General features: G+C 43.9%; 2 protein-coding genes across 2 annotated transcripts; one reads left to right on the forward strand and one right to left on the reverse strand.

The window, feature by feature from the left end:
• The first annotated feature begins 2388 nt into the window (after positions 1–2388).
• HGD (homogentisate 1,2-dioxygenase) lies at positions 2389–50831 on the forward strand. Its single transcript, XM_059687724.1, has 14 exons — positions 2389–2622; positions 8037–8108; positions 8918–9006; positions 12685–12790; positions 29511–29570; positions 31263–31354; positions 32492–32526; positions 33354–33433; positions 34314–34413; positions 36490–36614; positions 39442–39546; positions 41764–41890; positions 47673–47854; positions 50470–50831. Exons 1-14 carry the CDS (start codon positions 2608–2610, stop codon positions 50617–50619), a joined length of 1338 nt encoding a protein of 445 aa, XP_059543707.1. The 5' UTR covers positions 2389–2607; the 3' UTR covers positions 50620–50831.
• A 10726-nt stretch (positions 50832–61557) lies between these two features.
• On the reverse strand, positions 61558–71642 carry NDUFB4 (NADH:ubiquinone oxidoreductase subunit B4). Its single transcript, XM_059687725.1, has 3 exons — positions 71391–71642; positions 62807–62953; positions 61558–61681 (listed from the first exon to the last, which is right to left on the reverse strand). Exons 1-3 carry the CDS (start codon positions 71568–71570, stop codon positions 61619–61621), a joined length of 390 nt encoding a protein of 129 aa, XP_059543708.1. The 5' UTR covers positions 71571–71642; the 3' UTR covers positions 61558–61618.
• Between the last annotated feature and the right edge of the window lie 447 nt (positions 71643–72089).

The following is a 72089-nucleotide window of genomic DNA, read 5'->3' on the forward strand; positions in this document are numbered from 1 at the left end:
ATGAGTGTGTGATTACATTAAAATGGATAGCCAAACAGAACTATCTGTCCCTGTGTTTTATTCTCATATCCCCTTTTGTGTATATAGCATAGTGCCTGGCACTAGAAGTGCTTGTTTTATTAAATCATTGCTATAAAAACAGAAAAAGACAAGAAATAGTTCCCACTTGGAGAAACCCCTAAAGTTCAGTGATAGGTTTACTATTCAATTTTAAATGTTTTCAGGGCCCTCAAAGTAATTTTCATCCAGTCAAGGATCTGTTACCACTCTCTAGGAAATCTCTCACACCTCAGGAAGAACCCAAACACCTCTTCAATCTGCCTTCAAAGCTGATTCAATGGAAAGAGCATAAAAAGTTTATGGGAAAATAAAGCGATAAAGCTTTTCCTTTGTCTCTTACTGGCTCCTATTTATTTAATTTTTTTAACCACCAAAGACTAACTTTTAAGATCGGTAGAGATTCAAGATCCAATGTACTCATAAACTCAGTTGCAAAAAAATATTTTTCTTGCATTCATTTTTGATTATTCTTGAATTTACTTTTGAGTCTGCAAACTACAAGAAATATAAAAACTCAGCCTTCAGTAAGCTGGGGTCTATAGCCCCCTCCTCCCAGGTTTGCATTTAAATTCCAGGGAAGCTTGTATAATACCACAGTGTCATCTGTCTATGCTGATCATATGCTGAGATGCCTGGTCCACACAGTTTGCTGTCCACCTGTCACTTGTTCCTATCAGCATGGCCCCTTTGGTCCGGCTTTCTCTGTCTTAATTCTTTAGACAAAGGCAAATCACTCTGCTGCTGCCATGGTATGCTAGAGCCTGGGGACCTCCTCTGGAGGTTGCTGAGACTCATTCATCTGGATGGGTCAGCCATTTATTTGGGCTTGGTTTAGCTGGTGGTTCTCCGGGTCTCACCTGGAGTCATCCATGGATCTGCAGTCACCACGCAGCCTCATTCACATGGCTGGCAGTGCTGAGCTTTGCCTGAACCTCTCCCTCCGTGTGGTCTCTCATTCTCCAGGAGGCCCACCCAGCTTTGCATGGTGGTCTCAAGTAGCAAGAAATGGACAAATCCTAAGGCACAAGCACTTTTCCAGCCTCTGCTCGTGTCATGTTTGCTGTTAGCCAAAGTAGGATTCAAGGAGGTAAAAATAAAAATACTCCATCTCCTGATGGGAGGAGCAGCAAAGTCACATTGCAAAGGGGCATGCATACAAGGATGGGAGGGCACGGTGGGCATTTTTTTTGCAACCTATCACAGTGGTTTTATTCATTCACTCATTTAGTTGCCAATGTTTCAAAATTGGAGCTTCATATAAAAGTCTTCTCTGGGAAAATCACCTAGCCTACTTAACCCATTTATATTTCCTGCCTGGTCTGTTGCACTTGAGTTTGTAATAATAAAGCCTGGCTTACAAGATTTTTTTGTGTGAAATTAAATGAGGTAATGTCTGTGGGGAAATCTGGCAAGAGGACGCATTCGATATATGGTTTCTTCCTTCCTGAATATAAGTAGCCACGAAGTTGATACCTGACCATGGCTAACGAGAATAGCCAAGACGAAGGACAAGGAAGTCATGGAAAAAGTGACTGGAAAGTAATCCCTTAGTCTGTTTTCAAAGAAATAAAGGTATGAAGAAACAAGATTCTTAAAGAATTTATACAAATTTGAGGAATTGAGGGCGCAGTAGTAAACATCTGTTTGCTTTGCTTTGAAAGCTCTGAACAATTCACCCAGCTCATCCTTAGGAGGCACCTGCTGAGAGCTGTCTAGACCCGGTCCCTATGTGTAAATACCTGTGCCAGAGCATAATTCGTCTTCTCACTGGTCTCCAGAGAGTGACACTTCCCTATTCCTTCCTGTCCTGAGTCAGGACTGAGTAGAGAAGTCTCTGCCACACACAGCAGGCACTAACTACTTCAGTTCCTTTCCTAGAGAGCTTTAAATTCTCTGCCTTCAGGCACTGGCTGGGTGGCTCAGTTGGTTGGAGCATTGTCCTTACACCAAAGGTCATGGGCTCAATTTCTGGTCAGGGCACATACCCAGGTTGCGGGTTCAATCCCTGGTCAGGCTTGCGTGGGAGACAACCAATCGATGTCTCACTCTCACATCGATGTTTCTCTCTCTCTTCCCCCCTCTCTATAATAAACGTTTTTTAAAAAAATAGTCAAAGCCAAATCTGGGCCAAATCAAAAAATACAAATAAAAAATAAAAGTGTGTCTTTGTGTGAGGATTAAAAAAAAATTCTCTGCCTTTAGTAATGAGCCTTTTTTTAAAAAATGGAACAAATAATTAGTCAATCTTTACCTCAGGTGAAGAAGAGACAGGCCTCTGAAGACTCTTCCAGAAACAGCCCGGGGTCAGTAAACAAATGCAATTGTGTAAGCAGTTAGTGGAAAATAAGCTTGCTGGACTTTCCTCCTGCTTTACCAGTTAGGCAATTCTGTGGTCAGTTTGAGAGACCTGCTGACCAGTGAGTACCGCAAAGTGGTGGGAATAAGAACATTCAGCAAGTGGTTTAAAGAAGAAACAGGAGCATTTGGACTTCATACCCTCTCTGGGCTTGGGTTTTTTGAAATCACCAGGCCTGCAGCAGAAGGAAAATGGCTACACTGCAGGTAAGAAACTACCAGATAACTTTGCTGTGGCTCCTTCAGCCAGAACTTAAGGAAGCTTCAGAGAATTCCATAGTGTCAGAGTTAGAAAAGACTTAGGCCCTGGCCCCAGCTCCCGTCTTCAGAGGTTTCACTGTGGTGTCTGTGGACCTGGCTGGGGCTGGGAGCGATGAGGGGGATGAAGGAGAGATGATTTTTAAAAAGGAGAGTTGACGCTTTCATGGTTCATTTCAAATATTGTATTGGGAATCTGTAGATATCAAAAGGGCTCCCTCCCACCACAGACAGACACATGTCTTACTGTTTTTCCCCAGCTCCCCCACTTTCCAATACCTTCCTGGTACTGAAGCTTTCTGGACGGCCTCTAGCTGACCAATTACATTTGTTTAATACAGCGGTTCTCAACCTGTGGGTCGCGACCCTTTGAGAGTCGAACGACCCTTTCACAGTGCTCTCCTAAGACCACCGGAAAACACACATATAATTACATATTGTTTTTGTGATTAATCACTATGCTTTAATTATGTTCAATTTGTAACAGTGAAATTGGGGGTCACCACAACATGAGGAACTAGGAAGGTTGAGAACCACTGGTTTAATCTATTCAGTCATTTTGAGGCCCACAGACAGCCCTTGGCCAGTAGAAGTTCTAACACTTCCTCTAGGAAATCATTCCTTTTTATCATTTAATGTGCAATTGAATGTGTGGGTTATGTACAAAGGCACAGGACACACAGAGAGCCTGCCTGTTCTGGGGCCCAAGACTGTTTCAGCTAAATTCAAGCTGCTACAGGGACAGTCAAGTTGAGATGCCCCAAGAGGTGGTTGGAGGTATAGAGCTGGATCTCAGGGGAGTGGGTAAGGCTAGGAGAATAGATACGGGAAATCATCATATCAAAGGTGTAGTTGAAGTCTTGGAGGGGTGCATAAAAACTGTGTTTCTTAATGAAAATCCTGTGGGGGAGTTCAGCAGGGGTTGGAAATATCCTTACCATTTATAAATAAATTATATTTAAAATCCTCCCCTGCTGAAATTTCTAAGCAATTTATTATGCACAGAGCCAGCACACCAATGTAAATTGCATGCTGGTCTTTGTTCTTAGTTTCAAAGGCATTCATCCCAGCCTGCTGTCTAAAGGTTAGCTCTAGAGATCAGGAATCCAAACACAGAAAGCCAGATTGCGTCATTCTAATCAATAAGCCTTATATATTTAAAAAAAAATATTTCTCAGCTTTTATTTCTTCATTTTAATGGATATGTCAACACAAAGCCTCAGATGAAATCACATTTACATAAAAGCAAATCTAGGGGAAGAAAATTCAAAAGATAAAATAAAATTAAATTTAAAATAGACCATACCCTGTGTTCTTAAATTGCTTTGCTTCTATAAGTCTTGATTTCCTCTTTTCTAAAATGAAGAGCTCTTTGCTCTGGCCAGTGTCTCAGTAGTTAGAGTGCCGGCCCATGCACTGAAGGGTCACGGGTTCTATTCCCCATCAGGGGCACCTACCTGGGTTGCAGGTTCTATCCCTGGCCCTGGTCAGGGCCCCCGTGGAGGGCAACTGATCAATGTATCTCTCTCACCTCTCTCTCTATCTCTATCTCTATCTCTCTATCTCTATCTCTCTCCTCTTCCCTCCCTACTCTCTCTAAAAATCAATGGGAAAAATGTCCTTGGGCGAGGATTAACAAAATAATAATAATCTATACATATAAAAGGCTAATATGCAAAGTGTCCCCATGGGAGTTTGACTGGGAAACCGGGAGTTCTATCGTTCACTATGATGTGCGCTGACCACCAGGGAGTGGCGCAGAAAGAAGGCCCCGGCCAGCAGCCGGAAGGAAGGCCCTAGCTGGTAGCCAGAGGCCCTGATTAGTCCTGATCACCAGCCAGACATAGGGGCTCTACCCATACACTAATTTCGTGCACTGGGCCTCTAGTATAATAATAATAACATGAAGTGCTCTTTAACATGCAAACTTTGGGCCCCACCACCAAGTATTTTGATTCACTAGGTTGGGATCTGCTTTTAACAAACCTCTGGGGTGATTCTAATGATTAGCTAAAGACAGGTCCCACTGGTCTGCATAATTATTATTTCTGCTGTAACAAATTTCTATAAATGTAGTGGCTTCAAACTGCACATTTATTCTCTTATAGTTCCCAGGTCAGAACTCTGAAATCAGTGTAATTGGGCTAATGTCAAGGTGTTGGTAAGCCTGCTTCCTTTTAGAGACTCAAGGGGAGAATCTGTTTCTCTGCTTTTCCCAGATTCCCCAGGCTCCCTGCAGTCTGTGGCCTCTCACCATCTTCAAAGCACAGCACTCCAGTCTCTGTTTCCATCACACCACCTTTTCATTTTCTGCAGTAAAATCTCCCTCTACCTCCCTCTAGTAAGGACACTTGTGATTACATTTAGGGCACACCCAAAAAATCTAGGCTTATTCCACCATCTTAATCCTTAACTTAATCACAACTGCAGTATAAGATCTGCAAAAATCATATCTCTTCTGCTATTTGAGGTAACACCTACAAGTTCCAGGGATTAAGATATAAATATCTTTGAGGGTCATATTCAGCCTACCGCAATTATCTGCAGGTTCCCCTAACGACCTATAGTCTAAGTTCCCAACAGGCGAATTAGAAATACTGGACTCCTTAGAGAGTAAAAATGGTAGCTGTAGCTCCATCTCTACCCTGACGTGTGTGTCTCTCTCTCTCTGCTTCATGCCCAGTAAAAGGAAGGGAGGTGCACCATCTGCTTGTCCCATCAGGGTGTTACCAGATCAGAGTCAGTAGAAAACAACTCATAAAACCACTCTTGACAAATAAATCATATCCTGGGGACTAGGTGAGAATTAAAAAACTGTATAGTCAGGAGCTGTCAAAGAACTGATGGTACTGAAGTTACATGGAGCTCAGTAATTTGTTCTTTTATTTAGAAGAGATGCATATAATTCTCTTGGAAAGAAATGAAATCATACTTTTATGTTGAATAAAATTATTCAGAAATCTGGACTGAAGAAAACATATAAACACACTTGCTAAATGTTAGACTTTTTTGTATAAGATATATTTGCACATAGTCACTGAATCAGCTGGAGTTGAAGGCTTGGATTTTCATAGCAAATATAAGCAGAGTTGAGATTTGGTCCTTGATCTCAAAGCCCAGGGAAAGCAGCTGCAGGAAATGGCTTCCTTCATTCGGATACCTTCAGCAGTGAGGGACCTGGAATTTTAAAGCTCTAAAGAACTCACCTGGCACTTTTCTCTCAGAGGAGTAGGAAAACCAACTGATGTGATAGTGACTCAGCGGTTTCCGCCCTCCTCTTCAGTCGGTACACTACAGAAAAGATTGAGAAAGTGATTCAGAACTCACACCTCTCCAAATCACCAGCTAGCTGTCCTTGCTACTTTCTTTTCCTTTTTTTTTTAAAGCAATAGGAAGCAAATGCTTCAGAGCTCCATTTACTAAATCTCTCTTCCCTGGTTCTGAACATATATAACCGTGGATTCTGTTCTGAGGCCAGCAGTTGTGAAGAAGGGAGAAGACCCCGTGCTGGCCAGATAGATGGGCTGCATTCCCCCGCACTCACACCCTCTTGCCTTGCTTGCTGAGAGAAACAATGAGGCAGCTGAACAAAGTAAAGTCACTGTGACCCTCAGTGGCTTCAGGCACAGATTGGTCTAAATTCCATTTCACAGAATTTAGGGTCATTACCATTTCTCAGCAGCTCACATTCCATCCTGTTCAGGGTGAGCATGAGGTTCATTTAGAGAGAAGAAAATTGTGCTCAGTGGAGAGTCAGAATGCTGGATGGTCTCTGCTGTTTCCCCAAAGAAATCATTCCAAGCTGCATGCCGCTGCTGTTAACCAATCTGTATATAATAGAACTCAATGTTTTTAGTGCTGATAGATTTTCATATAAAAAAAATTGTGTCTGGAGGCAAAAAGAAGAATTTCACTTCCATTGCTTTCTAGGTCATAACATTTCACATTTGATGTTCCTTTCCAAATATAGACAGCTGCTGGCCTGCTCATCGCTCACACATGCAGGCGCGTTGCATCAAGCTCATCCTTCTCCGTGCTGCTGAGCGCTCTAGAGGACTGGCCCTCCACCCACTTACATCCTTCTTATCTTATATCTCTTAAAGGCATGTGCTCAGATGGTGGCATTTCCCTCCCTGAGCAAGGCTGCACTTTCATCCTGGGCTAAAATTAAGTACATTTATTAGGAACAGCTGGGGTGGGGGTGGGGAATGGCCATTTGTTTTGATGTTTAAGTTAGAAAAACAGGGGGTTCGAACCTCACTTTAACAGCGTACATATATTCTTAGGATAGGATCTAAGTGACAACTAAATCAAACAATAAATATCTATTGAGTACCTTCTATAAACCAGGCACAGGGCATATGGAGGTACATAAGAATGTTGTAGTCTCAGATTTCATGGGGCTTATGGACTGACCGAGGAGTCAGAAGTGAAGAAGAACTCATAGCTGTGTTAAGGGTTGTAGCAATGAGCTTCATGGGCTCCACAGGCGTTACTTCGTTGAGAAACCCCCTAACTTTATTTTCTCTGGGTATAAACAAATGACAATCAGAATAGACTCCATTTTGTGATGGCAGGCAGATTCTGGTTTTCTACTGAAAACCAGAGGGAGAGGGAGAAAGAGATAGAAATATCAATAATGAGAGAGAATCAGTGATTGGCTGCCTCCTGCATGCTCCTGTGGAATCGAGCCTACAACCACGGTGGAATGTGCCCTTGACTGGAATCAAACCTCAGACCCTTCAGTCCACGGGTTAACACTCTATCTACTGAGCCAAACTGGCTAGGGCTTCAAGCTTCATTTTTATAGATGAGTCAGATTATGTCATCTTCTATCTGCAGTAAGGCTAATTTGGAGAGCTTCCTCTCAAGAATATTGCTATCAGAATGGATCCATGCGCCTCTTTACAGTTGCTTGTTTCAGAGTATGAATGGGGAGTGGAACTCCCCGAACCCAAGGAGGTTGCCATCCAGGCCCAGCAATATTTTATTAATCTGGATGAGGTGATGCATGAGCCTTCTACCCTATTAGGGAACCCTTCATGGGACCAGAATTAAAGAACCTGTCCTTGGAGTAGGATAATTAAGAAAAAGCCCATGAATTTACTAAGTATAGCGAAGGGTGGAGAGTCTATGTCATCCAGCATTCTTCTTCCAACTCATTGGTAGTCTTTAAAATTCACACAGAACCTATTATCTTTCCTAAATGCTTCATATGTCAAGACATAGCAAAGACTTTATGTGTGGGAAATCATACACAAACACATGTTCATGTAGAAACTCTTACCTTTGTAGGCTGTCAGTGTTGTGAAATGCCCTTTAAATCCCATTAATGGTGGTCTTTGTGCTTTTGTCACATGCAGTACATTTCTGGATTCGGGAACGAATGTGCCTCAGAGGACCCCCGATGCCCTGGTGCCCTGCCAGAAGGACAGGTACGAGTAAATAGAATATTAGATTAGAAAGTTCTGGATTACAGGAATGAATGACCAGCTCTCAGGCCAAGCACCTCTACCCACTGTAGCTCTCATAATTCAGCCTGTGAAGTATCTAGAAGTTTTATAATCTTTCAGACAATTAGAATACAGAACAATGACAACACAAAGATTAAAGTTGGATGATAGCTATTTTATGGCAAAGCACTAAACTCAAAGTAAGAAGACTAACTGTAGGATTTTCATTAAGATTTCCTAGATCCAAGGCTAAGGGAGCTTTTTTTATAGTTCCCTTGAACAGCATCAGATATAACAATGATGACAAAATAATCAAAATTTTATGCACAAAGATGTTCACACTAGTGTTGGTTACAACAGTAAAAATATGGCAAACCATTTTTCAAAAAAAATTGAAGTATATTTTATGGCATAAGAAAATACTCATCATATAGTGTTTCTTCTTTTTAAAAGTCCCAATTATTACAGAACTATACATATCATAATATCCCCATTTTGGAGGATAAGAATGGAAGGAAATATACCAATCTGACTACATTGGATTATTTCTTGACTGTGACATAATAGGTTATATTTTATAAATTTTCTACAGTAGGCATGCGTTACTTTTCTAATAAAGGGAAAGTCACCTAAAAAATTATTACAAAAAGTATATATGGGTTGGGGGATGGTCATATGTAGTGCCCAGTGCATCTCCCATTCAGGATAGAATCCTCTCACAAGTTGCATGGTGGGAAGGTAGGATGCATTTCTGATTGAAGTGATGCTATTTATTGCCTTCTTTGTTTTAGAACAATCCTCAAGTTTGTCCCTACAATCTGTATGCTGAGCAGCTCTCGGGATCAGCTTTTACTTGTCCAAGGAGCACCAATAAGAGAAGGTATGAGGATTAAGTTTATTCTGACCTGCAGACTGTGGGAGCTATAACTGCTACTTAGTGTTGCCTCCTACGCCTGGGACACAGCCTCATAGGGCTGCCAAGATCCTCCTTCTCACAGACTGTGCTCAGGATCATAGGCCTTGCCTCCAGCTAGAATCAAGTGACCGGTGGATGAAGCTGAGAGAACAGCAGCACGGAGCCCGGAAACACACGTCCTCTTCCATTTACAAATTCTCACTTTTACTCAGAAGAAAATGTTCCCAATAGTCTGGCCTTCCCTAAGGATTGTCCAATTGAGTTTTGGATTTTGGTTTACTTGTTTGTTTTGTTTTTTATAATGATTACCTCAAAATTATAGAAGACTCAGCACAATATCTTCCTCGGCTGACTGTTCTTTGCATGAAAAGGTTGGATAATCCAAGCTCGAGTATTTGAAAGGTCATGTATTACAGCCCCTTGTGGTTTGAATTAATAAGGTTTCTACTCTTTGGAATTTGCCTTTGCTGGAAACCAACACATTCATTGGCACAAGGTGTCATATTCCATGTTTGCTCTAATCCTATAAACCAAGCCAATGAACTCACTCCCTTAACTCCTAAGGGACAGGTTAGATGCAGTAGTTGTGGTTTGTGGAGGCAGTAAGTATTTTGATTTAAACATGTAGTGTCTAAATGTAGGCATTTCAGGCTAGGGCGCCTGTGAGGAGGTCTGCCACTGGTATTGGAGATTTAGAGAAGCAGCAGGAGGTCTCGTATTGCTTAGTGGAAGGGACTGGGTGTATCTCCACGAAGTTCTCCTGAGAAGCAAATAAGACAGTGAGTACAGAAGCAGGATGGACCACACAAGAGATAGATGGTTCCCCTTAGTGGTTAATCATGCCCACTCTGGGGTCAGGCACCCTGGGTTTCGATCCTGGCTTCTTCTCTTTGCAGCTATGTGAACTTGGGCAAGTCATCTACTCTCTTAGAGCCTCAGGTTCCTCACTTGTCAAAAAGATAATAATAGTACCTATTTCATAGTTGTCATGAAGATTAAGGAAAGAAGGTATGTAAAGTGCTTAGCACATTGCCTGGCACATGATTGGTGCTCAATTAAACATTAATTATGATAATCATTATTGCCACCATGGCAGAGTTTCTTCCTCCAATACAGAGTATCTATCCCTAAGAGGCTATCAGAGAACTGAGTGCGAGATATGGCAGGTACTAGGCTACTATGTCAATATCAAATGGCTTCTCTCTCAATAGATATGTGCCCGGGGGAGGAAGAAATAGTTTCCCATACTTGTGAAAAATCAGGGGTTAATTCTATTGTGAGTTAATCATCTCTCTCTGTGCAAGCCCAATAATCAAGGTAAGGTAAACATAGATAATTCCTGTCCAATCCAGTGTATAACAACTTGACCTCCATGACTATGTTCTTGACTTTATGTCCCATTCACTAATGGGACACCTGGATTCTGGATTCTGCTGCCTGCCCCCATTATTCAGCAATATCTTCAGCCAGCAGGAGCTAAGCTCTGATCCAGGAGGCTGAAAATGAGCGGTTGGCATTTCATTAAGAAGCTGGCACCATTCCCTGAATCAGAATTAAATCTCTGTCCTGGGCAATGTATTGCTGCTTGGGGATTTTTATAAACTCAGCTAAAAAACAAGGGATCCTAGGCACGGCTCACCCATCTGTTTAGAACTCTTTAAAGATAGCCACACGAATTTTGTGAAAATGATCAAAATCCCCAATGGGAAGATGGAACCAATCCCATCCATAGGTGAGTAAGCCTAGCATTCTTATAGTCACCACGTGTTTAAGTCACAGAGTGCAGTGCAGAGCCCCTACAAAACTTATCGACCAAGGATTAATTTTTATAATATTAATTAACTGACTCCTTAAGTCATGAGAAAGTAAGAGTCAGGACAGGGAATGTGGAAAATTTGGACCATCATAAAAATCCAGCTGATTAGGAGTTGACATACAATTCAACATGAATCTAATAATTGAGCACCTACTCTGCACCAGGCACTCTAGGTACATAAACTCTGAATCCTCACAACAATCCTAGGAGATAAGGATGAGAAACACAAGGTCGAGAAAATGTTTTAACTTGCCCATGATTACACAGTTGGTTCTAGATACACTCACACTCTCAACTCCATAGACTACTAGAAGCTGGAGAAGCTTCGTTTTTCCATGCCCTAAAAGTCTAAGGTCTGGGGGTCACATCATCTAGAGCTGGAGAAATCAAATGGAAACTGAATAAATCTAGCCTTTTAATCCAATGGCTCAGTGTGCAGTCAGGCCAACTCCACCCCCACCCCCCACCCCCACCCCAACCCCCGCTCTGAAATAGACTGTCCTAGGGCGTGAAGGACCAGGGCCTGTTCAGGCTCCTCTGGTCTTCCATTGTCAGAAGTAGTATTCCTCTTCCTTTTGTACTCTGTCAGGGTACTGGCCTCTGAAAGGACTTTGTTCCATTTTAGTGAGTTTCAGTGTCCCTCTCCGCTTCTGGAGGGCTGTCCTCTAGGTGTCCTTCCAAGTTTCTTCATCAGGGCCTTCTTTTCCTCCTCAAGCCTGAGATCTGGGTCCTGACAGGAAGATCTTTGGCTCAGGCCTTGACATATACAGATAGTAAATCTGGAAGGAAGGAAGGAAGGAAGGAAGGAAGGAAGGAAGGAAGGAAGGAAGGAAGGAAGGAAGGAAGGGAGGGAAGAAAGTACCATAGGTGTACTATAAGAAAATAAGAACAGATAGTCTTACAATTTTGGAATACAGAAGTGTTAATTTCCTAAACTTCTTATAAATTAATATTAAAAAGACAAATAACCCAATAGAAAAATTATAAAGGACTTTTACAAGAAATTCATAGAAAAATTACAAAGATTCAATAAACATACAGATTTTCAATCTTACTCATAATAAAAGAAATACAAAATGAAAATGAAATTTTTTAACCTGAAAGGGCAAAATTATTCATAATAACCTATATTTGTCAAGATGTGGGTGATTAGACACTTTCACATATTTTTGTTGTGAGAATAAAGTGTTACAATGGCTTGGCAATTTTGTTCATATATGCATTAGACATATCCGAGAGGATATACAAGAAAATTGTGGAGCTCTGATGCCTCTGAGGATTGGCTCTGAAGGAGAAAGCCATTTACCTTTCAGGACTTTTTAAATTATTTGAATTATTTTTCCCACTGACATGTATTGCTTTTTATAATTTTAAAGAATACAATTTATTTACATATCAAAAATAAAGAAACCACCCATATCTTCCAATCTACAAAGGATTCATTATCCTCACCTTCCAGAGCAAGGACTGGTATTTAATGACATATATAAACTAATGTTTTTCTATGGATTTTCCTGCACAGATGTCCTTCAAGGTATTTTCTTTTCCTTTACAGTTGTCATTGGGAAAGACAATTCTTCATTTTTGGTCCGTATGGGAATAACTGAGGACCAGAGCTTTAATATGAAGAGTACGGGTAGAGTAGAAAGGTGAGAGGAGGCCAGGGTAATGGGCAGCAGTGGCTATTAAGGAGTGATGCTGTGTCATTGTTTTCACATTAAACTGCATAGATCATTGTTCACCTACGCATCTTCCTGAGAGTACTTCCTGAGCCAGCCTGTATATCATAACATCTCCCTAAGACATGTGTCCTTGTTTCCTCCCAGTTGGCTGTATAGGATTCTACCTTCAGTTTCTCACAAGCCCTTTGAATCCACTGACCAAGGCCATGTCACTAACAACTGGGATGAAGTTGATCCTGATCCTAACCAGGTAACCAGGTTCTGTGAATTGGAACTTGCCATGTATCCAAAGCCTTGAATATAAATATTTAAGTCACTCCTGGGTCTTTGAGAAATTAGACAGTGTTTTTTAAAATAAACATTAAGCTGTATCTTTTGTTTTACTCAAACTTGGGTAGGAATTTTGGATTTGATTGATTGTGTGAGTGTGTGTGTGTGTGTGTGTGTGTGTGTGTGTGTGTTAGCTTGTGTTTTTCTAGCCTAATGGTGACTAGGTAGGCACAGAAGTGGTTCAAACTCGGCAGGAGTACCAAGGTGAGTTGGCTGAACGGAAATTATACAGGCTAGTGAAAATATCTTCATGTCCATAGATTACTTGTTGGTTTGTTTTACTATAAACTTACCACAAAATACAAAAAACATATTCAACACTCACATAGCTGAAAGAAAGGCCTCTGGCGTAGGGATGAGAGACTTGTCTGAGCTGGAGTCTGTAAGTTTATTGTGGTGACAGGTTGCTGTCACATTCTCTGCAGACCTAGGGGATTCCATTTCTTGCTAAGCTTCCTTCTTTTGTTTGACCAGAGGGCTTTTCTTCTGGGCATCAGTATTTACTCTGCTTTCAGTAATGAGACAGACCCAATGCTACAATGGACTGAGCTCTATTTTTCTTTTTACCTTCTGAGAGCCCCAGTGTATCCCCTTTGACCCTGAGCTTAGGTACATGTCACTGATAACAGCCATATAGTGCAGGAAGAAAAACAGGCCTGAGTTTGCATCCCTGTTGCTCTACGACCCGCTGTGTCTTTGAGCCATGGCATTTTACCCGTAAATTGGCATGATAAGCTGCTGTGCAGTGCTCTTGTGAAGATTATGTAAGAGAACAGGTGTGAACGTGCTGCAAACAGTGCCTGGCACACAGGAAGGAGGTGAGAACCTTGATTCCGATACAGCCATTCGACATATTCACTTAAAGGCAGCGGGAGTACATATAATTGCAGAAATTGTATTCAGGTAAATTTGTTTTTTCGTTTCCTATTATTTTTTATTCTGAGGTCCTGTCTGCCAAAATGGCAAAAAACAATTTCATCTCTGTCTTGGCTGGGAATTGCTGGTCTTAAAAGATGCCAAAGTAGGAGTGGGGGTTGGGCCTTGCTGGTTGGTCCTTCTCACTGGGTAGTGTTGGGACACCCACTGTTCTGCTGCTATCTTGCCAGGTGTAGGCATGGAGTCATCTGCAAGGCCACGCTGGTACTGGATATGCCTCACAGCCATTCCCTCCTTCTGGGAGTTCCCAGGTCACAGATTCGAGAACCCCCCTCCCACCAGTCAGTATCCAAAGTCCACACAGAACAAGAAGCCTCTCTCTCTCCTTCCCCATTTCCCTCTGCTTTCCAAAGCCCAAGAAAAATCTGCTGCCTCCCCTTGATTTACCAAAACATTATGTCTGTACCTACAAATCCCTCCCCCCGAAATGCTTAGTTTTTTTTTTGTAGACCCAGAATAATTCATAGTCACTTTTGGTTTCCTCCTCTGCTCCATCTCTTCTCTAGTTATGGAAATCTCAGAGAATTAAGTCCTGAATGATACTCCCCTCCAGCAAGGGCAGAAAAGGGATTCAAAGTAGGGGGAAATATGAGTTAACAACTTCAAATATTATCCACCTCACAACCATCCTGAAACCAGGATATTTTGTCTAAACTTCCACTTGTGTGGAATGTAATGCAGACATCCTTCTCAGTTGACCACTGGCCTGTATATTGTGTATTGGCCTTTGAGCATATTGGAACAAGTCAGGCCCTGCTCCAACCTCTAACCCCACAGACACGGTCCCCTGCCAAGACAAAAGATTGGGCTTGCAGCTCCTGCCCCTTCCCCTTCTGCTGGTCAGGGCCCTTGTGTGGGGGACAATTTGTACAACCAACCTGGGGACTCTGTCTTCACTTCATCCTTGAGCCTCACCTGGGTTCCTAATCCAATAGTATCTTACCACCTTCTCTCCCACACTCTGGGGTAAGAAATGCATCTGGCATACCATCCTCACTTAATATATATATATATATACATATATATATATATATATATATATATATATATATATATATGTGTGTGTGTGTGTGTGTGTGTGTGTGTATGTATATATATATATACACTAGGGGCCCGGTGCACGAAATTCGTGCACTGGGTGTGTGTGTGTTGGGGGGAGTGTCCCTCAGCCCAGCCTGCCCCCTCTCACATACTGGGAGCCCTCAGGCGTTGACCCCCATCACCCTCCAATCGCAGGATTGGCCCCTTGCCCAGGCCTGACGCCTCTGGCCTAGGCGTCCGGCCCGGGCAGCGGAGACCCGCAGCTGCAGCGGCCCCGCGATCGTGGGCTTCGCTTTAGGCCCAGGCAAGGGGCCCCTAGCTCCCGGGACTGCCAGCTTCGACCGTGCCCAGCTCCCATCGCTGGCTCCACCCCTACTTCCTGCTATCACTGGCCAGGGCGGCAAAGGCACCTGATTCTCCGATCATGGCTGGGGGGCAGGGCAAAGGCGTCCCCAGGGCCGCCTTTGCCCTGCCCCCCAGCTCTTAGCTCCCCCCTGGGTTTCCGATCACTGTCAGTGGCAGGGGGCTTCTTCCTGCTTTCCCTTTCGCCTCCCTGAATTGTGCCTACATATGCAAATTAACCGCCATACTGTTGGCAGTTAACTGCCAATCTTAGTTGGCAGTTAACTGCCAATCTTAGTTGACAGTTAACTGCCAATCTTGGCAGTTAATTTGCATATAGCCCTGATTAGCCAATGAAAAGGGTATCGTCGTACGCCAATTACCATTTTTCTCTTTTATTAGTGTTGATATATATATATATTAGAGGCCCAGTGCACAAAAATTTGTGCACATTGTGGGGGGGGGGGGAGTCCCTCAGCCCGGCCTGTGCCCTCTCGCAGTCTGGGACCCCTCGGGAGATAATGACCTGCTGGCAGAGGGCAGGCCCAATCCCTAGGTGCAGCCCCTGGTCAGGCTCAGAGCAGGGCCGATTGGGGAGTTGGGGCGCCGACCCCTGTCACACTCAAGGCAGGGTCGATGGGGAGGTTGCCGCGCCACTCCCTGTCACGCACAGAGCAGGGCCCAGCAGGGGGTTGGGGCGCCACCCTCTATCACCCACAGAGCAGGGCCGATCAGGGGGTTGGGGCACTGCCACTGTCACACTCAGGGCAGGGCCGATGGGGAGGTTATGGCTCTACCCCATCACACACAGAGCAGGGCCAATGGGGGGGGGGGATTGGGGCACTGCACCCTGTCACACACAGAGCAGGGACGATCAGGGGATTGGGGCGCCACACCCTATCACACGGAGCCGCAGGGTGATCAGGAGGTTGGGGAGCTCCCCCCTATCAGGCACAGAGCAGGGCTGATCAGGGGGTTGGGGCACCTTCCCCTATAATGAAAAGAGCAGGGCGGATAGGGAGGTTGTGGCCCCGCACCCTGTCACACACAGAGCTGCAGGGTGATCAGGGGGTTTGGGCGCTGCCCCCTGTCACACTGATCCCGGTTCCGGGAGGCATATTACCCTTTTACTATATAGGATAGAGGCCTGGTGTATGGGTGGGGGCCGGCTGGTTTGCCCTGAAGGGTGTCCTGATCAGGGTGGGGGTGCCTGGCCAGCCTGGGCGAGGGGATGATGGCTGTTTGCAGCTGGTCACACACCCTTCAGTGTGGGGATCCCCACTGGAGTGCCTGGCCAGCCTGGGTGAGGGGATGATGGCTGTTTGCAGCTGGTCACACACACTTCAGGGTGGGGGTTCCCACTGGGGTGCCTGGCCAGTCTGGGTGAGGGGCTGAGGGCTGTCTTCAGGCTGGCGGGTGACTGAAGCTCCCAACTGCTCCTTTTTTTCTTTTTTTAATTCTGGGCCAGCTTTAGCTCTGGCTCCAGGCTCTTAGGCCTCCGCTGCTGAAAGCAGGTATCTGGTTTGTTTGGGTTCTATAGTCGAAACACTGTATCAACTCCAGCTCTGAGATCCCGGCGGGCTGAAAGCAGGTTTCTGGGGTTTTGTTTAACTTCTATATTTGTAACTATGTTTCAAACTGCAAGCTCAGAGGCCGGCAAGGCAGGCAGGGAACGTTGGTTTCCTCCGTCACTGAAGCAAGCAAGCCTCATGTTAGCTTCAAGCTGCCAGGTTGCCTGCCGCCATCTTGGCTGGCAGTTAATTTGCATATCTTGCTGATTAGCCAATGGGAAGGGTAGCGGACATACGCTAATTACCATGTTTCTTTTTTATTAGATAGGATATATGCCTAATATGCTAAGTGTCTGACCATTCGACTGTTCACCAGTCCCTATGATATGCACTGACCACCAGGGGGCAGACGCTCCAACTGGAAAGTTAGCTTGCTGCTGGGGTCCAGCAGATTGGGACTGGGCAAGACAGGCTGGACATGCCCTGGAGCCAACCTCCTTCAGTCCCTCCCCGGCCTCTAAAATATTTCTTCTAATTAATTTCCTTTCAATGTGCATGGATTCATGCACCGGGCCTCTAGTTTACCATATTCATTTAACCATTTACTTCTTCCCTCATCTCACAAACCACTCTAGACAAAGTTGCTGTTCATTCTCTGAGAATTAGCCTGACTCCTCAATGGGTTGCATCTCCAATTCTCTATTAGAGTTACAATGGCCACATTTGTTTGCTTTCAGTTAATAAATAAACCCAACTGCTTAATAAAGTGGCAAATAGAAAATAGAAAGAATGGATAAATGTACTTTGGTAGAATTCCTGGTTGGATAAAATAAATTAAGCATTTATTATATACTAGTTTTGGAAGGTTGAGAGGGTATTTGGACCACACTACAGTTTTTTTCTTTTTTTTTCTTCCTTCAGGCAGCATAGAGAACCCCCAATTAGGTTTCTGATAGTTCCCTCAAGTAGAGGCAAATCGCATGTTCTACAAAGGAACAGGGTGGTTGTAAATGAGCAAGTAAGACAAAAATTAAGTATAAACAAAATTATCACTGATAAAAAGCCCATAAAGTGTAGGATACATGGTTTCGTGTTTTCCACCCTGTCTTGCCCAGTCCCAATCTGCTGGACCCCAGCAGCAAGCTAACCTACCAGTTGGAGCGTCTGCCCCCTGGTGGTCAGTGCATATCATAGTGACTGGTTAGGCACTTACCATATTATATGTATACTAGAGGCCCGGTGCACGAAATTTGTGCACTGGGGGGTGGGGTTCCCTCAGCCCAGCCTACCCCTCTCACAGTCCGGGAGTCCTCAGTGGATGTCCTACTGATGGCCACAGTCTGGCAGCAGAGGCTCGGAGCAGGCGTCCCGTGTGTGTGTGTGTGTGTGTGTGTGTGTGTGTGTGTGTGTGTGTGTCTGTCTGCCTGATAGGGCCTGCCCCCAGCTGCGCCACGTAGGCTCGAAGCAGTTGCCGTGTGTGTGTGTGTGTGTGTGTGTGTGTGTGTGTGTGTCTGCTGGGGGCCTGCTCCAGCCACACCATGGAGGCTTGGAGCAGGAGCCCCTCTGTGTTGATCTCTCAGGCTCCTGGCTCCCACTGCATGTTGTACTCTCCCTTGAGCTATGGCCAGAATGGGGGTGCTGCTTGCAAGCCGGGCTTTCCCGCTCCCAGGTCTCCATGGCAACCAGGGAGCAGGCCCAGCTTGGAGCTGCCCATAGGCCAGGCTTGCTCTCCTGCTCCCGGATCACCCATGGCGACCGGGGAGCAGGCCCAGCTTGGGGCTGCCCTCAGGCCAGGCTTTCCTGCTCCCGTTTCAGGGCCAGCTTGGGGCTACCCACAGGCCAGGCTTGCTTTCCTGCTCCCGGATCCTCATGGCGACCGGGGAGAAGGCGCAGCTGGGAGCTGCCTGCAGGCCAGGCTTGCTTTCTTGCTCCCAGATCAGGCCCAGCTGGGGGGTGCCTACAGGCCGCAATTTTCTACTTACTGATGGACGGATCACCACAGCGACCCAGGGCCCAGTGGCACTTTCCTGCTCTCCAATAGTCATAGGGTCCCAGCTGGGGGCGGGGCTTAGCAGTGCGGGGCTTAGGTGGCACGGGGGTCCCGGCTGGGGGCTCAGGTGGCGCACAGGGGTCCTGGCTGGGGGGCGGGGGGGCTTATGCCCCGCTGCCCAGGGCTGCACATGGGGCCAGGATGGCAGCTCGCTCTGTCCTGCTCTGCCTGTAGTATAGGATAGAGGCCTGGTGCACAGGTTGGGGCCAGCTGGTTTGCTCTGAAGGGTGTCCCAGATCAGGGTGGGGGTACCGCTTGGGTGCCTGGCCAGCCTGGATGATGGGCTGATGGCTGTTTGCAGCTGGTCACACCCCCCTCAGGGTGGGGGTCCCCACTGGGGTGCCTGGCCAGTCTGGATGAGGGCCTGAGAGCCGTTTTCAGGCTGGAGGGCAACTTAAGCTCCCAGCCTCTCCTTTTTTTCTTTTCTTTTTTTATTCTAGGATTTATTTACCTTCTATAGCTGTCACTGGAGCTGAGAGCTGGCTCCAGCTCTGAGGGCTGAAAGCAGATTCTGGGTCTGTTTGGCTTCTATAATTGAAACTCTGTTGCCAACACAGCAGCTCTAAGCTCTGAGGCCAAAGCTGGCTGAAAGCAGGTCTCTGGAGCTTGTTTAGCTTCTATAATTGCAACATAGTTTCTTAGAGTGCAGCTCAGAGGCTGGCAGTGGCAGGCTGGGAACATTGGCTTCCTCTGTCACTGGAGCAAGCAAGCCTCCTGTTCGCTTCAGCTGCGTGGCTGCCGGCTGCCATCTTGGTTGGCAGTTAATTTGCATATCCTGCTGATTAGCCAATGGGAAGGGTGTTGGGGTTATGGTCAATTTGCATGTTTCTCTTTTATTAGATAGGAGATATATATATATACATATACATATTAAATGAGGATGGTATGCCAGATGCATTTCTTACCCCAGAGTGTGGGAGAGAAGGTGGTAAGATACTATTGGATTAGGAACCCAGGTGAGACTCAAGGATGAAGTGAAGACAGAGTCCCCAGGTTGGTTGTACAAATTGTGGTAATTCTTCTGTGCACTAAATTTGAGAACCATTGAGCTAGATTAAAGGAAGGATTACAGGAAAAGTCCGTAAGATGTTTGAGTATTCAAACCATGGCCCCTTAAGATAACTATTTAAAATGAGTGGTTATTTAATAACTAGGGGTCAAGTGGGGAGTTTCAGTGTCCCTGCCTGCTCATGTCATCCACACCAGTCACGTAAGCCTCTATCACCTTAATACAACGGTTCTCAACCTGTGGGTCGTGACCCCTTTGGTGGTCGAATGACCCTTTCACAGAGGTCGCCTAAGACCATCCTGCATATCAGATAATTACATTACAATTCATAACAGTTGCAACATTACAGTTATGAAGTAGCAACGAAAATAATTTTATGGTTGGGTCACAACACGAGGAACTGTATTTAAAGGGCCAGAAGGTTGAGAACCACTGCCTTAATATGTCTTCTTAGATTTGATCATGGCTTATGTGGGCAACAGTGTAGCCCACTTATTTTATATTTTATTTAGGGTAGGGGGGTGAGATTTTAAACCTAGCCTTTAAGGAAAGTGTGACTCTACTGTGAGTGTGATATGTAATACGTGCAGTATTATCCTTTTATTATATATCTTTATTTCTATGACTACTATTGTCACATTTTATTTAACATAAATATATCCTTTTATAATGATTATTTGGGGGGATACAGATAGCTTCTCAATGGAAGCTAACCTTGTCCTGATAGATTTTTTTTGGTTTTGTCTTATTATAAAGATAATAGACACTTCTAAAAACTCAAATGATGTTAAATTAACAAAATAGGAAATGGAAGTCTCCCACCATAGGTGAGAGTCAAGAATGCCATTTGGGCATGTTAGTTCATTATTTCATAAATTGTTAACGTAAATTGAGAGGGAAATTTGAGGCAACTGCATTAAAAAGCATGAGCTAATATGGAGGTATCAAAATAGCTGTATCAAAGGTTTCTGCTTACTTTCTAGTAGGTTCTCAGTACATATTTATTTCCTCCCTGCTACCCAATGTGCCCCATTTAAACCTTTCTTTGCATTTCTCCTTGAACGTGTTACCTTTCCCCATTTCGAATTCCTTCAAATACTTTCTATATGGTGGCCACCAAATGAATTTCTTCTCCAATATTCCCCCTGCTCATTTTTGTCCTGTGCCCACATACTTTGGGATGGATGTTCCCCAGAACTCAACAGTGCCTCTGTCAACACCAGCCCCATCCAGGTAGCAGTTCATCATCTCCCTCCTCTGTGATTCACGTCACCCGCCATCCCGCATCCCTTGCCATGGTGCACACACCCTGGCTGTTCTTGCTACATTAATGCTTTTGTCTTTTCATTTACACCTTCTTGACAAGTTAATATCTCTTTCCAATTTGGTGCTTCATTAATAACCACAGCAATTTGCATTCATCACTTTTCCTCCTCATAACCTCTTCTAAATATATATTCCAGACTCTCACCAAGAAAGTCTGAGAAAATTATAGTTAGGTACCTATCTGACAACCCTTCCAGCTGAAGTCTGTATGGTAGGTATGTCTTCACCTGTCACAGATCAAAGCAAGTGATTCATCAGCTCCACCAAGTTCCCATCTTAGTCATCTCTGGGTATTTAAAGATCTGAGAATTACCTAATGTTTTCTCCATGAGAACATCATGGGATATGCTATCATCACTGTTATCTTTTTGATACCCTGCTCGGAAAACTGGGGACTATACCCACAAAACATTCGTTTTCTTTTAGTGTTTATTTAATGAATTATTTAAGAATTAATGTAAACTCTTTTTGAGTATATTTAGATTTAGCCTGTGGACAGAAGTTCAATCCACTAATAAATTAGATAAGAAATATACCTAATTGTGTTCATCATTCACCTTCCTCTAATTTCTGGAACCTCATCATTTAGCAAACAAATCTGCATCCAATTTTAATGATTTTACAGATTTCAATTAGCATTCTTGAATCAGTATTCTTCTTGAAAGTCAGAGTCCTTTAAAGTTTATCTTTTTTTATTACTACATCCCCAACCTCTTGATGGTTGGAAAGTCAGACTCTTGACCCAATTAAGCCTCAGCTGAGGAAACTACCTTTTAGTTCTCAGTATAATTTGAACTAAGTGATAAACACCTCAATGCTAATTAAAGACTACATCATAAAGTTACCTTCCAGGACATGCAAATTATAACAAATGTTTCAAACACTTGTCTAATTTGTCAGACTGTTCAGGTCTCACAATCCTAAAAGCCTCTTTCCTCCAAAACTTCTTGGGTTTCCACCTCTTTAAGTTTTTAACCCTTTGTAATTCATCCTGCCCTGACTAGTCTATTGAAACTATTTACACTTCTTTAAACAACATTAATGCACCCCCCATCATTAATATATGTTTTTATTTAAGACTTATATAAAAGTGTCAATGCCCAATAATCCCACCAGTGCAGAGTTAACAACTTCTAATGCTTTGGTTTCTTTCCAGTCTTGTTCTTTGTACATAAATGTAAATAAATGAGATCCAGGATCCCATGCAGCCGGAGACCAAAAACAATTGAAAATAACTTCAAACTTCACTTGTTTCTCCTGAAAAAAAAATCAAGAAGACCCACTATATGTCCCACAACATAACTTTTTAAAATCTCCTTTCCCCAGTTTTTCCCAGACTCCAGCTCTCTCACACTCTGAGATCTATGCCTTCATTATCTTCACAGACCTGCAGGATCCAGCATATGCCTTCTTTTAATGCAGAATGACTAGAATTTGTTGATGATATTCCCTGATAGCTTGGATCCCATCAGCCTGCAAATAGACTAGATATCATTTCCCTAAATGCACTCATGGGCATTGGCCATCAGTGCACTGCACGTTGCCCTGTTCAGCCCTTTTAGATAGCCTGCTAGCTCTTTTACCAGTACATCTCCATCAACTTGTATTTTACCCCTGAGAAAGATGTTGGAGCTGTCTGCAAACCAGATTATTTCCTTGTGTCTGTCTCTTATTTTCCATTGTGTAAGAATATTAAATGGGCCCCGTGTCAGGACTTATTCCTGAGGGAACATTTCTGTTTATGTTTCTCTTCCAAAGTCATTTCTACTTATGCATTTCCCTGTTTTCCTATCAGAAAGTGTCCACACTCCCAGGATCTTCTGTAATAGGTTCCCCGGGGGGCCGAGACTGTACTCCTGTTTATCTCCAGAACCTAGCATAAAACTTGGCACACAGATAGGTTCAATAAATCATTTGAATGAATTAATATAAAAAGATTGCACACAAAAACGTTGACACTAAAGGACCTCAGCAGGATTCAGGTCCCAGGAGACCGGCTGGGCCAGGACAACTCAGCACAGGAAGAGCATAAATAAGGTCAGATTGGAAGACCAAGCACAAGACCATTAACAGGAGGCAAAGCCTGGGTTCAGGAGCCAAGGAGATTATGGATAGTTTGAGAAGCATATCAAGACAACCTGAGAGTAAAGGGAATAGGATGTAGGTTACTAAGAGAGTCTGAGAGTATTGGCATCAGGTTTTAGTAGAAAAATACTACTTGGTCTACACCAGTGGTCGGCAAACTCATTAGTCAACAGAGCCAAATATCAACAGTACAACGACTGAAATTTCTTTTGAGAGCCAAATTTTTAAAACTTAAACTATATAGGTAGGTACATTGTTAACTTAATTAGGGTACTCCTAAGCTGGGCTTTGCTAAAAACGTCCTCAATCTGATTGAGGTACATTCGCTGAGGTCGACCCCTTCCAACACTCCCATCCTCAACTCCTGCATGAATCGCGCACCCACCCTGCGCTGCTATCCCGCGGCCCACCTGCACCGCGTCTCCCGTCACCCGACCAACCGAACACTGCTCCCACACACACTTCTTCTAATGCCACTTCTTCAAAATAGACTCGCCCAGGCCGAAAACCGACTTCTGCGCATGGGCCACGAAGTTTCAATCTCACTGTACGTGCCCGCCCGGACGTGGTATTTTGTGGAAGAGCCACACTCAAGGAGCCAAAGAGCCGCATGTGGCTCGCGAGCCACGGTTTGCCGACCACTGGTCTACACCATCTGTGTTTTCACTTCTAAAATAGAGACACTAGCCCTAGTCAGTTTGGCTCAGTGAAGAGCACATCAGCCTAGGGACTGAAGGGTCCCAGGTGCCATTCTGGTCAAGGGCACATGCTCAAGTTGCTGGCTTTATCCCCAGAAGGGGGCGTGCAGGAGGCAGCTGATCAATGATTCTCTCTCATCATTGATGTTTTTATCTCTCTCTCCCTCTCCCTTCCTCTCTAAAATCAATGAAACAAATATATTTTAAAATAAAATAGAGACAATAATAATCATAGGAATCTCAGAGAGTTGTGATAATTAAATGTCATCCAACAAATATTTACAAAGTGACCACTATGTTTCATGCTCTTATGCTGGGTGCTGAGTAATGGATTCAATGCCCTTAGCTTTATACTCAAGGGAAAGGCCAAATGGGAATCCAGGTTTTGTTTGTTGGATTTTTTTCCCCATGAAAAAAATGTTATCCAAATCCCATGAAGGCTCACCGTTTTTGTAGCCCCATGATAGACTTTTGAAAGCCTAAATAAAGTACAGTGACTTGTAGCCTCCTTACTTGTACTCTTGTCTATTACTCAAAAGAATTCCAAAGAACTCAAGGTCTGATTTTTCTTCCACACCAATCATGCTACCTTTTTCCTCAAATTGCTGAGGCATTCAGTGAGTTATTGTTTTATTTTATTAATTCCCTCACCCCCACCCCACCCCCACCCCAGCCCCAGCCCCTGCCACCTTCCCTATTCTGGACTAAAACTCACTGTAGTGGATTACCCTAGGCCTCTCCTAGCCACAGCAGGACTAATAAATGCTGACACAGTGTAAGCACTACTATATCTACAAGTTACTTCCAACCTCTTGGGTAGATGGTACCGACTTCTAATGATATGTCTATCTCTAACCATCCAATGGTGTTGAGAGGATCTAACTCACTTAATCTAAAGTCCAGGGCAATTTTGTAGTGAATCTCAGTACATCAAAGAATCTCAGTGTTGAAAAGTATATTTGAATCATCCAGTCCAACTCCTGATCTTCTGACCCAAAATAACCGAGATCAATTCTCTTGTTTTCTTTTTCTCACTGGGCATGAATTTCAAATCTTGATAATTAAATGTTGCCACTCATTCCAGTCTTTCTCCTTTGGTAACCTTAAAAAATATTTTATTTTAACTTTGAACTCCTTCAAATTATTTTTGATCACCTCATTTCTAGTAAGAAGAGTTTATTTTCCAATAAAACTTGTAGAATACAGCTGCAACATGTGTGAAGCAATGATAGAACTGAAAGGAGAATTAGATGAATCCCCAGTTATAGTTGGAGATGTCAACACCTCTCTCCCAATAGTTGATAGAACTGGCCAAAAATGAGAAAGGATATGGAAGAATGGATGGGTTTTTATATTTATAAAGAATTGACTTACATTTTAGAAATAACCATTGTACTTTTAGAAACATTTATCAATCTACTATTGCCTGAATGTCATTTTTGACTTCCAAAAACCTCACAAATTTGCTTTGGTCTTGTTCTTTGAGATATTATTATCAATGTTCTCAGTACCTTATATTTATTCATTCAACCATTCATCACAAATTTATTAAAATCCACTAGTGTCAAGATATTGCATCGAGTCCTACAATGGATTTCATTGTTTTTAAATGTTTAATAATTAAATTTTAATTATAAAATTACTAGAGGCCTGGTGCATGCAATTCGTGCGGGGGCAGGGGGGGGGTCCCCTCAGCCCAGCCTGCACCCTCTCCAATCTGGGACTCCTTGGGGGATGTCCGACAGCCGGTTTAGGCTCGATTCTGGGAATCAGGCCTAAATGGGCAGTCAGATATCCCTCTCACAGTCTGGAACCACTGGCTCCTAACTGCTCACTCGCCTGCCTGCCTGATCACCCCTAACTGCCCACCCCCTGCCAGCCTGATCACCCCTAATGACCTCTGCCTGCTGGCCTAATTGCCCCTAACTGCCCCCCCCCTGCCAACCTGGTCACCCCCAACTGCCCCCCCTGCCAGTCTGATTGCCCCCAACTGCCCCCTATGCCGGCCTGGTCTTCCCATGCAGCCTGCTGTTCTGTTCGGTCATTACTGTTACTGTGACGGCATCTTGGACAATTTGCATATTCCTCTATTATTAGTATAGACTAGAGTCCCGGTGCACAAAAATTTGTGCACTCGGGCGGGAGGGGGTTCCCTCAGCCCGGCCTGTGCCCTCTCCCGGGTGGCAGAGGGCAGGCCTAATCCCTAGGTGCAGCCCCTGGTCAGGCTCAGAGCAGGGCTGATTGGGGAGTTGGGGTGCCACCCCCTGTCATGCACAGAGCAAGGCGGATTGGGAGGTTGCAATGCCACCCTCAGTCACGCTCAGGGTAGGGCCGATTGGGGGGTTGGGGCACCGCCCCCTGTCACACTCAAGGCAGGGACAATGGGGAGGTTGCGGCATCACCACCTGTCACGCACAGAGCAGGGCCAATCAGGGGGTTGGGACGCTGCCCCCTGTCACGCACAGAGCAGGGCCGATCAGGGGGTTGGGGTGCTCCCCCCTGCCACGCACAGAGCAGGGCCGATCAGGGGGTTGGGGAGCTCCCCCTGTCATGCACAGAGCAGGGCCCATCAGGGGGTTGAGGAGCTCCCCCCGTCACACACAGAGCAGGGCAGATCAGGGGGTTGGGGCGCCGCCCTCTATCACCCACAGAGCAGGGCCGATCAAGAGGTTGGGGCGCTGCCACTCTCACACTCAGGGTAGGGCCGATGGGGAGGTTATGGCTCTACTCCGTCACACACAGAGCAGGGCCCGTGGAGTGGGGGGGTTGGGGTGCCGCACCCTGTCAGGAACAGAGCAGGGCAGATAGGGAGGTTGTGGCCCCGCCCCCTGTCACACACAGAGCTTCAGGGTGATCAGGGGGTTTGGGCGCTGCCCCCTGTCACGCTGATCCCGATGCCGGGAGGCCTCGCGGCTCCGCTGATCCCGGTGCTGGGAGGCATATTACCCTTTTACTATATAGAATAGAGGCCTCGTGCATGGGTGGGGGCTGGCTGGTTTGCCCTGAAGGGTGTCCTGGATCAGGATGGGGGTCCCCACTGGGGTGCCTGGCCAGGCTGGATGAGGGGATGATGGCTGTTTACAGCTGGTCACACACCCTTCAGGGTGGGGGTCCCCACTGGGGTGCCTGGCCAGTCTGGGTGAGGGACGGAGGGCTGTTTTCAGGCTGGGACTGAAGCTCCCAACTGCTCCTTTTTTTCTTTTTTATTATGGGCCACCTTTAGCTCTGAGGCTCCAGCTCTTAGGCCTCCGCTCCTGAAAGCAGGTATCTGGTTTGTTTCGGTTTTATAATCGAAATTCTGTATCAACTCCAGCTCCGAGATCCCGGGCTCACTGAAAGCTGTTTTCTGGGGTTTTGTTTAGCTTCTATATGTTACAATGTTTCTTAAACTGCAGGCTCAGAGGCCGGCAAGGCAGGCGGGGAACGTTGCAGTCCTCCATCACTGAAGCAAGCAAGCCTCATGTTCAGTTTAAGCTGCCTGGCTGCCGGCCGCCATCTTGGCTGGCAGTTAATTTGCATATCACCCTGATTAGCCAATGGGAAGGGTAGCGGTCGTATGCCAATTACCATGTTTCTCTTTTATTAGATAGGATTATATTGATAAATAGGAGGTTATTTATCAATAATATATAATATGAATAAAATAAATGATTAAAAAGTTATAGGACTAAATCAGAAGCTCTTCTCTGAAGTAAATTATGGTATTATAGCTTTTCTTACATGTAAGAAAAAACACAATTCAGGGAGAGGAAATGACGTGCCTGAGCTCACAGAATAAACGGGAACAGAAGCAGTAACAGAACTCAGGTCTCCTGGTTTAGCCCAGTGCACAGCCCCCTTTGGATCAGGGGGTAATTGCTCCACAGCATGCCATTAAGTTGAACATCTGGAGTTGGCAGATGGTTCTATCCTGTACTCCATGGACTTTTCCTTTTTATCCTTTCCCCAGATCTCCCTCCTCACATTCAGCAGCATATCACACCAAAGCTCCTAGCCAGAATCTTGCCTGAAGATTCAATCAAAGCTTGCTTCTTCTTCTGGGCACTGGGTTTGATAGAACCACCTTGCAGTCTTTATCATCCTTCATGATATGCTGAATTTAGACCCTGTACAATCTGCTGCCATCAGATCCAGCAGATAAACTACTCCTCTCCCTATACCATCTCTATCACTTGAAGGGCACCCCTTTTTGCATTAGGAAAGGTTCTTTGAGGCCACTGCTCATCCAGGATGTGAGCCCTATTAAGTTCTTCTCTGTGGCCCTTCCTGATGTCTGGGGAATGTCCTCCTAGCTCAGTGGTTCTCAACCCGGGGAAATTTGTTCCCCAAGTGACATTTAGCAATGGAGACACTTTGGATCATTACAGCTTAAGAGATTGCTACTGCATCTAGTGAGTAGAGGTCAGGGATGCTGTTAAACATCCTATGATGCATGGTATAGCCCCTCACAACAGAGAATTATTCGCTGCAAAATGTCAGTAGTGCCAAGGTTGAAAAACGCTTTCTAGATCCTTGCTCTCAGGTTCCCTCTCTTTTCCCAGGAAATATCATCTTGAATGAATTAGTCCTAAATATTTTCCTTCTTTCTGAAGCATGATTTCAACAGCGTTCCTCAAATCAACATTTTACATTCTTTTTAAGTAGTCCAAAAATATGATCCTCTGTGTTGCTTTTAAGAAATAAAGGCTGCTGTGTGACTGTGTGAATTGGAGAGGCAGAACAATCCCAGCGCTGCCTTTCCATTTGCTGCTTGCTTTCCCCTCCCCCAATCCCGACCATAACTGCCTCTCTGAAATACAGAATGAGCTGAGCCCAGTGTCTTAATGGGCCCTACCTAGCCAGTGGGGCCATTCCTTGGGGTGCAGTTCGCCCCACGGAGTGTCCCGAGGCTGCTAGGTTTATCAGCTGCCAGCCTGGCTGGGTCGGGCCTGCTGCCAGATTGATTGATAAATATGGGGCTGACTCTTTGAGTAGGGCCTGCACCTGCTGGTTTTTCTCCCCACTTCCTTAGATCACTTCATTATTAAATTAAAGATTGTTGTGATTTAAACTGAACTGTCAGGCAGCCTGGGGACAAACGTGGGGTTTGGTGGGGGAAAAAAATTGAACCTGGTACTGCATTTACCAAATTCAATCTCGGCTGGGTGCTTTTTCTTTCGCTTCAAGAAATAATTCAAAATTCCAAGGGCTGGCAGGAGAAGTAGAACCTTCTCCTGCTGTGTCCGGGGCCCACACAGAGAGGCTGGAGTGCCAGCAAAGGGAGCTGATTATAAATAGCATTAGAAGCAGCATCGGTCAAAACTCACTGGTGTGCCTGAGCCAAATGCTAAAAGAAATAAACAGTTTCTGAAATAAGAAGCAATGGTTTTTTTTTTTAAAAAAAAAAATTGTAATTCAAAGTGCTAATGAACAAAGACAATATATATGCATATGAATTAAACACACACACACACACACCCCCCAACTGAGCTCCTTTAAGGAAATGATGGATAATTATTAAATTTAAAATAACAAAAATCACAAGTAGTCAGAACCTTGCAGGGAGCAGCTGTCCTTTTTCTGTGTAATCGGTGCTTTTTATTTAGAAAGTCTATGGTTTCCCCATTGTGAAATCATTTTCCTGTATGTGTATTTTTTTCCAGCTTAGATGGAAACCATTTGAGATTCCAAAAGCATCTCAGAAGAAGGTGGACTTTGTGAGTGTAAGTCAATGCTGCCCACACCTTCCCACTGCTCCTTCTCTCTTCCGCCGTGAGTGATCCAGCCATTTGCAGGCTGAATGCCAGGCAGAAGCAGCCTTAGAGGCGGGCAGCCGGCACAGCACCATCTGCCTCTGCTTTCGGCACTGCCCATTGATGTCTTACTTACAGGCACCATCTCCCCCCTGACACCAAAGGGCACTCAAGGGCTATTTACAACATCTCCCAACAGCCAAAGGAAATTGAGCTTTTACCTTCCCAGGTTCCTTTGTTTGGGGGAACAAAGACTCCTTTGGTAGTCTGGTGAAGCCTGTGTTCTTAAATGCATAGAATAAATTTCATAAAATGACAAAGAAGCCGATTATATTGAAATACAATGATGAAAATATTAAAATAAATTTGGTTTGGTTTATAGTAATAAGCATGCTTCCTTATTAATGCACTAAATCACAAAATCTATGAGAAGATCTAATAACTCTGGTTATTAGAAGTATGAGTATAAATGATATTTTGGTATATCTGTAACAACTCTAATGTGATGTAAAATGATCCATGATTTCTATCAGTGTCAAGGTTACAGGCACCTCTAATACTGCTGTAGTTTGTTGCTTATGTCCACATTAATTGAAGGAAATGATAAATTTCAGTCATAGATTAGTGAAAACAAATATATAATTTGTTTTCCTATTCAAATTCAGAAACTCTCCGAAATGATCCCCTGAATAGGATCAACTCAGGCCAGCAATTCTGGTTAGGACAATGCTGATTAGAAGTTCTGCTTGGTAGTAATAGGTGCTGAGAGTATAGGAACACCTGTGCTCAGAGCCAGGCCTATCAGGGAGGAAGAGAGGAGCTGTATGGAGGTTGGGGCTCAAAAAAGCTAGTGGTAGATTCTGCAGACCAACCTCAGGTCATGGTTTACGTAGGGAGAGTCCAGATGTCCAGCCATAGGCCAGATGGTTTGTATCATGTTGACCTCCTCACCCACATTAAATGCTCCAAACCCTACGTAGGCTCATCTAAATAGCCCCCAAACTTGGAAATTGAATTAAAACACAAAAAGAAGGCCTCCACCCCGTGTGAATCATGGATATCTGGAGGGACAGAACTCTCTCCTTGTGGGCTCTCAGTGTACAGGTCTGGGGCGCAGGGCAGCTTTAGATGGCCTGAGTGTTACAGTTTCTTGGACTGTGGATGATCAGCAGAGGGTTTCAGTTGGTCAGAGCGCTTCCCTTTGCCTTGTTCTGGAGAGATTAGTGCTGACCCTATTCCTAAGCAGAGGAGTGCCCACATGGTCTGGTGTATTTGAGGGGCATTGACTGGTGCCTAATGGTGCAGTCTTCCTCCCCAAACCTCCTGGATATCTGATTTTACCTCCAATAGAAACTTTCGTTCAGGTTGATCTAAGTACAAAAATGATGAAATGCTCTCATCAATTGATGCTCTATAAGTTCATCTGATGCAGCAATTAAGACAATCCATGGCAGGTAACTAAGGTGAACCACCATCTATCAAACATAAGTCAATAGATTTTGGACTCCCCATAGATAACCTGAATCCCAAATGTCCCACTGGTCCCAAAGGGAAGACACTTGTACTAGAACTTTGTCTCATGGCCCTCAGGTACCAGGAGGAGGGGTAGCCTCTTAGGCACTATTGATGTTCACGCTTCCTTTTTCTTTGGGTCTCTCCCAGGGCCTGCACACCTTATGTGGAGCCGGTGACATCAGATCTAACAATGGGCTTGCTGTCCACATTTTCCTCTGCAACACCTCCATGGGGGACAGGTAAGCGACGCAGTCCTGAGGTAGGACAGCCCCTTTCCCCAAAAGCTGCTGGCCAGAGGGTAAAATCTGGATTGTTGTTTTTATTATTGATTCTTCCCCAGGGCAATGTTGACATGCACTTATTAATAATGACAATAAATGAGTATTTTTATTTTGATAGACTCCTGTGACCTAAACAAGAATGTCACATAACAATGCAAATCGAAAAGGGACAATGGGACACTGGAAAGAAGGAGTAGTCCAAGAGGCATTTTGGCTTTAACCAGATTTGAGTTAGAATATTCTTAATTTCTAAAGTTCCCAGGACTATTCTTGAGTCCAAAGTCATGCTGCATGGTCAGCCATTAGGACCACCTGTAGGTGGCAGGTCAAGCGGACAGACTTTGGCTTCAGCTAACAACTTTGTAAGCTTAAAATTCCTAGATAGAGGAGCTTTGATATTGGATTTTTTTTTAAAATCAGCAAAGTATGTAAGTGACATTCCTGCCTTTTCTTTGGGAAGCAGAATATCAGAACCATTTTTGAACCAGACCACGTGTCCAAAGGCAATTCTACTCTTCCTGGGTGACCTTGGGCAAGACGTTTAACTTACCTGAGCCATGAATCAGGTCCAAGATCAAAGCCCTATGACAAGGCACAGGAGCTGTCCCTTTGGGTCCAGCTCATATCAGGCACCTCCTCTCTCCCCACTTGAGCCTTCATTCAGTTCTTTCCACCTGCCATGTGTCCTCCTGCCTCAAAGCATTTGCACATACTGTTCCTTCTGCCTGGGATGTTCGCCTCCCTACTCAAACCCTTGCCTCGATGATTCCTTCAGATCGCAGGTCAAATTTCCCTTTTTCAGGGAAGCTCTTGCTGATTCCTCAAGCTAGATCATGTCCATTATTTTTTTCATTTCCCTGGGCTTAACTTTCACAGTGCCATTACAGTTTACGATGATATAGTTCTGTTTGATTGCTGTCTGACTTCCTACTAGACCCTAAGCCTCATGAGGGCAGAGATCGGATAATTTTGCACACCATTTTATACCTAGTACTAAATCTGGCAGAGCAGGTGCTGAACAATAATTTGTGCAGTGAATTAATTTGTCTGGGTGATGTTAAAACAGGAAATCACAGGAATGATTCTATGTTTCAGATGCTTTTACAATTCCGATGGGGACTTCCTGATTGGTAAGTTTTGAAGATTTCAGACCCCTTTACTGTGAATTTAGCCCTAGTCATAAGCTTCTTTTTAATTTTATACATATTATTTCCCTTCATCCTTCAATCTGTCTTATTTAGTGGAATCTACAGACTAAGGTCTAAAGACAATTGGGGATCTAGAAAAGATTCCTCTTGTACCTCAGAGCCCTACTCTATGTTCTGGTCTCTCTGATTTTGCCCATTTCTGTTGGGTCCTCCTAATATGGGAGATCTGAGCAGCTGAAAAGAAATGAAGAGCAATACCAAGATGAGATTAACTTATTAAGATGACTCTATTTGCCATCATACTCACCCAAGAAAAAGCTATCTGTCATTGATAACTGCAATTTAAACACAGATTTTCATGAGAGCCCTAAACTGGAATGTCAGTTAGGGATTTATCTGGTCTGCCCCTTCTTTTTGATGGCTTTAGTAGAAATATTTTGGAGTGGACACTTTGGCATAGACATTAGACATGCAAAATAATAGCCTTCTGCTGGAAGCATCAGAAATAGGTGATTTTCTGTCCTATTTCAGTTGCCTTTTTTGGTCAATCCCCAGAATTGTGCATATTCAGGATCCTTACTTGACAACTAAAAAAAGAACCCCAAAAACCAGAGTCCATTTTTTCATGCGTGTTCTTCTACATAATAAAATAGGTAACCTAAGTTGTCATACATTTTTCCCTTTGAGACTCAATAAAGCTCTGTTCTTTGGAAATGAAAAAGCAAATGCAGTCTTTAAGCTTTTGACTCTTCGTGAAGTGGTTCTTCCATTAAAAGAGACACTCACTGCTGCCCTGTCTTTTTTATTAGTTCCCCAGAAAGGGAAACTTCTCATTTACACCGAGTTTGGCAAGATGATGGTGCAGCCCAACGAGATCTGCGTCATTCAGGTGAGTAATGTGTCCCCTCTCTCTGCCTCTCTCTAATTTGGGAGCAATCAGATGTTGCAGCTGCTGCTATTTCCAACTCTAAAATATCTCTGTCATGTCTGGGCAATGGGGAGGGAGTTTGAGTTACACAGAAGGCTCCCTGTGCCGAAGGATGAGCAGGCTTGGGTGTCTGCTTTGTTTTAAAATAGCACACAATCGCAAAGCAAAGAGCATTGTCAATTCACCTTCCTGAACACCTATACACACTCTGGATAAGACCGTGGATATGGGTGGAGGGCAGTGAAGACAGATTTCTGACAATTTTTGCTACATCAGGGCACTGATCTCTGAACCAAATAAGATAATACACTAGAGTTGGTGTGGGTCACAGATGTGATTAGGATTTACATTTTTTATTTCTAACTCATCTTTAAGTTGGTTGTCTCTCAGATCTAGTTCAGCAGACTATAGTTTGGGCATGTGGGGTTGGCTGTGGCTTTGGAGCTTCTTTATAAGTACATGTGGGGTCCCTCGGCGTGAACTGCAGGGATCTGGCCGAAACCGGCAGTCCAACGTGACCTGCTGCTCCTGCTCATCCCGGCCATGCTGCACCTGCCACCGCCACTCAGTAGGCTCGCTGCCACTCAGCTGTGGTCTCTGGGCTGTGGTGGCCAGCTGTGAGCCCTGTGTCTGGCACCCATTGGTCAGTTGAGCGGCACTCCCGCTGTGGGACCGCACTGACCACTAGGGGGCAGCTCCTGCGTTGAGCGTCTGCCCCATGGTGGTCAGTGTGCATCACAGTGACTGGTCGTTAGGTCCTTCAGTCCTTCGGTCACTTATGCTTTTAGATATATAAATGTGTGATCTGGGAGGGCACATGAGTGTCTGCTTCTCATTCCAGAGAGGAATGCGGTTCAGCGTAGATGTGTTCGAGGAGACTAGAGGCTACATCCTGGAGGTCTACGGTGTCCACTTTGAGTTACCTGACCTGGGACCAATTGGTAAATCTCCACCACAAGCCTCTAAGCCTGGATTGACATATAGGACACAGATAATTGCATGAGAGTTAAACATTCTTCTCCCCTCATTATCTCACTCAAACTTTAACTTTCCTCTAGACAACTTCTTCTCTAGACCAAGTGTAGTTGGGAATTTTAGAAGCCTCTTGGAACTCCATGAGTGATGCCAGAATTTCTCTTCAGCCCTCTAAGTTCAGGGGCTCCAGGTAGTATCGCTGACCCAACTGCTGAAATGGAACCTTCACTTATTAGCTCATCGGTGTTTTAACCCACCAGTTCGTTTCAGCTCACCTGGGTGCTGAAGGTAGTGACAGAAATCTCGTCGAGAGTAACACAAACCTCTTCCCATACATGTATAACGTGCGTAACAGAAAATGACCCAATATAATCCATTATAAATTTCTCTCTATAACAGTACATAGACCATGGGAGAGCAGTGTATGTACATACACCCTATTGGATGTAGAAGTTGGAATACTTTGAGCCAAGTCACCAAGAACAGCTTCACAGAAGAGATGAGATTTAGCTAATTCTTGTTGAAAAGATGAGGAAAAATAAAGAAGAAAGAGAACAGCTTAAGCAATACAAATGGGAAAGCATACAAATGGAGAAGAGCTTTGTGACTAGAGGGGATATCAATGTCTTAAGTTTATTGGTTGTGTGTACACAATACAGGGTGGAAGCCATAACAATGGCAGGTGCTATATTCTTATGGAAAGAGGAAACAGACCGAGAGACACATAGTCTATGAACCTCACATTCCTGCTGAGGACATTCCACAAAATCTAAACACTTAACAGTCAAAAAAGGTACATCATTCAGTGCTATGAAGAAGCTAGAAACCACAGTCTCCATGAGGCAGATTAAAACAGTCAAAAGTGAGCTAAGATGCCCCATTCCTGATTTTTCTGGCCAGCTGGAGGCAGGAAATGCAGGAAAGAACTGAAGGTGGTAGGAGGGGTTGTTCTAAAAACCATCTCTTGGAGTGAAAAGAGTGGTTGGGAAAATTGGCCCTTGGTTTCATCTTCGGCATGTTTGCTGAAGGTGGTGGCCACACCTCCCAATTTTTCCCTTTTTTGTTAACAGCTTTTTTAGAGCAAAACAGAGACAGGCCAGCATGTGCCTTCTGGTCACTCCCCTGGGAGGAACCAAATAGTCAGAGGAAGGTGGGAGGCAGCAGGAAGGCAGCTGGAGCCATGGTGGGCCGTCTGTCATCCTGTTCACCACCCGCTCTTCCCACTTTGGTCTGGCTTCCTGCTGCTCTGCAGTCAGCATAGCCTCCGGGTTCTATGGAACGTGTACTCTCCTGAAAATACATATAATTTTCTAACCAGCTGGACGACCTCCCCCCTTTTTTTTAACCCAGGAGCTAGAAACTATAAAACACTCCCCAGGTCTCTCCTCTCAGAGTTAAATTAAGCTTTTGCACTTATGCTTTTCATTTTTGGTCTTTTGATTTATTTATTTTTCTCTGGAGAGAACACTTGCAAAGCAAGCAAGTCCTGAATCCTTTCTTCCTGACAGGTTTGTCAGGCTGGAGAGCAGTTTTCCAGACCTGGATTTATTCTGAGTTCTGCCTGCGGAGCAATGGCACACCTGGGCCTCCAGCACGGAACCCTTTCTTTCTCAAGGACTATAGATCAAGGACTGTAGATGAGTTCTAGAGTCATCAGGGTTTTCTTGGAAAGAAAAAGGTCTAGTATTTCTATCAGATCTTCCCTTTTCCTTTTTTCTAGTCTCTTCCTCCTCTCTGTTCCCTTCACCTGTAGTGATGAAATAATATACGTAAAGTGGTTTCATAAACCATATTCGCTCTAAAACTTGGGGAGATGATGCTGGCAATGATGATGATGACTCTCATGATTTATTTTTCTGGATCAAATTCTTTGGGTCCTCTTAAAAAGGTACCATACTGGGAATCCAATGAGCCTTTGAACAATGAAAGCAAATTATAGGGTGGCTCTTGATGTAGAAAGTCCTTTTGCTTTGTGCAACCATGAGCATCTTTCCTAAGTGACTTCAAAAGTGTCTAAAAGACTATGGGTCATTGTATTCTAGGAGCCAATGGCTTGGCCAATCCTCGTGATTTCTTGATACCTGTTGCCTGGTATGAAGATCGCCAAGTGCCAGGTGGTTACACTGTGATTAATAAATACCAGGGAAAGCTGTTTGCTGCCAAACAGGTAAAGAGGGTCAGTAGGCAGTGGAGGGAATGAGCACCTACTAATTGCCAAGGCCAGTGTTAAATACACATATTATATTGCCTCATCTTTACACCACTAAGATACTACAAATAAAATGCTATTTGCCTTATTTGTAGCCATGAAAACAAGCCAGGTAGTGACAAATAATTTACCAAATGTCATAGTATATGGTAGAACCATATCTGTTGCTCATGTTCTTTCCATTCACCAAGAAATGAAAATCATGGGGATATAGTGGGGAAAACATAATGTACAGACAGGGTAATATGTTCTAAAAGGGAAATGAGTTAATAGGCAGATCATCCAAGATTTATATTCACCAATGGCCACCATATTTCAAATACTAACAATAACCATACAAAACAAGTAGAACTCAAGTTAATTAGCTTTATTTGGGGGGTAGGGGAGGCCAGGGGATTGTCATGGGTGGGGGAAAAAAAAAGGAGACATATGTAATACTTTTTGTAATACTTTAAGCAATAAAAAAAAAAATGTTCTTATTTTCAAAAAAAAAATTAGCTTTATTTAGTTTATACTACCAGCCTGATAAACTCAAGAGATAAACAAAAACATAGATAATAATAAAAATAATAATTGTAGATCGCTGTATCTCTCACATCTATATTTCTCTCTCTATTCCTTCCTTCATCTCTAAAATCAATAAAAATAAATAAATAATAACAATTGTAACATAATATGTAATTTATAATATAACATATACTAATATTAGTATATATTTAATATAAAATATATAGTATATAATTAGTATATATTATTACTTAATATACTGAATATATATTAGCCTAAAGTGATCATATAACAAACATAATCCAAAGATCTCTTCTGTCTACCATTATGTGCTTGCTTTATTTTTGCCCATTTGACTTATTGCTTCCATTTTGCCAAGGCATATTATTGGACAACATCTAGAAGGTATGCTAACCAGCAGAGGCCAACTAGTTTGACACTTAAGTTACCCCCTGAGGACTAATGGTTATCCTCACTGATATATTATCAACCTCTTATTCTCTGGGTGGTTTAGAGACCATTTACATCAGAAATTATCAGAGAGGCTTCTTTAAAATGCAAAACCGATAACCTCTGGGGATGGAGTATGGAAATCTATATTCATTTTAAGCATCTTCTCCCTTTTATTATTGACATACAGTTGATAAAGAACCATCATTCTAGAGCAGTCGGGGGCAAACTACCGCCCGTTTGAAATGAATAAAACTAAAAAAAAAAAAAAAAAAAAAAGACCGTACCCTTTTATGTAATGATGTTTCCTTTGAATTTATATTAGTTCACGCAAACACTCCATCCATGCTTTTGTTCCGGCCCTCCGGTCCAGTTTAAGAACCCATTGTGGCCCTCGAGTCAAAAAGTTTGCCCACCCCTGTCTAGAGGCAGCCAGCAGCCCCACTAGTTTCCACTTTCCAAGTGGACCCTATGCTGGTCATTCTCTGTGTGAGCTCCCACTGATCCATTCTCCCTTCTCTGCCATGATCTGTGCCCTGGGAGCTTGACCTACATGGACTGTATTGCCCAGGCTCCTACCCAGCTGGCTTTTGGTTGGGTTCAACTAGTAAGAAGTCCTCACAGGAAACTGGAAGGCAGTTGGGTTTTTTCTCTGTTTTTAATTTATCTTTATTGCTGAAAGTATTACAGATGTCCCTCTTTTTCCCCGCTCAATGACCCCCTGCACGTTGAAGTTTTTCTTCCCCCTGCTTCCTACTTCTTGTGTCTGCATCCCTTCACAATCTCAGTTCGTGCTGGGTAGCCCGAGTGGTATGCTGGAGCCAGTTTATACTGGTTTGCCACCTCTTCCCAGCTTTGTGCTTAGTGACAACACATCAGTCGCTCTAAAATGATCATGGTGAGAGTATTTATACCCCCCAAATCAGCAAATGCTATCAATCAGAATTTTTAAATTTTTTCCAAGATTGCTGGTTGTAAAATATCAGCACACCACTGGGCAGCCCCTTCTTTACGGTTTTTAGCTCTTGCTGGAGTCCTGTAACACTTCCTTCCCATATACCACAGGTCTAGGAGTGGCAATGTCTTCCCACTCTTCCTAGGCTCAGATACCACACCACCCATCTCTAGTCAGTTCACTTAACACTAGCCACACCTCTGTGAGTAGTCTCTCCAGTGGTCTTTAGAACATTCTGAATTGGATGCTGTTTCCAGCATCCAAGACCCATATCTACAGTGGGGCAACCTTCCTATACACCGATCCTCTCCTACCCCAGGGCAGGCTCAAGAAGCATCACGTTAGGATTGCTCTGTCCTGGGGGCTCAAGTCCTGGGGGCTGGAGCTGTTAGAGACCCTCTCTCCCTCCTGCACTCACCACCCAGGCACGGAGTCTACTGGGTACTCCTCTAGGCAGCACTTACCTGGAGAGCAGTCACAGCGAGTGCCTGCCCTTCGCACAGGAAACCCAGAGGGTAGCCCAGATGGTCTGAGAATGGCTGGCCTCCACAGATTCTCACAATTGCGTTAAAAATTGTTGAAAAGGCACTACTTGGAGAATGTGTTGTGCTTCTGTTGCTGCACATGTGACCAGAGGCAGCTGCAGTTATGAACTAAAAAAATGGGGTTAGTGGCTAAACGAGGGATAGTTTGAGGGTGTGTGAAGCAACCACAGAATGATTCAGGGCTATGCTTCTCCCAAAGGATGGTATTATTAAATAATGAGCACAAAATCAAATCCAAAAAGAGTGAGTGATGCCAAGTACAAACTGGCATCACAGCTACAAAAGCATGAGGTGCTAAGATCATCTTTTCTGCTTCTTTTGCAAACAGAATGTCTCCCCGTTCAATGTCGTGGCCTGGCATGGGAACTACACCCCCTACAAGTACAACTTGGAGAACTTCATGGTCATCAACGCGGTGGCCTATGACCACGCAGTAAGTCTGGCCCCTGGGAGGGCCTTGGAGAAGGGGAACCCTTGAGTGAGAGGGGTTTACAGCAGGCCCCTACATTCACAGAGTTCACATTTCCAGTGTCACCCTTGGAAGCCTGAAATACAATCACTTGTCATTGTGCTCACAGGAATCTGAATCACCTGCAGCAAGGCTTTGGTGAAGGAGTAAATAACATAGGTAGTAAGGAGGCCAGGCCAAGACACCCAACCTGTGAACACAGCTCCGTTCTCTAATACAGTTGTCACAGTAGATGGCTAAAAACTTAGTTTCTTCATAGAAAGTTTATCCCCGAAAGAAAACCAACTGCTAGTGTCAGTGATGGAGTGACAAAGGAACATTTCCGGATTTGGGAAGTTCTCCGTCCTGCCCACAAAGACCAAGAGTTGATTTGCTCCGGCTGCCTACTCCAGGGTCTCCACTCCCGGCTGTTTCTAGCAGCGATGGAGCCCACGGCTCTCTTATAAAGTTACTCATAATGTTTAGTGCTTGAATTCAAACCAAGGAAATTCTAGACGAAGAACTTGGTCATATTTTTCACTCAATTAAGGGGCCACAAATAGGCCCCAGGTCTACAGTGCAGGCCCCTGAGGCCCCACAATCTTGATAAAGTGCTAGTCCTGGGGGAAAGTTCAGTTTGCAGCCTCGTTCATAATAGATGAACTTAATTCACAAGCTGGAGGGATAGTTAGAGCAGAAGGGAGAGAACCAAAGACAGAAAGATTACTCTGAGCCAGTGCAGCTTATCTCGGGGAGGGGGGAGGGAGAAGACACAAAACGACCTTTCTGAACGGCAGCAACTCTGAATAAAACCAAAGAAAAAAGAAAATGAGGCATCATGCCCACAACAAAATGAAAAAGGATCCTGCGCCACGGATGGAGCTTTATTTGAGCCTTGCTGCATTTTCTCTAATGGTTTCAGGTCATTTCTCACGGCAGATGAAGAAGTGTTAACTCTCACAGCAATAGGCGTTGGTGTGTTGACTTGCTGCTGTAGTTACTTTTCCAAAATTCAGATCTGATCGTTCTACCACTGCATGAAGCAAACCTTTGCAGGCTTCCTGTGGTTTAGGATTAAGTCTGAGCTCTGAAGTGTGGTGTTGAGGCTCTTCACCATCTGGCCATGGACTTGTTTTCCAGTGCCACTTCTTGCCCCGCTCTCCTCTTAATAAAACCTCTGTGCATTTGTATGCTTTTCTTGTTTTCTGTGCTTACAATAGCTTTTCCTTTCTTTCTCTCCTTCCTCCCTCATTTCTTCCTCTTTCTTCTCCCTCTTTCTCTCTCCTTTCATTCTTTAGCACCGATCTCAAATGTCACCTCCTCTTTGAAGCCTTCCCTGATCCTCTCAGGTGGAGACAGGACTCCCTCCTCTGTACTCCCTTCAGTCTATTTATAAAGTCAGATTGCCCTTGGCACCTTGCTGTGATTAGTTGTTCATGCACTTGGTTTATTACTCCTTTAGTCACCTACCCCACCCTTCCACCAATAATGCTAAAGGGGCAGGGAATAGATCTTAATCATCTCTGAATGGCATCTGAAAGCAAACATGATCACTGATTTCAATTAAACTGAACCTCAATCTTTTCACTGAAGGATTGTGCAGTTCTTCTAAAATTATAATAGTGTCCCTCAACCTACTCCCCTCTACACTATCACACCCAAACTAGTAATGGACATGGTGTGTTTTAAATCTGAGAGTCAAACAAGGGTCAGAAAGCAATAAAGTTACCATCTGGAGTCTCTGTAACCCCCCACCCCCCAAAAAAGAAGCAGATCCTACATTTGTACCAAAGCTTGGATATTTTATTTCTATCTCCACCTTACTCTGAGCATCCCTTCTGCCCAGAGTTCCCTGTGGTACAGCCCAGCTCTGGTCACCTGACTTCAGGCTGGGAGGCAGGCACCACTGGTTCTCAGGCCCGCTGGGTAGTACTTACATGAAATGGGCTCAGCAGGGTGAAAAGGCAGCTCAGAATCCTCCTGGCCGGTGTTAATTCATTTTGCTTCCAGCACAGCAAGAGGGGAAGGTCAGATGAGTGATTACTGCGCCTTGATGGCAAGCCCAGACTTCTCAGCCTGGCCAGTGCGGTTTGACCAGAAATGAGAGTGTCCCTCAAAACCCCTTCTGTGTGGGAGCCATGTGTGTCATCATCCAGTCACTCCCTCTCCCCCTATGCTCAGCCTCTCCTTGTGCTTTCGCAGGACCCGTCCATTTTCACAGTATTGACTGCCAAGTCTCTCCGCCCTGGAGTGGCCATCGCTGATTTTGTCATCTTCCCACCTCGATGGGGGGTCGCTGATAAGACCTTCAGGCCTCCTTATTACCACAGTAAGTCTCTCTTTCGCCAAGTCACATTTGGGAACCAAAGAGACAGCAAAGCAATGAGCCTTGCCCATTTGGGAATACTGCCTGAGGTGTTTCTGGACGCCCTGCCCTGGCTGGAGTCCAGGATCCTGCCTCCTGAGGCCTTTAGCTGCTTAAATAGCACAACTTCCCTGTGGGATGGCAGCGATCTGCTGACCCTGAGGAGGAAACACTTTGTTAAAGCCTAATCCCAGTTCCTCTGGCCCTGAAGAGAGGTAGAAAGGCTGATGAAGTGTGAAGCAAGAAGTTCTTTACATTCAGATGCTTTTGGGGGGGAGCGTCAGGGAGGGGTGGTGGGAGAGAGAATTTGTTGTTTTGAGAAACCTCATTATCTAAATCTGGTGCAAGAACCAGTAAAATGTGCCTTCTTGAATTATTTTGGCCAGGGAGAGCAGACTACAGTCCACTCTAGGGGCGGGACCCTATTCTGGAAGCAGTTTCTGCAAAGCATTTGTTGCCTAAAAGAGAACTTATGAAATCTATCATTTTTATTTTATTAATATTCTTATTACTAGCAGTTAACAATTATTGACCATGTTCTATGGCTCTGTTATTAGTTCTTTAAAAGTATTAACTCAGTTAATTCTCATAACAGTGGTCAGATATAAGTAGCATCCTTATCCCCTTTGTTTTCAGAGGATGGAACTGAGACAAGAAGGATTAGGTACTTGCTCAAGGCCTCACAGATAGTCAAGTGGTGGAATCAGGATTGAATTGCAGGCTATCTGATGCCAGAGCAGATGCTCATGACCACTAACCGATGCGCCTGGCACAGGGCTGGTACATGATATGCATGTAATAGATATTTGCTCAGTAAGTGAATGCATCACCAAGTACTTCATGGCTGTACTTAATGAGGCTGGCATTTTTAATTGTGCAGTAGCTAGCTGTAAATTCAACCTAAAGGTCAATGTACAATTCCACTTCCTGGAGATTGCATTTTGTACATAGAATTCTGGAAAAATTCTGAGCAGGAACATTCTTTTGTTGTTATTGTTGTTGTTTTTGTTAATCCTCACCTGAGGACATTTTTTCCATTGATTTTTATAGAGAGTGGGAGGGAGGGGAAACATCGATGTGAGAAAGACACATTGATTGGTTACCTCCCACATGTGCCCAGACCAGGGCCAGGGTTTGAGCCTGAAACCGAGGTACACGTATAGGCCCTTGACTGGAATTGAACCCCAGACCCTTCCGTCTGTTGGCCGATGCTCCAACAACTGAGCAGGAACATTCTTAAAAACAAACCACCTTCCCTAGTTAACCTCAGGGCCTTCTGTCTATATGAGGCTCCTCTTTGTAGTACCAGCTCCCAAGATGCCAGGGCAACAGGATAGAAAGGTGCACTGAGTGGGCAATGTAGGCATTTGCAGAGGCCCTCAGAGTGGAAGGCCACTTCATGGCCAAATCCCAGCACATTTTCAGGTGACACCATTATGACTGAGAAAAGATTCAATTAGTTACCACGACAAAGACACCAGATGCTTTTGAATAAAGTTGTAATAAATGATGTCCTTTCTGAAGAGTGACAAGCCCATATTAGGCCCTAACTGTCCTTCTGAGAATTCATCCCCCAGAGGCCGTGTTGTCAAGGAGCGAGACCTGCTCTGGCCTAGAGCCTGTACCTCACATGCTAGTCCTTGATAACTCCCCATTTCACATGGTTCTTGTATTGAGATTGCTCTGTGTGCAGCTGAGAACGTTAGCAGGTTCTCAGTGTTAGTCAGGCTATAAGAGGACTTATTGAAACACACATTCCTGGGCCCCTCCCTCAGACTTTCTGCTTGAGTATGTCTAGGGCCCAACAATTTACATTGATCACATGTTCCCACGTGAAGCTGATGCTACTGCTCCAGGGACCATAGTTGTTCAATGTTTATTCCCAGGGCCCACTCCCAGGGAGGTTACTTAGTTGGTTTTGAGGAGGAACCTCAATCTGCATGTGCACTAGCCAGTCAGGAGTTCTGAGGCAGGAGGTGTGCAGTTCCGTGTTGAGAAACAGCAGCCTCGGGCCGTGGGACAGCAGAGCAGTCTGACTCAGACAAGTCTGCTACCTGTGCCACAGCTTCAACCCACTCCTTGATTTTGGTTAGTAGCTCAGATTGCCTGAAACAAAATAGCCTCGTGAAATTCTTCTTACAATTTTTTAAAAGACTCTCAAGTAAATTGGGCCCTGGATAGATAGATCTCCAGAAAGGTATGGTTGCCCCAAGTTAGTTGGAAAAACCATAGAACCCCAAGTTAGAAATTATTTTTCACTAGAGATTTTTAAGACGCTGCTTTAGTAATCATCAGAATCGTGCTACTTTGATGTGACTTTATAGGAGAAGTGCAGAATTATTTGTGTAGGAATATTGCATCCGGTCATCTTAATGCACCTTGGTCAACTGGTTTCAGCATTAATCAGAAAGGCAAGGTCTACCTCCCACTGTCCTTTGAAATATAGAAAATGATATAGAAATGTCATCACCAAACTCATTGCTACCTAAATTAATATTCAGATCAAAGCTGAATTCTGTCTTGCTCTCTTCCTAAAATTAGGCCGTGACGGTGACCCTGAGTACACACACTCTGGAGTGAGGAGTGACAGTATATTTAAATCATGAGCAGAACTGCTTTTAAAAAGCATAAAGACTTTATGCTTACAGTCGGATCTTTTCTTCTAGTTCCACTTCATGGAGAAACAAATGGGGGTATGACCCGGTCTTACCTTTTCTGCAGGGCCTGTAGCAGCATTGTGTTGTCTGGGCAGGGAGGGTATGGCTGCTCAGTCAATTACAGAATTATTTCAGCACTTGGTTATACTTCACATGCAAGGAAGAGGGGTTGGGCATTTATAATGTCAAATGTTTGGCTGTGCAAGGGTTGCCACTGCCATATCTCTCTACTCTGTTTAGCACTCTCTTGGGACAGAATGTGAGTAATTTTAGACAGGATGTTTCTTATTCATTTCCATCAGTACTTAGTACAGTGTTCAATTATATATATTGGATGGATGGATTGATAGATGGAATGGGTGAGACATGGACAGATGAATGGATGAGTGGGTAGGTGGGTGGATGAATGGAAAGGCACTTAAATTTACTCAGGTGTTATATTTCTTTAATTATTGCTCTAAATGTGTTGCTATCCTAATAAAAACTTCTTTTCAATAGAAACCTACTTTTGAAAGAGTGGGAATATGGTGATTTTTGTCAAATTTTGTGTGACTTCAGAAAACACAACTAGGACCAGTATATTTAATTTATGTGATAGCAAATTTCCATTTAATATGAGAGAAGTTTTTAACACTCTAAGCTTTGTTGAGTAGAGCACTTAGGTAGTTTAGAGCTCAGTAGCTTTGTTGAGTAGAGAGCTTCCATGCACAGGAGGCATGCAGGCTGAGCAGAGGAAACGATCTGTCGGGAATGATATAGAAAATTCTTCTGTATTGAGTAGAAGTAAGGATCCCTTCCAATTTTAAGATTTTAGAATTCTATGAGGATGATGTCAATGGAAATAGAATAGGATGAATCTAACAGCCATTTTTAAGATTGAAAGGATATGATGATATCAGATTCAGATATAGAAGATAGTATTTGACTATAGCATTTATGGACTGGGTTTTACAAATACTAAGACCCTTTTACACAGGTTATCATCTAAACTAATAAAAGAGAAAAATGGTAATTGGCATACGACGATACCCTTTTCATTGGCTAATCAGGGCTATATGCAAATTAACTGCCAACTATGATTGGCAGTTAACTGCCAACTAAGATTGGCAGTTAACTGCCAACAAGATGGCGGTTAATTTGCATATGTAGGCACAATGCAGGGAGGCGAAAGGGAAAGCAGGAAGAAGCCCCCTGCCACTGACAGTGATCAGAAACCCAGGGGGGAGCTAAGAGCTGGGGGGCAGGGCAAAGGCGGCCCTGGGGCCGCCTTTGCCCTGCCCCCCAGCCATGATCAGAGAATCAGGCGCCTTTGCCGCCCTGGCCAGTGATAGCAGGAAGTAGGGGTGGAGCCAGCGATGGGAGCTGGGCACTGTCGAAGCTGGCAGTCCCGGGAGCTAGGGGTCCCTTGCCTGGGCCTAAAGCGGAGCCCACGATCACGGGGCCGCTGCAGCTGTGGGTCCCCGCTGCCCGAGCCGGATGCCTCAGGCCTGGTCAAGGGGTTTGGTGATTGGTGATCCGGTGATTGGTGATCGGAGGGTGATGAGGGTCAACTCCTCTGGCCGAGGCATCAGGCCTGGGTGGGGGGCAGAGCCGGGGATTGGGGGGATATGATGGTCCCCTTGCCCAGGCCTGAAGCCTGGGTCAGAGGCGTCAGGCTTGGGCGGGGGGTGGAGCAAGCGGCCGATCCTGCGATTGGAGGGTGATGGGGGTCAATGCCTGAGGGCTCCCAGTATGTGAGAGGGGGCAGGCTGGGCTGAGGGACACTCCCCCCCACACACCCAGTGCACGAATTTCGTGCACCGGGCCCCTAGTTTGATAATAAAATCTAAGTCCAGAGTTCTTTCCATTGCATCACCCTTACACACACACACACACACACACACACACACACACACACACACACACACCACTTCAGTGTTCTAGATTGGGAACTAGAAATATGGTGATATATGTGTTACTGTGGGGTTATTTGGGAAGCAACTCAGAGCATAAAAGAAGATAATTTTGATATGAGGCTTGTAAGCCTAAATGAAAGAGTACATCCACTTTTTATTACAATGTACATTTTATTGTTATTATTATAAGAATTCTTGTCTGGGCTCTGCTTTTCTTTAGATCTAGTCTACTTTCTTTTGGGCAGTGGAATACAAGATCTCTGCTAATCCACTCCCTGCCAGGAGGGAGTAGGGCTCTGCCTACCAAGAATTCCACACTAATGAATGTTTTGTGTTTATTCCTTTGTCAATCTGTATTCTTTATTAATCTTATAAATGTATCAGATTCTCCTATCTTCTTGTCATTCTGTGGAAAGAAATAATGTTTGAAGGGTCTTAATGTTTATGGGTCTGCTTTGGATAATAAAAATAATACTGATTCCAGCCCTAACCGGTTTGGTTCAGTGGATAGAGCGTTGGCCTGCGGAATGAAGGGTCCCAGGTTCGATTCCGGTCAAGGGCATGTACCTTGGTTGTGGGCACATCCCCAGTAGGGAGTGTGCAGGAGGCAGCTGATCGATGTTTCTCCCACTTGTTTCTCTTCTCTTTAGTTTCCAATGCCCTAGGAGCTGTATCGGTGAAGAAATTGCTTTGGCATATGTCTGAGATTTTGTTGCCTTTGGATTCCTCTAGTATTTTTATGGTTTCCTGTCTTACATTTAAGTCCTTTATCCATTTGGAGTTTATTTTTGTGTATGGTGTAAGTTGGCGGTCTAGTTTCATTTTTTTGCATGTATCTGTCCAATTTTCCCAATACCATTTATTGAAGAGACTGTAATTGATTATCCATGAATGAGTGAGATCATGTGGTATTTTTCTTTCATTGACTGGCTTATTTCACTTAGCATAATGCTCTCCAGCTCCATCCATGCTGTTGCAAATGGTAATAATTCCTTCTTTTTTACAGCAGCATAGTATTCCATCGTGTAGATGTACCACAGTTTTCTAATCCATTCATCTACTGATGGGCACTTAGGCTGTTTCCAGATCTTAGCTATGGTTCTCATTGATGTTTCTAACTCTCCCTCTCCCTTCCTCTCTGTAAAAACTCAATAAAATATATTTTAAAAAATAATACTGCTTCCACCTTCCCAGGGAACTGCATGAGTGAATTCATGGGGCTCATCAAAGGTCATTATGAGGCAAAAGAAGGTGGGTTCCTGCCAGGAGGAGGCAGCCTGCACAGCACCATGACTCCCCACGGGCCTGATGCCGAGTGCTTTGAGAAGGCCAGTAAAGCCAAGTTGGTACCTGAGAGGATTGCTGATGGCACCATGGTAAGCAAGTTAAATGCCAGGCCCTGGTGGCCTCTGGACTCCCCAGTCTTGTTGAGAGAAGTGTCTACTTTTTTATCTCTCCAAAATCACAGAGGAGGAGTCAGGAGAGGAGAGTGTGTGTCTGTGTGCCTTTCCCATGTGCGTATGCATGCAACCCACTGTGTGTATACTAGACTCCCAATGTAGTGAGGGTAGAAAGAACTTTGGACTTGGAGTCAGGCCTGGGTTCAAATCCTAGCTCTTTTTTTTTAAATATTTGTTTTCTTTATTGATTAAGGTATTACATATGTGTCCTTATCCTCTCATTGCCCCCACACCCCAAATCCTAGCTCTTAGTTCCTGTGTGCCCTTGAGTAAGTCACTTAACTTCTCTGCTTCATTTCCCCCATCTGTAGAGTGGGTATGGTATCCAACCCGGCAGGTGGCTATAATTTAACTTTAAAGACTGTCCGACACTGTTCAAATGTAAGGTTGTTTATTTAATACTGCATGCATCCCTGTGTATAGTTGCTTGTCTCAGAATCGCCTCCTGCTTTTGAAGTACTCCTCTAGGGCCACAGTAGCAGAAGATGCAGATGTCACCTTCAGCCAGGTTCTCAAGCCCAGGAGGGTCAGGACTGTGAGCAGCAGTTCTCTGCTGTTTTCTCATTTTCTGTTGCTCTCCTTTGGCATGGGATGAAACTGATGGGATTTAAAACCTGTTTTGTATTCCTCTTGAGTCCGGCTGTAAACATTGAGGCTGAACACAATTGCAGACGGCTGCGGTTCTTAGTTTTATTTCAGTTTTGCATTCTTGGAGGTAAAGTTTATGGACCACAAGGAGTAATTTTATGCTGAATCATACGCAAATTTGCATTATCTTTTTCAACAAATGCTTTCAATGCTACCTGGCTTTAAAATCAATAGCACAGACCCACCTGACTCCATGCCCAATTTGCAAACTACCTAAGCAGGGAGCTTTATCTGTCCCTCTGTACAGTGCAGTTTGCTTTAAGTCCCAATCCTGGGGCCCGAGTTGGTGCAGCTGGTCTGCAGGGGGAGGCTGAGAAGAGTCTTGTCTGCTTGACCTCAGCTCTGCTGCCCCTTGAAAGGGCCTCTGTGCACCCCTGCTTCTCCATGAGGCATGGTCTGAGGATATCAGTTACGCTTTTGCCTCTGAAGGCTCCTGGAGGTGCACAGGCCACTCCAGGGTTGCCATTCAATAAACTTAGGGGTAGTCAGTGTTACCAGGGAGCAGTGTTCTGCACCAGCGAGGCCTGGGACAGGGCTGCTTTCATGAGAGCATGGCTAGGGCTCGGAGCACAGTTGAGGAAGTGCTCTCCTATGTGGGGGCCACATGGGCTGGGAAGCCTGGGTAGCCAGGAAGCCCAGACTGCCTGGTGGGAGAGGGCCCAACACCTTATCTAGACCTAACTTTGGGCCTCCCTCACTATTTCTCATTGTGTAATTTGGACCCAGGCCCATCTATATGCCTCATCCTTATTCCAGTTTGGAATAAATTAACTTTATGCAATACTGTCTTCATAGCTCAGTGGGGCTGAGGTTTTGTTACTCCAGTCAGACAGAAAGGCTCCTAAGAAGCAGTCAGCCAAGAGACAACAATAATAATGGCCATGATAACAACCCTTATATCTGAATAGTGCTTTATACCCTGTAAGGCACTTCCACAGGATCTCACCCCGTCCTCACGTCAAGCCTGTCCCGGGAAGTCAGGCAGGGACAATCATCTCCATTGTTTTAGGCAAAAAGAAGTTAATGTATATTGGACACCAAACCGTAACGTGGGGCACAGAGAATTTTTAGTTCCTTTTTGCCCATCTATATTTTTGAAATCTCTAATAATGTAGGCATATAAGAATTGTAGGATCTTATTTTGTTTGGTTGGTTTTTATTATTTTAAAAAGCCACAGCGAGTAGGAAATTCAGCCATCGGTGAAGCTGGAATGTCTACAGTGCACAGAGCACTTACATGTTCTTACTGTGGCAGACAAAATCCTCACACGGGACATCCACCCATTCATTCCCCTCTGGGATAGGGTTTCTAAGGAGCAACAGCCATTCCTGCCTCCTACTTCTCTTCTCACTCTCTCTCTTTCCTCCTTTCTTTTTCCAACTCATATCTTGGTCAGATTCCTGAAAAATAAAGCTTTGCCACGGTCTTGCTACCACCACCTTAGACAAGTCATTTCCCAGGCTGAGCCTTAGTGTCCACCTCTGCAAAATGCAGAGTGTGGCCTCCCTCACACGGACACAGCCACAGTCAGTGACAGCCTCCGAGAGGGTGAAGAGTACTAGGATTCTCCCTCCTCTGCCTTTGGATCCAGCAAATTTAGCTCCATAACACTACAAGGACAATGTGAGGCTTATGTGTCCAATTTCATTATATAGATTGAAACTGGAGGCACTGAGAAGTTCGAGGCCTTCCGTAAGGTATCGCCCACGTATGATGGTAGGGTCAGAGCCAGAAGCCAGGGGCCTTGGGCCTGCTCTCCACCCATGCTAGCATACAAGACTTATTATTCAGAGATTCTGCTACTACACCCCTTGTCTCTTGAAATCTAGTCAGATGTGTTTTGTTATCCACCTCATCTTTTCTTTCTCGTCATTTCCTACAGGCATTTATGTTTGAGTCTTCTCTAAGCATGGCCGTCACCAAGTGGGGGCTCAAGACCTCTCACTGTTTGGACGACAACTACTACAAGTGCTGGGAGCCTCTCAAGAGCCACTTTACCCCCAATTCCAGGAGCCCAGCAGGGCCTAAGTGAGACGGGAGCATCGCTGCCCAGTTGAGAATGGATTTGTTTCCCTTAGAATCTGGTGACTTCTGGCAGTATTGGGAGAGGGGGTGGGTTAAAATGAGAAATCACATTTTGATAGTCAAGTGACTGAGACATTGGTAGAAATGTATTTGGAAAGTTCTATGGCTGTCAGCTTAATTACTCAATAAATACTTCCTGGTGTTGTGTGGAAGTGGCAATTGGTCCTAATCAGCACTGGATGGAGCAGACCTGTGGCGGCCAAGACTGGAGTCCACGCCATTGGTCTGAGACCCCTTCGTGTGCACTTAGCCTGAGGTTCTTTACTCCAGAAGCACGAGTCCAGGGCATCTGTCACAGACCACAAGACCAAGTCACCAGGAAGGACAGGCCAACATAAGGACCAGGAGCTCAGGCTGAAGCCACGGTCCCAGGAATCAGCTCAAGCATAGGGAAGCAAAGGGGGTCAGCAGAGCTTTCAGCATCTAGTGTCATCTTTAAACAAATGGGCAGCCAGGGCAGCCACTGTCTAATCCAGTGGTGGCGAACCTTTTGAGCTCGGAGTGTCAGCATTTTGAAAAACACTAACTTAACTCTGGTGCCATGTCACATATAGAATTTTTTTGATATTTGCAACCATAGTAAAACAAAGATTTATATTTTTGATATTTATTTTATATATTTAAATGCCATTTAACAAAGAAAAATCACCCAGAAAAATCAACCAAAAAATAAGTTCGCATGTCACCTCTGACACGCGTCATAGGTTCGCCATCACTGGTCTAATCTTAGTCACATAGCAGCCAGTACAGTGATAGTGGACAAGAAGCTCAGCCACTGAGAGTGAGCATCATTCACTGAGGGTTCCAACTGCCCTGATTTTCACACTGAAAGCCCCACAACCCAGAAAACCCCTCAGTCTTGGTCCAAGGAGGACAGTTAGTCACCCTATTATTCACTCACCTACCAGCCCATTTGCTAACCATGCTTTGAGTCCTTACTATGTGCCAGCTACAGAGTGAGACGCTGGGGATGAATGATTGAAAAGGAAGAAGTGAGCTCACAGTCTGGGGAGATCTGGGCCGAAGACGACCAAGGGCCTCTGTGCTCGGACCACGACAAAACAGGCAATGCTGTGTGGGAAAGCTGCTCCTAACAGCTCCCTTCCCATGGCCAGCATTCCCCCAGAGGACTGGGCTGCCCAGAACTTTGAGTTGATTAGATTCTCCTGGAATGAGGAGACAGGCACATTAGAGCAGAAAGGAATGGGAAGTGGCATTTAGTTCTGTGGTTTTAGCACATTTCCCCCACTTTGTTGCCATAGTAGCAATGTTCATATGCTGCTACCAGATTTTTGTTCAGTGATGTGTAGTGAGAGTCAGCCCTGTGTCAGGGTCTAGGAACTAGGGTTGCCAGATAAAATACAAGATGCCCAGTTAAATTGGAATTTCAAGCAAACCCTGAGTAATTGAATATGTGCTTTGGACATACTTGTACTAAAAAATTATTCAGGATTTATCTGAAATTTAACTGGGAAGGCTGTATTTTTATTTGCTCAATCTGGCAACCCGGTGAAGGATATGGTGGTCAAGCAGATAGACGTGTCCCTTACCCTTACAGAGGTTATGTTCTAGAGAGGGAGACAGATGAAACAACATAAATACAAGCTGTGAAACATGCCAAGAAGAAAACAAACAGGAACTGAGTTGGGAGTAACAGCTGGGATGGGGAGATCTTTCATTAGAGGGGGAAGTCTTCAACGAAGAAGTGACATTTAGCCAGACCTAAGGGATAGGAAGGAACAAGTCATTGGAGGAGGAGGGTTGGGCTGGAGTGGGGTCAGGAGGAGGAGCATTCTAAGAAAAGGCCTTGTGGGTTCAAGAAACTCAAAGGAAAGTGGGTGTGGGGCACCCAGAAGTGACCATGGTGATGGTGCAGGAAAAAGGCAACGTTGTCCTGGACCCATGAGGTTGCAGCAGAGACCAAAATTGATGAATTCCCGAATGTTAAGTGAGAACTTAATGTTGCTACATGTGCTACATGTGTCCATGGTGGCAATTCTGCTAACCACCCCCTATTAGCTTCCTTCCCTCCCACTTCCCCACTCTCCCTGGGCTCATCTCCCAAACAACCCACACTAAGACAACCACTGAAATATTTCATTCCCAAACTCAGCCTTTTCACAATGAGCTCTGTCTAACCCTGCCTCTATACATACCTAAACTCTCACCTATTTAGGTCCATTTTGACGTCTAGCCTTCAATTAGATATTATCAACTTCATAGAATTGCAGCAAAGCCTTCCGAGAACTAAGGCAACGTTCTGGGTTTGCATCCATTTAGCATCGAAGCCCATGTACTTTCTCCCCGCTGCTGGCAGCAGCTCGTCAGCTGGAGACAATATTTCACCCAAGCCAGGCTGTTCACACTAATTAAAAAAAGATTTAGTTTTCTCCTGTTGTGCTTCAGATCAGCTAGAAAGATCTGTATCGCTTCCTTAATTCCCTATTTTCGAATATCATCGTTTCGTTTGCCGTTTCCTTATAACGATGAGATGCCACAGGAACCTAACTCTTGTTTACAGCAGTGAGCCTCTGGTAACATTCGTTTCACTATTTGTCGTTTCACTTCAAGTCACAGAACCTATTGACAACATTTAGTGAGGACTTACTGTACCTTCCTCCACTAGGCTCCCCAAGAAACATTATCTTTTTGCTTGGAAATAGAAAATCTCTTTTATCAAAAGGCACCCTGACGAGGTTTCCTCCTATGACGGGATGGTTTCTGCCAGATCCCCTTGGCATATTTATGTATTTTCCTGTCGGAGAGGGTGCGATAGAAGCCACCCTTCTCTTTTGTCTTTTTGAGAGACTTCTCTCACAGCCAGGATACTAGTAATGGCTGTAGGCCAATGGTTCTCAACATGGAGGAATTTGCACCCCCGACCCCGACAACTAGCAAAGTCTAGAGCAGTGGTTCTCAACCTTGACTGCACATTAGACTCACCTGGCAATTTTTTTAAAATCCTGATTTCTGGGCCCCATCCTCCGGAAATTCTGTTTCTTTGTTATGGGGTGGGGCCACAACACTAGTAACAAAGAAACAGAATTTCCGGAGGATAAGGTTCAGAAATCAGGATTTTAAAAAGATTCCCAGGTGATTCTAATGTGCAGCCAAGGTTGAGAGCCACTGGTCTAGAGACATTTTTGGTTGTCACAACTGGGGAGGGTGCTACTGGCATCTAATAGGTAAAGGCTAGAGATGCAGGTAAACATTCTGCAATGGAATGATCTGGACTCATTCATTCTACTATAGTTGAGTGTCCATAGTGCCAACATTGAGAAAGCCTGCTCTGGATGCAGTGGTTGTCAACTTCAGCTGTTCACTGATCCCCTGGCAGCATCTAAAACTCCAAGTGCCCAGGCTATACCTCAGATCAACTAAATTAGAAACACTGGACATGGAACCCAAATGAGAATTTATTTTGGAAACCGCTCAGGTGATCCCAATCCCAATTGCACAGACAAGGCTGAGAACCAGGGTTATTTGGGGGGGGGGGGGGGGGGGAGTGATTTTGATCTTGACATGCTTGTTTTTAAGCACAATTATTAGATACTTACTAATATAACAGCCAGTATATATGAATTTAAGTTGTTTGGGAGAATAGTAACTAAGGAATCCAGACCGTGCTTCCTTAGTTACTATTCTCCCGAACAAAATGAGTCTGCGAAGTGCTTTCACCTCACTGTTTTAGAAACTACTTTAAAAGCAGTATACAAAACACCCTCTGTTCCAACCTCAAATCCTGGTCCAAACCAGGCTTTCCTAGAGTCTACAGAAAGGAGGTGAAAAAAAGCTCCCTAAACCTCCCAATGGTCCAGTAAACATGGATCAGGTTGGAATGTGTAGTGAGGGATTACCCAGGAGGAAAAGCAGGTTACAAGGCAGCGGGGAGGGGCTCGGTAGGGAGCGTGGGGAGAAGGGGGAAGTTAGGAAACCCAAGGCCTAGATGCAAACTGCTTAGAAGTTATAAATTCATGTGCAGTTTCTGGGTTGAGATTTTACAGAGTGATGACAGAGTTATCACTTCTGGGGTTTTGTCCTTCTGGAAAGATATTTTACTACTAAGATGAAAATGAAAAAAAAAAAGATTAAAGGATCCACAGGGATACTTTTCTATTAAAAAAAAAAGAAGAAGAAGACTTGAGAGCTGACATTTAGATGTCTTCTATTTATTTATCAGCTAACCTTCAATTAGCTATTATCAGCTTCATATAATTGCATCACTAATCTGAGGTATGTCCAAATTTATTTGTGTGTGGGGGAGCCTGGGTCACTAGTGTGGTACATAGTTAAGAGCATAAATTCTAGATCCACACAGCCTGGGTTCAAATCCAGACTCTGTCCCATCTTAATTGTGTGACCCTGAGCAAGTTACTTAACCTCTCTTAGTCTTTGTTTCTTAGCTGTAAAGTGTGGATAATGATAGTACCTACCTCAGAGTGTTAGTGTGAGTGTAAAATGAACCAATACAGATAAATTGCTTAGAATAGTACGTCACATAATGAGCATGAAAAGCAAGGTTTTCAGGGTTATTTGTTGGGGAGAGGGGATATTTTTATTTTCACATGCTTGTTTTTAAGTATAATTATTAGATATGTATTCATATAATAGCCATTGTATATGAATTTAATTTGTTTGGAATAATAGTAACTAAGGAATCCAGACCGTGCTTCCATAGCTGAATGGGTTGGAGCAAGTGGCTTCACCTCTCTAAGCCTGACTTTCCTCGTTGGAAAGAAGGAAATGATTTCTTTCACAGGGATTTGGTGGGGGTGGGGAGTGGGGAGTGTGAGGCCAGGCATTAAAGGCACCCACACTGCTTTCTGGGCAGTGAGCATAGACATATATCAGCTATTGTTATTGTTAATTGTTGCTATTGTGACTCAGTGAATATTTATTAGTTCCTGCCTCACAGAGGCTATTGTGCCACCTACTGTAGGAGACACTGGAATGAGTAAGCAAAGGTCCTTGTCCCCAAATAAACTAGCACTGAGCTGAAGATTAAGGTCTATGTGTACCCTTCTAATGCAATAAGTAACAGAAGTTCAAAGTGTGGAAAATTTAGAAGTACTGCCTCCTTTTCATCACCTTTAGATCTTTAAACAAGAAAAACATATTGAGATCAATGGCACATAATAGGTATTAAACTGCCCCCTCAAAAGGGTATATTGTATACGATTTAATTTTATATAAATTCTGAGATCCATGAAAAAAAGAGAAAATCATATTGAGGTTCAATTTCAGATCACAACAATGCATATTAATAGTTCAATTAAAGTGAAAGTTAAGATAGAACCTAAAGTGTCTTTGATACAAGCCCAGTAAGTACTCACTTCATTAATAGGTTCTTGAAAACTGACTTTGAATGAAACAATGTGTAAAGAAACAATTTTACCATAGGCTAACTGACATAACAGTTTACAGCACATTTCTGGCCACGAAAATATCACTGAACTTGTAAATAAAGACCCAAAACATTTTGTTGTTGTTGTTAATCCTCATCTGAGGATAAATGATTTTTTTAAAAAATATATTTTATTGATTTTTTACAGAGAGGAAGGGAGAGAGACAGAGAGTCAGAAACATCGATGAGAGAGAAACATCGATCAGCTGCCTCCTGCACATCCCCCACTGGGGAAGTGCCCGCAACCCAGGTACATGCCCTTGACCAGAATCGAACCTGGGACCTTTCAGTCCGCAGGCCGACGCTCTATCCACTGAGCCAAACCAGTTTCGGCTTTTTTTTTTTTTTTTTTTTTTTAGAGAGAGTGGAAGGGAGGGGGAGAGACAAAGAGAGAGAAACATTGCCATAACCGGTTTGGCTCAGTGGATAGAGCTTCCGCTTTTGGACTGAAGGGTCACAGGTTCGATTCCGGTCAAGGTCAAAGGTCATGTACCTGGGTTTCAGGCACATCCCCAGTACGGGGTGTGCAGGAGGCAGCTGATCAATGTTTCTCTCTTATTGATGTTTCCAACTCTCTATTCCTCTCCCTTCCTCTCTGTAAAAAAAAAAAAAAAAAAAAAAAAAATCAATAAAATATATTTTTTAAAAAAAGAGAGAGAGAGAGAAACATCAATGTGAAAGAGACACATTGATTGGTTGCCTCCCACACGTGCCTCAACCAGGGCTGAGGATGGAGCCTTCAACAGAGGTATATGCCCTGACCAGAATCAAACCCAGGACCCTTCAATCCACAGACCAATGCTCTATCCACTGAGCCAAAACAGCTAGGGCCCAAAACATTTTTAATAGAAAACATTGAAGCTAATGTGAGCTATACATGCATTTAATAAATATTAATAAAAATAAGATCATTATTTTTCAGTTCAGGGTCTCTAGTGGCTGGAGCCTATGCAGGCAGCTCAGGGCGCAAGGTGGACTCAGCCCTGGACAGGACACCATTCCATTGTAGGGTACAGATAAAGGGATTTCCACCAGTCCCCTGAAAAAAAATTTGGGTTCTATCAGAAGGAAAGAAAGGGGAGGTGGGTGTCAGTGGGCAACAGCCAGTGACCACTATGAATACCTTCTTGTGAGAATTTGGCAAGAATAATATGGGAGGTATTAGGTTTGAATCCAATATCTTTACTCTCACAACCCCCAAAGGACAAATCTGCTAATGATTGCTTTACACAGAAAATGCTCCCTGGTTTCTCTCTAAATCTAAGCCTGTTGAAATGACTTTTCAAGTCCTCTGTTTGTATAAGGGAAGGAGGTTAGCTGGCAAAGGTCTCAGTTGTCCCAACAGTCTCATTTCTAATCACAAACACGTGACATGGGCCATCAGGGCAGTAGGTCTTAATCAAAACCTGCATTCCTAATCCTTAAATAGACAGGGTTTCTTAAAGAATTGAACAAGTCATGTTTCCTGTACAAGCCTTTCCTATAGCATTAGGCGGTGAGACTAGCAGTTCTTTGAAGATCCTGCCAGCTCTAACATTCTACATACTTATGAATGTGCAGAAAATCTAAATGTGCAAGTGGGCGTCCCTGCTCTTAAAGGTGTTATCTATTTACCTATTTATTTATTTTCCAATTACAGTTTGCATTTAAGACTATTTTGTATTAGTTTCAGGGATTCAGCACAGCAGGCAGCCATTTATATACTTTACAAGCGTTCCCTCCAATAATTCAAGTGCCCACTTGGCACCATAGACAGTTATTACAATATTGTTGACTGTACTGTATTCCCTCTGCTGTACTTTACATCTCTGTGCCTATTTTGTAACTGCCAATTAGTACTTCTTACGGCGTTATCACTTAAACCCTCCAGGCTGAGTCAGATGTTTTCTCAGTACTGGACTCCCCACAGCTTTGGTCTTTATGCCTTTCAAAGAACGGTTAAAGACATGCCCTTTCTTAGAGTCAGGCTGCCCAGATTGAAGTTCTATCTCAGCCCTTATCAGTGAAAGGACTCGAGCAAATTATTTAACCTCACTAAATCTTGCCTGCATAAATGGGGATCTTTAAGGTATGCTGGGAGGTATATAAAGCTCTCCCCTTAGCTTAGTGCCTGGAACACAAGTAAGAGCTTAATAAATGTTGACTGCTGTAATTGTTTTTCATCATTGTGAGTTCCTCCAAAGAGCTGTATCTTCTGCATATTAGTATCCTCAGTGCTTAATAAATAATCAGGGCTCAATGAGAGTTTGACCAACGCAGGGGTGACGTAATGGCCAGTGTTCCACTAGAATTCTGTGGGACAACGGCTCCTGCTCCCCAGTGGCTCCAGGAAATCAACCATCCCCAGTTCCCGCAGGCCAACAGCAGCTCATTCTCCTTGCAGCCTGCAGTGCCGTCTCCTCCCAAACACCCTGATGGGACCAAATCACTTCTGTGTCATCCCTTCTGCAGAGCATGGTTTTGGAGGAGAAGCTGCCTATCAATGTCTAATAGATGGCTTCAGGTAGATTGATCACCCCCATCTCCATCTCCCCTCTCCCAAGCCACGCCATGCAAAACAAGAATACTCTTCAATGGTGTTTCCGTCTGTTTTAAAGTATGAATAAAACCCTCTTTAGAAAACTTTGTGTTCTTAATGATAGGAAACATTTAAGTTTTTAAAAAGTGCTCCATTATGAAAATGTAGTTTTAATAGGAGTCCCCTACTACCTTCTTCTCCTACCCATGACCATTTCATATCATAACGCAGCCCCGGAATCCCGCCTATTGATTTCTGGAGCAGCCTCAGCCAGTTGCCTCCTTCCCCACCTACAAGATTGTTCCAGAGCCTAATTATTAAGTAAGAGATGAATGATTTAAATGTAATTGGTGATAGAAGTAAAGAATTGACTCAGAACTAATAAGGTAATAGTCCTTGTGATTATGGGGGAAATGAACTTGAACTTTAGTGACAGGTTTGCTCCAGAAATCTCAGATGTTTCACCAGCCATCCACCTCCAGGGGCATTCAGAGGTCAGATGTCAGACTTTGACTTTAATGGTTTAAATCCTGAAGCTTGGCAGTGAGTTCGCCGTACACTGAATTTTCTTGGGATGTTGGTGTCCAAGTAGATGCTGCTGCTGTCTCTCTGGGCCACTGTAGGCATCAGCAGAAGGAGTCTCTATGTCAGCTGGAGAAGTGGCAATAAACAAGGCAAACCAGAGGGGAAACTATTGGAAGTATTACAATCATATTTATAGGTACAAATGGGTCCTCTAAAAGAACACAAAATTATATATTTTTAGGAAGTGGCAGTGTAAGCTTTGAAAATTCAGAATCTTTGAAAATACTTTATAGCAATATATTTTTATTAATTTTAAAGTGTTGTCAAGTCAGTTTCTTGCACAGATTCTAATTTCTTAAAATACCCCATTAATGATCCTGAAGAATGTATATAATCAGTACTCTAGATCTCCCCCAAAGTTATTAGAAGACTGTGTCAGATGCCACCAGGAATGAGAAAAAAAAAAAAAAATAAGCCAGGACTGAACATAATGCGATTTCAATCAGACCATGAATGCAATCTTTTTCTGTAGGCAGGATCCACAATAAAAGGTAAAAGAAAACATGGTATTGAAACAAACCAGCCTGTTAGAGATGCAATTTTGTTTCATAGAGGAAGGGATGTCATACAAGATAAGGACTTATTAAGAAGGCTGGCTCCTCAGACATGCATAAAGGAGAACGAATAGATAATATCTTTAGACTTTCATAAAGCTTTCGGCAAGTTCACATCCCAATGAGTCATCCTGCGATTGGCAGAGATCATCCTCAGGGATCCAGAATGACCTTGCAGGGATGCAAGTTCAACCAGCTTACTCCTGTTTGCTGCCTTCAGTGGCTCCCATTGCTGTCAGAATAGTCTGAACTTCTTAACTGTGATAGGGCCTTATGATCTGGTTCCCGTTACCTCCCTCAGTACATGTCACTTTGCTCAGTATTTGAACCACTTTCTTACGTTTGAGAATTCCTTACCTGCCTCACATTTTATAACTAAATATGCCATGTGCTTGCTTTTTAGCCTTCCTTGCAGCTAGGACTCAGGCACATGACCTAGGCTTGGCCAGTCATATTCTCCTGGACTCAGGAGCAGGTGATGCGAAGATGAGTTCTTGACCCAACAGAGGCAGGGTAACCGTGTGGGATCCTGTGCCCAGTGCCCAAAGCTAGCAGCATCAGTCAGACACATAGCAGCACTTACTGCTCAGATGAGATGGCCATTGCTGTTCTCACCAGACCACCTCTGGGTGTGATATGGGTCATTGTTTGTGATTAAAAAAATCTTTTAAAATTAAACTCTTAAGAACATATTGCTCAATAATTCTCAATGTTAAAAAAAAATTTTTTAAAATTCTGACTATGCCTCTCTGGGTACTGTTTTTCTTTCAAAGCTTAGGCACCAAAGATATACTGTAAATGTTTTTTCTAATACTAAGGTGTACTAACATAACTCCAGATGAAAGAAGACTGGTATGATCAAGGACTAATATCTTTATCTTGTTTATGCCTTAAAATATTTAAGAAAAAAGACATATTACATCAGAAAAATTGGGCAGTGGATTTGAGCAAGCAAATAACAAATATAAATGAACAAAAATGTTTTAAAAAAGTGAGGCCTCAATAATAAAATGCAATTAAAATTTTCATCAATCAGGTTTAAAATAATGTAAACACTCGCTGAGATCTTAATGTGTGCTTCTATTCTAAATACTTTCAATAACTCACTAATGAGTTCAATAACAATGTAATTATTATTCCTATATTGTTTTAAAGATAAGGAAACTGAGACAAGAATTCAGATACTTTCCAGCTCAGCAGGGATACAAAACCAAGGAGATAAGGAGGGGGGACTGAAAAGTTCCAACCCTCTAACCACAGGGCTGGTTCTCCTGGCAACCTGCCCTCATCCTCAGGTAGGGTCCGAAAGTCACCTAATTAACATAAGTTACCTTTATCTCATCACTTAGGAAATCCCAAGGGTTTTAGAAGCTCCATGCCAGAAACAGGGACAAAAACAAAATATATATATTTATTATCAATCACAGTATCACAGGATTTGGCTTTAATCTGAAGCTGTAACTATCTCCTGATCATTTTGAGTTCTTGTACCTGGGAAAAAGTAGACCAAAAAAAAACCCACACACACCACCACAGTTTTCAGAGTTGCTGTTACACAATGAGAGCAGGAGGGGATATGCCTGAACCCAGGGGATTCACTAGTGCATCTTGGTGCTTCCACGTTCAGTGATAACTATAAACAGGCAACTGCTTCAACAATGGCCTGATGATGCTAAAGTAATTACTGTTCTGGCTTATAGTAGGCACGTATTTGTTGAATGAGTAAATGAATGAGCGTGCATCTGTTTCTCCATTAAACTATGAATGCTCCCAATGTTCGGCAAACGTTTGTTGAATCAAGGTAACATTAAGAATGAGAAACTATTTCATGATTAATAGATTTATTCAACAACAATATATATACTGGTAGTCGTCATTGTCAGCCTTAATATGAGATGTTGTATCTTCTGTCCAATTTTCCTTCCTTGATAAGTTTTTCTTTTCTATCCTGAGTAAACAGAAAAAACACACAAAAATAAACAACAAGCAAACATTAAGAAGAATGCATTCTGGCACAACTCATGATACAATTCTAAAAAACAGGAATGAAATGCTCCAAACCTAATTCCACCTCCCTCCTTTTAAAACCTATGGAGCATGAGTGAGGAAAGAGTAGTCTGAAAAAAATAAAGGAACAATAAGAAACTACTGCTACTGGAAAATATCTTACCCACATTTTAGTAAGTAAAATTGTATTACTCCACTAAAAAGCATATATCGTAAGCAAAATGCAATTACCTGCTGGGTAAGTGTGGCCTACCTTCCTGTTAAGCAATATCAGATAATCAAAAAGATATACACTCTAACAGGAGAGTGGATTGGCTGGTTTAAGGCACAGCTAGATAGGTGGGCACCAGTCTAGATGGCAATGTGAGGCCTAGAAGCTGGGACAGGGGTTCCAGCATTAGAGTGGTCTAGTGTCAGAGATAAGCTTGGCTTTCTCTGCAATCATATACCCAAGCCTCTGATGGCAGTGATACCCAGCACAGGCTGCTTTTGCTTTCTGGTGTTAGGGTATTAATAAGTTTTAATATTAATTTGCAAAGTGTAACCAATATAACTAGAATTCACACAAATAGGGAACACACTAAATGATTTATGTATGTTGTTAATACTTAACCCAAAAAAAATCTCTTTGTAAAACAAATGAATTAAGAAGACTAAATACAAAAATTTGCAAAGATATCTAAAGATTAATCAGAATAAGTTTAACTTCTACACATCTTCTAATGGGAAAAAAAGACATTACACCTCCTAAAAGTTATTTTTGTATTTTCCTGTGTATTACTCACAGCATAATTTCCTTACATCATCTAAAATATACCAGGAAAACTCTTTCATGAGTAAATTCCAGTCTTAGAAATTTCAATTGACCAATTTATTACTTTAAACTCAAGAGCAACTATTATACTTGAAAGACCCAAAGATTAGTAATTTTTAACAAAGCATATTTCTGTGAGTTGAAACGATAAAGAAATAAAACCAAACATATAACTCAATTATGTTTTATCTTGTGCTGGAAAAGAATAAAGATAAAAAGCACAAAAACTAAACCTCAGGTCCTGATACTTACTCTGTCAGTTTTAAAAACGTAATACCAGAAGATGAGGGGCCCAATTCCAATCACAGCTCCTAGGAGTGAGTTCTTGGGAGTGGGTCTGAAATTGGGATAAACATTTGCTGTTCTTGCGTAGGTCCAACGAGCCAAGGCAGGATCTTCCTAGAATTAATAACAAAAAGTTACAGCAACGTAAGCAGGGCCACACTAGGAAACAACCTCATCAGGACTTGTGGAGGAGCGTAGGAGATGCTTTCCCTTTGTTCTTTCCTACAGTTAAGGGTACATTCTGAATATTCCTAAATAGCTTCAGGGAAGATCTTTTATTTCTATTGGCTGAATAATTCTCTGATGATCGTGTTCAAATGCTTCAAAATTTAAAAGCACTTTATAACAACCTTCAGGTTTCTATTTACTTAAGATTTAAGAATCCTCATCTTTTTCTTTTCTTGTTTTTAAATATATTTTTATTGATTTCAGAAAGGAAAGGAGAGGGAGAGAGAGAAACATCAACGACAACAGAATCATTGATTAGCTGCCTTCTGCACGTCCACACTGGGGATTGAGCCCACAACCAAGGCATATGCCCTGACTGGGAATTAAACCGTGACCTCCTGGTTCATAGGTAGATGCTCAACCACTGAGCCACACCAGATGGGCAAGAATCCTAATCTTTTTAAAGTTGTCAGAAAAGCTACTTTTTCTCTTTGATCATTTTTATCTATTCTATTTTGGATTGTTTTAGCATCATCATCTTTCTTGAAGTGTGACCAACAAAACCACATAGTATTCCCAATGATGACCAATAGATTTGATATGCTCTGTCATGCTCTGTACTTTGTTACCAACCCTTTATAATGTTACCCCCACATTGGTCTTTCCAGGCTACAAGGTGCAGGAAGGTGAAGACTGAGATAGGCTAACTATGAGCTTTAAGTTTTTTAAGCTAACTTGACTGATATTTTTAAGAGCAAAATATTATATTTCATACTATTAAAATAGTTTTGTAGCAAAGACAAGGCTGTTGTTAAAAAAATTACTGTCTTTCTTAAGAAAAATTAATTGTCCATTTCAATATGTTTATACTAGAATAACTATGTACCCCAAATTCATAATTAAATTTAATTAGCTACATCCTCAAAAGATTTTACAAAATTATTCACTCTAGTTAATTGATTGATAAAAATAAGAAAATGAAACGAGCTTTAAAATCTTAATACTAAGCAGTGCCCTGACCGGTTTGGCTCAGTGGATAGAGCATCGGCCTGCGGACTGAAGGGTCCCAGGTTCGATTCCGGTCAAGGGTATGTACCTTGGTTGAGGGCACATCCCCAATAGGGGGTCTGCAGGAGGCAGCTGATCGATGTTTCTAACTCTCTATCCCTCTCCTTTCCTCTCTGTAAAAAATCAATAAAATATTTTAAAAAAACAAAACTAAGCAGTAAGGAGAACATTCAAGGTCCTAATCAATACCAAGAAGTCATAATTGGTAGGACTAAATTACTTAAACATTATCTTTCACAGTAACATTTTATAGCAAACTGTTTGCAGAAACAGCAAAAGTGAAGACATAATATATAAATTGAAGGGGAAATTTGAGCTCAGTACACTATTCTTTTACCTATCCCTTTTGCTATTAATGTATTTGAATGACTCTCCCATGAATTATCAAATGCCAGTCACCTCTCTACACTTTGATATGTGACAGATCTGCCTTCTAGAAACACATTTCATTTCAGAAAAAGGAAATACCCCATGACCATAGTTCATTGAGCCCAGTACTGTTGTTAAGAGATGTTCCAATACACACAACATGGGGGACAGTCTCCTTTAACACCACTCCACATCTGGACTACCAGTAGCATGTGACATGGTGAACAATCCTTCCTGAAATCATGGGTTTCCATGACATACACCAGCTTGTTTTTCCTCCGTTCTGATCATTCCCTTTTAGTCTCTTTTGCTCTTCTTCCTTACTCGCCAATCCTATACAATAAAAAGCTAATATGCAATTAGACCAAACGGTGGAGCAACCAAACAACTGGTCACTATGATGTGTGCTGACCACCAGGGGGCACACGCGGAACATGGCGGGCACTGGCTGCGATGGGATGGTGAAGCAGGTGAGCAGGGGCACCAGTCCAAGGCAGGGCGCTGGTTGCTGTCATCAGGGTGAGCCTCTGGTGGTTACTGAAAATTCTTTGCTCCCGGGCACCGTGGTCCTGCCCGGCCCATGCCAGCGCCGCCCCACTTACACCCGCTGTCAGTGCCCAGTGCTGGTGCTCAACATTGTTAGCGGGTGCGAGTGGCAGCTGCCAGTCCCGATCGCCCCTGAGGGCTTCTCCACCTCCCCCTGATCCTGAGGGGTGATTGGGGCAGCAGCTGCCGCTCGCACCTGCTGATGGCGCAGCCCTGCTCACACTCGCTGCTAGTGCAGGCCCAAATTGCTCCACATTATCAGTAGGTACGAGCGGCGGGAGGAGGGCTGCTGACAGGGAGAGGCTGGGCAGGGGTGCAGAGGACGGGCTGAGACCTGCCCCTGTGCCCACCGCAGCCTCATGGCCCACACACAGTTCCTATCAAGGTACACGAATTCGTGCACTGAGCCCCTAGTCTCTTAATATTGGCCCTCAGAATTTGTTGGCCGTTCCTCTTTACATTCACTCTATTGGTGATCTCCTCCAGTCACATGGCTTTTAACATCCATCTGTAGGCTGATGACTTGAGAAATTATACCTGTAGCCCTTGATCTCTGCCCTAAACTCCAGACATAATATCCAACTACCATGCTGTCTAACAGACATGTCAAATGTGATGTCTCATCCCAAAGTGATTTCCCAGCGTTCCACTCCACCTCTATCCCTGCTCCTCACATTCTTCTCTATCTTGGTAAAAAGCAAGTTCATTCTTCCCATCGGCTAGGTCAAAAACCTTGGAGTCATCCTTGACCCCTCTCTATCTCTTACACTTTCCATCCAATTTGCCAATGACTTACAAGGCCTGATCTAGACCAGATATCCTTCTGACCTCATTTCTTCCTACTCTGCCCTCATCTTTCTCCATGTAAGCCACAATGATCTCTTCAGAATGTTTGCAATTAGGTAAGTGTAGGGCGCGGGTATAGGGTTAAGCCTCGAACCCATGGCCCTGGGATTAAGAGTCCCATGCTCTACCGACTGAGCTGGCCCAGCACATGTGGTGCCCAACACGGGGCCTGAGTTCAGGAGAACTACAGTTGTCAGGTGAAAGGACGCTCCAGTGAAGCACGTGCAGAAAACAAAAAGGAAGGTAAGGAGCGAAGTTTAGTGATATAACTAGGTGTAAAACATGGGAAATCCAGGATGGCAGGAAAAGAATTTATATGTATCCATGCTTAGGCACAGGGTTGTTCTGTGAGGTATCAACAGCTTTTCGAATTGTTCGATTTTCTAAGTAAAACCTGCCCATGTTTTCCTGAGGAAGGAAAAGTAAATGTAGAGACATGGGAGAAGGTAGGAAAACAACTTAGAGATCGTTATATAGTTGAAGGTCCAGGGAAAATTCCTCTCTCTACTTTCAGTCTGTGGTCCCTGATTCGGGACTGCCTAGAGCCCACTCCTGAAAGGGAATGGATGAATATGGCCGGGAACTAAGATGGAGAGTGGAAGGTTACCATAGGCTTAATATTGTTGCAAAGGTTTGCCTCTTACCTGGAGACTACTTATTATGGAAATATTTTATTCACAGTTGTGCTGACATTGGACCAGCCTATGTTCAAGGAACAGTACTAGCTGCCTCATTAAAGGAGATGTTGTTCACTGGTCAGCAGAAAAGGAAAGGGGGCTGCTTTAACTGTGGCAAACTAGGGCATTTTGCTAGAGGAAAGCATTGGGCAAATGAATGCTGCTCCAAGACTGATGATGATAATCCAATGCCCCCTAGGCAGGGAAACTTCAAGCAGGGCCCCGGCCCCACCAAACAGTAGGGGTCTTATCCTTAACCCCACGGCAGCCTTTCCAGTTGGGGCTCAGTAAACCTTTATCATTCCACCCCGGGAAGTGCAGGATTGGCAAGTTCTTCCTGGGGTGACAGATCAGGACTCAGGCAATAATGAAAAGCGCCAATCCTGTTCTTAAAATGCAACTATGAAAACAAAACAAAAAAAAGGGGGGAGAAGGATGTTATGTGTTAAACTTTTTGAACTGCAATGCAGAGGGTTGTACAGCAGCTGAAAGGCATCAGGCCTCCTGTACAATAGCCTCTGCAGGGTTAGCCCAGTGGAAGGATGCACAAACCCGATAAGAGTTTTACCAGATCTAGTAATGATGTGGGGAAGAGGTTGTGTTTTGTATCTTTCCAGAAGGAGCAATGCAGCCAATTTGGGTGCCAGAGCGTTACATGCGTCACCACAATGGACCCAGAGAAGCTCCTTGTCCCTTCGTTCAAATGACTGAGAGTTCCCCCGATGACAGCAAAGCGGAAAAAAGAAGAAAAGGAAGGCTACGAAAGGGACTGAAGTGCCAACATGGGGTCAGCTGAATAAGTTAACAACTGAGGCCCAGCAGATGGTAGAAAAGCAAGGAGTGGAAGCTATTCCCTCAACCATGTTTCTGGCTGTGCTAGCATTGGTTAGCTGCCAGTCATCTGTAAAGTCTTGCGCAGCCAAGTCCAAGGACTCTGAGTAAATCAGCAAAAGAAACTTTCATTTAGTAGAAAAATGTTACTCTAGTTTGATTTCTCACTTATTGCTGTGTTGCACTGGCATTGTTTTGTTATTCTTACTAGTTTTAAAATGTTAACACATTGGCATTGTTTTGTTAATAGCCAGAGTTTTGTTCTTGATGCTTAAGTTTTACTTTCATTATAGTAGCTTAAAAATAAAAAGAGTGAGATGTAGGTCACGGCTATAGGGTTAAGCCTTGAACTGACCTGTTGGCAAAGCCACAAACAAGTCCCAGCTTACAGGGCACAGTCCTCTTAGCATAATTAGGCTTGACCTTATGATGCTCCCTAGATCTTACCTGGGAAGCTAATGGGCTGAGAGAGATGTAGCAAGTGCTGCCAAAACAAGTGAAACTCACGATAACATTCTAACTATGGTGACCATTACCTTGTTTACCTCTGGCTATAAAATAAAGGCTCAGTGTGCTGTCTGGATCTCTCTCTGTGGCCTCAACCAGTCACAGGAGATCCACCTAGACCAGCCATGGGCAAAGTACGGCCCGCGGGCCGGATCCGGCCCGTTTGAAATGAATAAAACTAAAAAAAAAAAAAAAGACCGTACCCTTTTATGTAATGATGTTTACTTTGAATTTATATTAGTTCACACAAACACTCCATCCATGCTTTTGTTCCGGCCCTCCGGTCCAGTTTAAGAACCCATTGTGGCCCTCAAGTCAAAAAGTTTGCCCACCCCTGACCTAGACCCAGTTTATTCTCTCTGTCTGTCTTTTCTACATCCTTCGCCGCCCCCCCCCCCCCCCCCCAGGCTCACCAAACCCTTGGCTGTGCTGGCATGGCACAAGTAAGCATACTACTATCTAAGGACTATTGTACTTGCTGTCCCCTCTGCCTAAAATGCTATTTTCCCAGTTACCTCACCTCTCATCTTTCAGATCTTCACTCGAATGTCACTTTATAAGCAAGGCCTTTCCTGGGCCTATCTAAAATTGTAGCTGCTCTCCCTTCCTACACACACTCCTAATCCCCTTCCTTGCTTTACCTTTCTTATCATGATCACTATCTAATATGCTAAATGATTCATTTTTTAACTTACTACCTGTCTCCTCCACTAGAAAGAAAGCTCTATACCAGTGATGGCGAACCTTTTGAGCTCGGCGTGTCAGCATTTTGAAAAACCCTAACTTAACTCTGGTGCTTTGTCACATATAGAAATTTTTTGATATTTGCAACCATAGTAAAACTAAGATTTATATTTTTGATATTTATTTTATATATTTAAATGCCATTTAACAAAGAAAAATCAACCAAAAAAATAAGTTCGCATGTCACCTCTGACACGCGTGTCATAGGTTCGCCATCACTGCTCTATACGGACAGGGGTCTCTGCCTGTTTTGTTCTCCACTGTTACCGCAACATCTAAATCAGAGCCTGGCCTATAATAGATCCTGAGTAATTATTTATTCACTAAGTCAATCATTCTTAAAGATTAAGCAAGTAATTTTCATGTATTGATTGGTATATGATAAAGTGTGAGACACTCAATGAACAGAAGAACCAATGAGGCAGGTATTACTACCTCTGTTCTACATGACAAAATTGAAATTGCCCTAGGTCACATAACTGAAAAAGAGAAACTCTGTGGAGCTTAAACCTCAACTCTGGTTCAAGTCCTTACCATTTTTAACTACATCATACTATCTGGCACATCAAACCTAATTGTGTATGTATATAATAAATGTCTCTCTCTGCACCTTCTTCACAAATAAACAGGTTTTGGCAAGAGATGATACAGCCAACTGGTTCAGCAGATGCTCTGGGTTACTTAGACCAAACTTCAAATTCTGCTCAAACACTTGCTAAGAGTATCTATACTAATAAAAGGGTAATATGCTAATTAGGGCAGACATCTTCCAGACGTCCTTCCAGACAAAGCCACAGTGGCTGCGAGGGCCAAGGCTCAGGCTGGCAGTGGCAGCAGCAGTGGGGTAATGAGGATGGCACCTTCCCCTGATGCACCAGGATGCCTCCCACAGAGGGAGGTCAGACTGAGGCTTAGGCCAGGCCAAGGCAGAGGCAGTTAGAGGCGATCAGGCTGGCAAGGGGGCAAGGTAGGGGCGATGAGGCCAGCAGGCAGAGGGGTTAGGGGCAATCAGGCAGGCAGGCAGGCAGGCAAGCGGTTAGGAGCCAGTGGTCCCAGATTGGGAGAGGGATGTCTGACTGCTGGTTTAGGCCCGATCCCTGTAAACTGGCAGTCAAACACCCCGAAGGGTCCCAGATTGGAGAGGGTGCAAGCCCGGCTGAGGGAGCCCCCCCCCCCCCACACACACACACACACACACGAATTTTGTGCACCGGGCCTCTAGTCACTCTATAAACCACTTGTCCTTCCCATGTTGTCTTCTCTTCGGTAAAACAGGGATAGTAATAGAGCTTAACTCTCTAAATAGTTGTGATATTTGAATAATATTTAGGAAAATTTAGATAGTCTCTGAGACAATGCAAATTTCCTTCAATTCTCACAACTTCTAAAAATTCCTACAGAATTCCAATGCAACTGTTGGAAAAAATATTTTTTAAAAACACATTTGATATCATGTTTCAGCTCTTGTACAGAAAATTACCAAAAAGCACCCCTGTTAAATAATAATAACTATCAGTTTGATGGGCATATATTATGTACCTCATTTAATCCCACACCGACTCTATAAAAAAGTTAATACCATTCCTATGAAGATCAGAAAACAAAGTTTCAGAATGGTTAGGCAAATTTCCCAAGGTCATACACAGGGTGGGGCAAAAATGGGTTTCAGTTGTTCTTATGGAAGATGATAAAATAATTAATACATAGTCCTGACCGGGTAACTCCCCCGTACCCCTTACCTCCATACATCAAGGATGTGGGTTGGGTCCCCTCTTAGGGCACATACAAGACTCAACCAATGAAGGCATAAATAAGTGGAACAACAAATCGATGTCCCTCTCTCTCTAAAAATCAATAAATAAAAATTAAAAAAAAAATAATAATACAAGAATAAACTTGTGTTTTGCGTGCTCTCAACAGTAAACCTACTTTTGCCCCACCCTGTAGTTTGCTAATATTTTGCGTCTTGCAGTCTGACTCCAAAGCCCAAAGCTTCAAGAAGCCGCAGGGTCTTCGGGTCTTTAAAAATACAAAGTCGCCCTGACAGGTTTGGCTCAGTGGATAGAGCATCAGCCTGCGGACTGAAGAGTCCCGGGTTCGATTCCAGTCAAGGGCATGTACCTTGGTTGCGGGCAGGTCCCCAGTGGGGAGTGTGCAGGAGGCAGCTGATCAATGTTTCACTCTCATCGATGTTTCTAACTCTCTATTCCTCTCCCTCCCTCTCTGTAAAAAATCAATAAAATATATAAAAAATAAAAATAAAATAAAAAAACAAAGTGAAGAATCACTGTATTCCCATCAGGAGAGCGCAGTATTACTATGAACTGTGAGCTGAAAGGTGGTAAACAGCTTTAAAAAAAAAAAATACACACGAACACACTTTCGAACACTCATTACAAGCCCGGCACTGCATTGGCCGGTCGCGTGCTTGATCGGATTTAATCCTCCTGAGACAGGAGGGCTGCTCCCCTTTCCCGGGTGGGAAAACTGAGTGTAAGCGGCCGAGCTGAGTAACTTTCTCAACATCATCAGGTGGGAAGCGATCCGGCCAGAACTCGGCCCCGCCAGGTGTGTGGGTCCCGAGCCCCGCCCTTCCCTTGACCACCCAACTCTGCCCAAGGTGAAAGGGCTGGGGGGCGGTCCCGCTCTCCGGGCCTGGACCGGGGCCGAAGTCTCCGGCGCTGGTCCGAACGGCGGCCGCCCCCTGCGAGGCCCCCGGGCGGGTCTGGGCTGCCCGGCCGGAGCGCAGCGTCCCAACTCCGGCCCGCGATTCCCGCCCAGCGACCCCCACTCACGATGAGCCCGTGGCGGCTGGGGTTGTTGTACTGGAGCAGGTACTCCCTTTTAAGCCGGGATCTTATGGCCAGCCGCTCGGCTTGCGCCTTCCGGGCTTCCGGAGATATGTCATATTCGGCGGGGTCAAGGGTAGGGGGCAAAGTGGCCAGGCGCGCCGGCTTGTACTTAGGGTTCGACATCTTGGGACCCTGGCGCGCAACTGCGCCTGCGCGGCCCCCGTCTTTCGCCTGACCTTACGCCTGCGGAAGTGCGCCTGCGCATCAGCCGGAGGTGGCGTTTAGCGAGGAGTTCAGCTTCCTCCCTCGCCGTCCTGGCCCGCTATAGCGATCTGCGCGTGCGCAGTGCTTTCCTCACCTAATGACCCCGCCTCCACTCCCCTCCTCTACCCTTCTGCCCTTTCTATCTGTCGCTTGCTGGTTCTTTCTAGCAGCCTTCTCTCCTGACCTGACAGACCTTATTATGCGACGCTGAGCTGTGTGGGCCTGGCCCCAACAGGAAATGGACTGGTTGTGAAGTCCTGCTTCAATGTGGACCCAATCCAAGCAGGCTGTGTGACCTTGAGGGTTAAATGAGATAATGAATAGATGCCAAAGTGCTTTGCAGACTTTAATGACCTAACCAAAGGACAATAAGCTTTTCTCTACGTTGCGACATTAGATCCATATAACATAGAAGAGCATTCTTCATGGGCACGAAAT

This window comes from Myotis daubentonii, chromosome 3, assembly GCF_963259705.1.
Source record: "Myotis daubentonii chromosome 3, mMyoDau2.1, whole genome shotgun sequence".
NCBI lineage: Eukaryota > Metazoa > Chordata > Mammalia > Chiroptera > Vespertilionidae > Myotis > Myotis daubentonii.

Excerpts from the sequence above, each read along its gene's own strand:
- HGD (XM_059687724.1), top strand. Across the intron at positions 29,571-31,262 it reads AGAAGGTGGACTTTGTGAGT|GGCCTGCACACCTTATGTGG; the intron begins GTAAGTCAATGC and ends GGTCTCTCCCAG. Across the intron at positions 41,891-47,672 it reads CAGGCCTCCTTATTACCACA|GGAACTGCATGAGTGAATTC; the intron begins GTAAGTCTCTCT and ends CCACCTTCCCAG.
- NDUFB4 (XM_059687725.1), bottom strand. The coding sequence starts at position 71,570 with ATGTCGAACCCTAAGTACAAGCCGGCGCGCCTGGCCACTTTGCCCCCT. Across the intron at positions 62,954-71,390 it reads CCAGCCGCCACGGGCTCATC|GAAGATCCTGCCTTGGCTCG; the intron begins GTGAGTGGGGGT and ends TATTAATTCTAG. Across the intron at positions 61,682-62,806 it reads ACGTTTTTAAAACTGACAGA|GATAGAAAAGAAAAACTTAT; the intron begins GTAAGTATCAGG and ends CTGTTTACTCAG.